Source organism: Euphorbia lathyris, chromosome 2, assembly GCF_963576675.1.
Source record: "Euphorbia lathyris chromosome 2, ddEupLath1.1, whole genome shotgun sequence".
Classification (NCBI taxonomy): domain Eukaryota; kingdom Viridiplantae; phylum Streptophyta; class Magnoliopsida; order Malpighiales; family Euphorbiaceae; genus Euphorbia; species Euphorbia lathyris.
The window spans coordinates 125,084,915-125,153,255 of record NC_088911.1 but is presented as its reverse complement, the minus strand read 5'-3'; the positions used below and the strand labels follow the sequence as shown (position 1 = coordinate 125,153,255).

The 68,341-nt window shown below is 35.1% G+C and overlaps 4 protein-coding genes across 6 annotated transcripts; 2 read left to right on the top strand and 2 right to left on the bottom strand.

Annotated features, from left to right (window-relative positions):
* The first annotated feature begins 35,236 nt into the window (after positions 1 to 35,236).
* On the top strand, positions 35,237 to 42,681 carry LOC136219829 (uncharacterized). The gene is made up of 14 exons (XM_066007387.1): positions 35,237 to 35,646; positions 36,664 to 36,745; positions 37,407 to 37,510; positions 37,678 to 37,804; positions 38,106 to 38,200; positions 38,451 to 38,574; positions 39,342 to 39,422; positions 40,099 to 40,197; positions 40,962 to 41,120; positions 41,208 to 41,268; positions 41,365 to 41,435; positions 41,639 to 41,683; positions 41,776 to 41,955; positions 42,033 to 42,681. Exons 1-14 carry the CDS (start codon positions 35,609 to 35,611, stop codon positions 42,471 to 42,473), a joined length of 1,707 nt encoding a protein of 568 aa, XP_065863459.1. The 5' UTR covers positions 35,237 to 35,608; the 3' UTR covers positions 42,474 to 42,681.
* Positions 42,682 to 42,931: 250 nt separating this feature from the next.
* Positions 42,932 to 46,707, bottom strand: LOC136219828 (uncharacterized). The gene is made up of 2 exons (XM_066007386.1): positions 44,405 to 46,707; positions 42,932 to 43,571 (listed from the first exon to the last, which is right to left on the bottom strand). The coding sequence occupies exons 1-2, from the start codon at positions 46,454 to 46,456 to the stop codon at positions 43,128 to 43,130; spliced, it is 2,496 nt and encodes an 831-aa protein (XP_065863458.1). The 5' UTR covers positions 46,457 to 46,707; the 3' UTR covers positions 42,932 to 43,127.
* A 2,813-nt stretch (positions 46,708 to 49,520) lies between these two features.
* LOC136219827 (uncharacterized) lies at positions 49,521 to 50,482 on the top strand. Its single transcript, XM_066007385.1, has one exon. The coding sequence runs from the start codon at positions 49,739 to 49,741 to the stop codon at positions 50,480 to 50,482; it is 744 nt and encodes a 247-aa protein (XP_065863457.1). The 5' UTR covers positions 49,521 to 49,738.
* On the bottom strand, positions 49,769 to 53,639 carry LOC136219826 (guanylate kinase 3, chloroplastic). Of its 3 annotated transcripts, none has more exons than XM_066007382.1 (2): positions 52,545 to 53,639; positions 49,769 to 49,978 (listed from the first exon to the last, which is right to left on the bottom strand). In XM_066007382.1, the coding sequence occupies exon 1, from the start codon at positions 53,467 to 53,469 to the stop codon at positions 52,576 to 52,578; it is 894 nt and encodes a 297-aa protein (XP_065863454.1). In that variant the 5' UTR covers positions 53,470 to 53,639; the 3' UTR covers positions 49,769 to 49,978; positions 52,545 to 52,575. The 3 variants fall into 3 exon arrangements, with proteins under 3 accessions (XP_065863454.1, XP_065863455.1, XP_065863456.1); XM_066007383.1 differs by lacking the exon at positions 49,769 to 49,978 and adding an exon at positions 50,940 to 51,832; XM_066007384.1 differs by lacking the exon at positions 49,769 to 49,978 and having other exon boundaries at positions 52,347 to 53,428.
* Between the last annotated feature and the right edge of the window lie 14,702 nt (positions 53,640 to 68,341).

Here is a 68,341-nt window from a genome sequence, read left to right as displayed (position 1 = left end):
TTGCTTCAAATTGCTTCATTTGGGGTAAATAGTTACGGCAACAATTTTGGAAAGAATGATAGAGTTTGTAAAATGCAAAAAGCACATGACCCTGTTTGCAAATTTTTAAATCACGCCGATTGTTTTTGCAAATCAATCGAACCACGAGATTTATTTTTGTACTTTTTCTTTATTATTATTATAACTTTTAAATTTCATTTTTTTATATAAAAATTATTAAACTTTTTTTTTTTTGAAGAAAAATAATTATTAAACTTTTAAATTCGGTGATATTAAAAAGTTCAAATCAATAAAAAATTGTTAAAAAATTTAATGAAATTGATGTGGACAAGTTTGACTATATTATTTACTCTCTTTTTTATCCATGTTACTGTTATGAGATTAAATGTTGTATTGTCGTTTTGAACATTAGTTATACGTTTTGGTTTTGAATACGTTAAAAATCTGTTAGTAGGAGTTACATGTGTCATGTTTTCCCTAAATTTGTTTCCATGGCTGACGCACCAGATCTCTGGAACTCAAGAAAATGGTGGACAATCTCAAATCGATGGTGAAGAGTATGTTCGTTGAGAATAATAAGAGGCAAGAACAAATGTTTGAAAAAATGTTGACCATGCAGCAGAGTTCCACTATAGATGGGCTTAAGATCCTTCTCACCAATTTAAACACCAATCCTACTAATCTACCTAGAATCAACCATACAGTTAACCTTGGCCCAACTCAAAACAGCATTATCATATATCCACCAGATTTGCCAAGGTATATTTTCCACGCTTCAATGGAACGAAATTGGAAGGATGTGTGTTCAAATGTGAGCATTCCTTCCAAATTGACAATACCCCCGCCTGAACCTAAGGTCAAATTAGCATATCACCATCTTGAAGGTCACGCACTGAAATGGCACCAAACATTCTTAAAGAGAAGAGGAAGGCTAGAAGATCCGCCGTGGAATGACTATGTGAAAGCAATTAAGGGGCGATTTGGGAAAAGAACCTATGAAGATCCAATGGCAAATCTTTAGAGGCTCACTCAAACTGGAACTCTCCTAGACTACATGGATGCATTTGATATATGCTCACAAAAGATGACCTTATTTGAAGAACGCTCCGGCTAACCTATGCCATAAGGCTAGAATAAGGCATAATTAATACATTTTTTTTTGTTCAAAAGATGTTTAGTTTTTCTAGGTAATCATATGCAATTAATAAAACATAATTAATATTTTCACATAAAAATAATATTAAAACTCTAAATCCTTTGATTAAATTAGTACCAATACCCATAACCAACTCACTCATTAGAACTGTAAAAAAAAAACTCATGCATTAGAAAAAAAAATATAGTTATGTGGTCCACTTGGCCACTGCTATGCACCATCTAATACAAAAGTTCTTATAAAATTATATAGATCAAATTACAAGCATCAATGCCCAATTTCATCTAAAACTTCAAAGTGTAAACAGGATTCAAATCCCTATTTTCTTGACTTGCCTTCCTTTTTTCCAATATTTGAAGAAACAACATTTGGATCAGAATTCTCCTTATCCCGGTAAGTAGTAATGTTGTGTCCAGTTCTCTTGCAAAACCTACAAGTTTTAACTTGTTTAAGTGCCAACTCCTTGCTACTTTTATCCTGTTTGTTCTTGGGACATCCTTTGGGTATAGAAGATGGGGGACACCTAACAGTGTTTTCCACACTAACTAGTAAAATTTCAATTTCGGACATTGCTCCTCTAAGAAATGAAGAACTTCCAATTTCATGATATTCATCACGATACCAACGTAATGGCAAATATGTTAATGGAATTTGGAAACAATCTTTGTGGAGGAATATTGTTAACACATGACGACAAATAATTCCCCAAAACTCAAAATTTCTACAACTACATTCTGCCACAATTCCATCCCACAAAACTTTATGCTCTTGTGAATGTGGATAGTCATAATGTTGTACTATAAACACTCTTTGACTTTCAGCACATACCTTGTATTGAGTTGCCATCTCAAACACTCCTTGAAACTTTTTAAAAGCAAAGTTTGTGAAAACTCCATATAATTGTTCCTCCAAAGGCGACAAAGTTCTAAGAGAAGACCCCATATATGTGTCCAACATCACATTATGTGATTGCTTTTGTCTGATGGCTTCTATAGCAAGGTCAACCTACTATTTACCATGAAAATAAAGTACATCATATTCTAGTATTAATATATACATAGTAGCACGTATAAATAAATAAATAAAAGTTTAGAATATTAAGCAAGTAAGGAAGGAAACTTACTTGTTTAACGAGTTGAGTTAAGCATAAGCGAGAAGAAGTGAAACACTTCACAAAACTATTAATACTCTCTTATCTTCCTCATACCACCAAAAAATAGCCACGGAGATAACATGGCGCCCAAAATTTTCTAATTTCATATAACTCCGTTATATGTTTGTTTTCTTGTAAATTAAACTTTGAGAACACAAGAGGCCATTCATACTCAAAATTTTCAATATTATCAACTTTATATAGCCTGTAAAATTCAGCACACCAAGCCATATATTTGACTCTAAGAATTGAAGTAAACCAGCCACTAAATTTGGTAGTTATGTGCCATATATAAAAGGCATGTTTCACAAGTGGCATTTCAATTGCAATAGCCCTTGTCATCCATGGATCTTCATTATGCCATTTTTCCTTTCACATAACACAATATACATGACAGACATTTATTTTCGTGTCCTCTGAATATTTTTCGTGACAGTATTTTAATTGTATGTCATCCTAAGGCGAAATAAAAAATGCGCTTGATTCTCGGATGACATTACGATTACAGAATCCTGTCATCCAAAGAAAACGCACGTTTTTGTTAAATTTGATGCGCTCAACAGATGACACGTCTACTAAATGAATGTCATTGTATGCCGAAAACAAAAAAACGGCAAATGAAATTTCACTTACGCGGCCATACCAAATTTTAGGCGTTCTATATCATTTGACTGAAATTTCAGCTGATATATAAACCCTCTCTCAATCCCAAACCCCAGTTTTAGGTTACGCAAGCTTCATCCCTCTCATCCCTCTCTATCGCCATGGTTGATTTGAACATGCAATCACTGGGTGAGCTAGAAACACGGTACTGGTAAGCCATATTTTCTTCGTTCCTAGATGTATCATTGTTCCTTACTCTTATCTTTTCCTCATCCGATTTACTTTTGTGTATGTCGATTTCAGCAGCTGGTATAAGGATCTTGTGATTTTCAGACCTATCATTGAAAGGTTTAGATCTCTCGCTTAGCTACACTGATTTTATTGTATTTAGATTCACTGCTGTAAAGCTTGGGTCTTTATCTTTTTTAATCTAGGGCAAGACAGTGCCTGATACAGTAGATGGTATGAACTCATCTTTTTCCTTTTTATTTAAACACTATTTGCAGGGATAGTAAGAATGCTTCAGTACATGGGACGACTGACTGAAGAGATTGTCAATCGGATCATGCCTTTAGCATATGAGAAGATTTCTTTAACTTACTGAATATATATTAATGTTATGTTGGTTTGAACTGATTGGTCATGCTTTTAGAAGTGATTGTGTATGTTTGATGTACTGTTTTGGAACCTAAAACTCATTGATTTAGGAAACTAGCCTGATTTAGTATATATATTGTTATGTGGGTTTGAACTGGACGATTACATATATGTATGATGTTTTGGGTGATGATGAAATGATTGGTATGAACTGATTGGTTAGATATAACTGTTTAGGAAGCTAGGACTCATAGACTTTATGTATGAATGATCATTAAGCATGTGGCTGATTAGGCATACTCTAAAGCTTTGAATGTTCATTGAGATTGACACTGCTCTTACACCTATGAGTTATACTGCTAGAAGTGATTGAGTATGTGTATGTATGAAACATGTTTATGTTTGATGTTCTATTGATGCTTATGTTTGAGGTGCCTAATGAGTATGTGTACGATTGTTCATTTGGGCATATAGCTTATTAATCATGCATCAAGTATTAGAGGAACATTGTAAAAGGGTCATTAAGTATGTGGCTGATTAGGCATACTCTAAAGCTTTGAATGTTCATTGAGATTGGCACTACTCTTACACCTATGAGTTATACTGCTAGAAGTGATTGAGTATGTGTATGTGTATGAAACATGTTTATGTTTGATGTTCTGTTGATGCTTATGTTTGAGGTGCCTAATGAGTATGTGTATGATTGTTCATTTGGGCATGTAGCTTATTAATCATGCATCAAGTATTAGAGGAACATTGTAAAAGGGTCATTAAGCATGTGGCTGATTAGACATACTCTAAAGCTTTGAATGTTCATTGAGATTGGCACTACTCTTACACCTATGAGTTATACTCCTAGAAGTGATTGAGTATGTGTATGTGTATGAAACATGTTTATGTTTGATGTTCTGTTGATGCTTATGTTTGAGGTGCCTAATGAGTATGTGTACGAGGAACATTGTAAAAGGGTCATTGAGCATGTATGAAGCATGTATGAAACATGTACTGATATGGCTTGCAAATGATAAGATATATCCATACTCTTTTTGAAATTGAACATGACCTATGATGATAAGTAAGGAATAAGTTGTCTTGAATAACTTGTTATAGCATGTTAGGCATACTCTTAAAGCTGAAAATGTTATGAACTCAACTGGCTCATTTTTATTTGAAATGATAAGTAAGGATTCTGAATGCAATTCGTTTATGAAGCATGTATGAAGCATGTATTAAAGGGTAAATTTAGGCTAATTGCATGTACTGATATGGCTTGCAAATGATAAGATATATTTTGATTAGATAGAATATACATATACATACGAACTGAATAACAAGCTCTACATAAAGGGTTATGTATGTGCATTGGCCATACTCTTACTATGTTCCTTTCCACTTGGTTTGATATCGTAACAACAACATTAAACATGGTGATAGGTTTATGATGCATTCAGCACAAACAGAGTCCATTGTTTTGACAGCATCATAAACCTCATTACCAAGTTTAGAGTACCACGAGTACAACCCAAGTGGAAGGAGCATTGTAAAAGGGTCAGTTTAGTCTACGTGCACATACATACAAACTGAATAGCAAAGCTCTACATTATATTACAAAAGGGGGGATGAGTGTTGCCTTTCGGTTGTAATTGACAGTCCAAAGTTCCTTAGCTGTTTTGACTAGTGAAAGGAAATTTGGAATTGGAATGAGAACCACGTTTGGATATCACATTGCCTTTCAATTCTCCTTTCACTTAGCCAAGACAGCTTAGGAGATTTGAACACCCTTCATATTCAGCACAAACAGAGTCCCTTGTGGTGACAGCATCATAACCCTCATTACCAAGTGGAAGGAGCATTATAAAAGGGTCAGTTTAGGAGCACAAAACTCTACGTTATATATTACAAAAGGGGGGGAATTAAAAGTCCAAAGCTCCTTAACTATTTTGACTAAAGAAAGGAAATTTGGAATTGGAATGAGAACCACATTTGGAGCTCACATTGCCTTCCGATTCTCCTTTCTCTTAGCCAAGATAGTTTAGGAGATTTGGACACCCTCATATACTCCTCGGTCCATATCCGGGAGATCCCCTCATACTCTTCCCTATTGATGCGGTATTGCTCAGCAACTACTTCTTGCCCAGGAAATGGCTCCTCACTGTGGGGCTGTAGAAGTAGATCATATATGTGCCACAGACACTACAAAATGCATAGAATAATTAGAACAAAAATATGATGTTGTATGTTTATCAAATGAAATAGATAAATGGTTGCATTATACTGTGGCAGTGGAAAAGCGATGGTCATTAAGGATACGGGGAAGATGAATCGACCCATGAGTATCCACGTTAGGATGATATATCCTATTCTGGAACCAAAACTGAGAATAAGAGGAGAGCTCTATTAGTGTATGTTTCATATAGGGGATTATATCTTACTGATCTGAGTTAATATTACTCTTGCAGGTCTGTTTGGGAAATCTAGATGGTATCTGATTCTGATTTCAAATACACCCCTTTCATATGGGGTGTATTGGAGGCCTTTCATTCTGATCGACCATTGGAAGAAGTTGTTGGTCCCTAGTAATTAGTTCCAAGGGGGGTTAGGAACTAATGTAACTTTTTCGCTTTTAATTATGCTGACTTAATGTTATTTTAAGAGTTTGATAACTCATCGTGTTGGTCAGCACGGACGTTTGATCAGTCAGACAGTTTTAGTTCTATGCTGACTAAGACTGCTTGACTTGAGAGTTGGGAATTGACACTTGAAAGGCCAGCTTCTAACTTAGCACTCAGATTTACTCAGTTTCAGTTTTAACAATTTATAAGCTGAGTAAATACAACAAGCAACACATGCACATATATATGTATATTGAGAGAGAGAGTTTAGAAGTTACTCAGCACGACTTATCCTGGTTCGGCCTCTCTGCCTACGTCCAGTCCCCAGTTCCTCCTGGGATTTTCAATCCAATACTGAGCTCTTTCAAGGTAGAGCACAAACCCTTTACAAGGCAGTGAGTATGCAAGAGTACGTCCTCTATTCGTCTACTCAGCTCCTACTAAGTACTACAACCCAGCACTTAAATTTTTCTACCACTGAATACTTACAACCAAGTACTCAGCTCAACACTCTCAATATTCCTATTGATCACACACTTGCTCTTTTTCAACTAAAGAACACCTTAGATGATTACAAAACAATCAATCTAGCATTTACACAGAGAATAGAAAAGTTGGTGTAAGATCTTTTTGTATTTGAGTGCTTTCAGAATTTTCTCTCTTGTATTTTTCTTTTGATACTTGGGCAAATGATCCAAGAACTACCATTGTCCTTTTATAGATGAAATTCTGAAGATTTGATCATTTGAGATGATTTAGCCGTTAAGTCCAAAACGGCTCTTTTAGCAGACAGCTTCTGGTCAGCTTCAGTCTGTTCCGCCATTCCCTTCCTCTATTTTCTTCAGGCGTCAGGTTTTGTCTTCTTGCATCAGACTTGTCTTTTTGTGCCAGTTGTCTTTTACCAATAATCCATTGACCCATAATTCTTGGAATTAGTCTTCTTTGTATTTTCGAGACTTCAATTATTGGTGCAGAAGATTGGCAGACTTTGTCCTTTAGTAAACGGACCCTTTATGCTGTCCTGACTGTCACTCAGCTTCATTCGTTATCTTCAAATGATCAACTTCCATGCTGAGTTCTTTCTTAGTCAGCTCCGTTCTGTTTATACAATTCTAAAGGAGTCTTCTAACTTAGTCAGCTTTGTTCTGGCAACTTTGAAGGAAACTTCTGAGACCGAGTTCCACTCCACTCAGCTTCTATTCTTTCATGCTGAGTTCCCGATCCACTCAGTTTTTGGCTTGTGCTGACTTTTGACCTATCTTACTTTATATATATATTTTTGCACTCAATATTGAACAAACATATTAGTACAATTAAATCAAAGCATTTAAATTTAATTGCCTCTTAATCATGGATGATTTTGTAAAATCAAAATCTTGTGGAAAGGTGTTTCAACAAACTCCCCCATTTTGATGTTGGCAAAATACATAATTATGGAACTCAGTTATAAGTTACCCCATGATTGATATATTTTTGAAATGACTCCCCCGTGAGGGTTGCACATATTATCTTAACTTAATTCTAAACCTTCCAATGTTTAATTGAATTATCCTTAAGACATTTGTGTATACTGACTTAGTTTAATGTTTTATTTTTCAAGATCTGAGCTTTTTGAATTTAAGTCAGCTTTCAAAAATATTAGAAGTATGTTGTTACTCAGTTTATTACCTAAGTATTTTAGTGTTAATGTATACTGAGTATGTTTTACTTCTTAATTTGTTTATTCAATTTTATCGACTATATTGAGAAAATAGTACTTGACATAGATTAAACAAAAAGTAAAGCAAACACATATATGAAAGTTTCTATGCTAAGTTCTAAACTTTTACTAGACTATATCTAGTTCTTCTTCTTCTGAGCTTGGTGGTCAGCTTGAGCTATTCCTTTGCCTTTGTCTTTACTTCCTGAGGCATTACCTGCAAGCTGAGTTCCTCCTTGACTTGTCTCCCCCGTTTTGCCATCATCGGGTTTATAAATGAATGTGTCAGTGCGAGCATGAGAGGAGAGGTGAGTTGAGTAACGCTGGAGCCTCTTAGTACTTTCTCACAAGCCATCAATTATAGGAACACTGTCATCTTGGACATGGCAAGGAACTCGAAGAGAACTGCTAATCATGCTGAGCAGGCATTCATGAGATTTGCTAAGCCAGGTGAGCGAGCTAGTAAGCTGACCAAAAGATTGGTGGTACATCTTGAGCAAGGCAGAGTCATAAAATATGCGCTGGGCATTGTTGATGCGCATTGCCTTCATTATTGCTTGGGAAAAGCTCAAGAGTTCATTGTTGGAGACTGGATCAACATCCATCTGTGCTTTGTTGATGTTGAGTAGGTTGACTGCTTCACTCAGTTGGTCAATTGTACACTGAGAAGAGGAAGATACTAAGTCACGCGTACTGGTCAGCTCAACATTAAGCTTGGTAAAGCATTCTTGAAGTTCAGCAGAGGTGGCAAACTCAGCATTGCCAGGTGCGCTTGATTTGGTCAGTTCTGCAGTTAACTTCGCAAAATATCCTTGAAGTTCAGAAGAAGTGGCATACCCTGGATTAACTTCTGATGGTTGTTGGATTTTGCCTTCAAGCGAGTTGAGATGGTTCACCATTGAGAGAACCAATTCAGTCAGCTTTGTTATTTGGTATTGCCTTGGTTGCTGAGCCTGAATGGTGGTCATAACACTTACTAGATCCTTGAGTCCTCTTAGTTCATTAAGGAGCTGAGTGATTCCAGGCAGTTGAGATGACTCAGTATCAGAGGATCTAGCAGCATCAGCTTGAGGAGGGTTCAATTCTTGAAGCAAGGACTGGGCAGAGGCAATGATGCGTCGGCCTGACTCAGTGGCATTCAAGTAGGTGAATTGAGCCGCATTAGTCTCAGAGGCTGGAATTGAGCTTGAGGGTGGAGGAGTTTGCTGTTTGCCAGATTGATCACCTTGATTGATGACTGGACTTTGGTGCAGATTACCTTCAGGAGTTGAGTTGTCAACATACTGAGTTGGAGGTGGAGTTTGGTTAGTCATGTTGACCTGCTCATCCTGAGTGGGTGAAGTTGAAGCAGGGTTTGTTCCATCTTGAGCAGTTGGATTTGGATCTTCAAGGGTTTTGGCGTGTTCCTCATCCTGAGTAACAGAGGCTTGTTTGTCCTTTGAGGGAGACTCAGGGTCGTTTGAAAAGTATGCAAACTATAGCTCAGACATGCCAGTAAATTGTTCTGGAAGAGGTGAGTCTGCAAGGAGATCAATAACTTGAGTTTTATGGGCTTTCTTCTTAAGCCGTTTGAACCTTTGTTCCTTGGGAGGAGAAGGGTCAGCATCAATGTTTTCCTCATCAGTATCAACTGTCTCCTCTACCATGGTTGGATGCTCATGCTGCTCAGCATGATCCTCAACAACAACGTTTTCTTCTTCCTCAACTCTTTGCTCAGCATCAGCCTGAGGTTGCTCAACATCAGCAGGTTCTTCCTGCTCAGTATTAATGTCTTCCTCAACATAAGTTTCTTTCTCAGCTTCCCTTTCTACTTCAACATTTGTTTTCTCAGCTTGTTGCTCAGTTTCTTTCTCAGCTTCCTTTTCTAGGTCAGTTCCATGACCTTTGGACGATACAACCCAATCTAGGGGATCAGCTTCAACTGTCTTTAAGGAATTAACCTTCTTCCTTTTCATCAAGGGGGATTCTGGAGTACCATCTTCTTCATCCTCAGGCTCTTCTAGCCTCTTTCTCTTCTCTGCCGACTCAGCTTTTTCTTTAGCTTTGTCAGCTTTAACCTTTTCTTGAGACACTAGTCTCACTTTCTTTGGGACAGCATGGATGTCTTTGGAGCATGTTTCAATGGCCTTTCTCTTCTTCATCTTCTTTTCCTTAGGTGACTCAGCAGGAACCTCCACTTCTTTCTCAGGCTCATTTTCAGGCTCAATGTCTAGCTCAGCTTCATCATCAACAACTTCTTCATATCCCTTTAACGGTTGATTGTACGACATTCCAACCAGCAGAGCTGCTGTGATCTCACTTCCTAAAGTGTCAGTTTCATTGATTGTCTCAATCTGTTTGTCCTCAATGATCTTAGTGATCAAAGAACCCAGCCTGAGCTTCTTTCCACTGCGTTGAAGAGCCCCAACCAGAAAGACGGGCATGTTGAGTGGAGTGTAGGTCAACATGTGCCATATGAAGCACTGTTCAAAATTGGAGGCAGATGAGGCTGAGTTGAGTTTGGGGAAGATGAAGTTGGTCAGCATGTAGTGAGCCATCTTCTGGTCTTGCCCCATACACGTGCTGGGTATTTCCCCTTTATGATCTTTGGGTTTGCAGAACCCCTTGATCTTGTCAAGTTTTTCCTTTGGTACTTTCTCTTTTGTTGTCCTAAATTATATTCCTTCGTCTAGTAAATCAAGCAAAGTAGCTAGATAGGCAGGGGTTATGGTGATTTTCTGACCTTTGACTGTAGTCTCCAAGTAGTCAGCATCATCCTCATCAACAAGCATGTTAGAGTAAAATTCTCTGACCAGCCTGGGGTACGTTTTTCCGGTGAGTGAGAAGAGACCGGTCCATTTGTTCTTCTCGATCCAGTCGCAGAACGGTTTCTCTGAGGTGACGAAACCTGGAGAGAACCATCTACATTTCAATACTTCCAAGTTATTGACCTTTTTATGGACCTTGATCATATTCCTTTCGATTTTCCTCGAAGAACCAGCGGGGTCAGCTTGAGTGGGTTTGCCAGAGGTTTGGCCAGGCTGAGTGGTGAGGTTAGGATTTCGTTCTTGCCAGAAGCCATTGTTACCGAGGAAGGTTTTTAAGATTTAGGGAGAGAGGAGAATTCGATTTCAGAAGATCGTAAGCGTAAAGAGTAATGAGTGGGGATCCTTCCACTACTTATATAGTTTTGAGTCATTAATGAACTAGCCGTTTTCATCTTGGGACTTTAATCGACAAAGATTCTGCCATTTATGACAGGTTCGGCGCATGGGTATTCATCATTACTTGCGTTTTCCTAGGTATGATTTGTTACACGTGTCATTGTTTATCGGTGCAAGTGGGCATTTACTCAGTTTGCCAGAATATGAATCGTTTATGATACTGAGTGTTTCATTCTACGTAGATGGATTTCCTATCTCTTAGTAACTCAACATACGTTCATCACACAACATGTACATTCACTCAGCATAAGGTGATTACTCAATATGTCTATCTACTCAGCACAAAATATTTACTCAGCATTTGTATCTACTCAGCATAGACTATTAAGCTCAATGTGCAGTAGTTACTAGATTGATATCAGTCAGCATGACAATCACTCAACATTTATTCAAATATTTAGAATTATTGAAGAGGATTAGACATACCGATAGCTTCCCTTAGTATGTTAAATTATTCATGAGCCAAAGGCTTGGTGAAGATATCTGCAAGCTGTTCATTTGTTGGTACATAAGTCAGCTTGATCTCACCCTTTAGTACGTGATCTCTGATGAAGTGATGCCTTATGCTGACATGCTTCATCCTGCTGTGTTGAATAGGATTCTTGGATAGATCAATGGCACTTTTGTTGTCACATTTGATCTCTATTGTCTCAGTTCTTACTCCATAATCCTCAAGCTGTTGCTTTATCCATAGGACTTGAGCTACACAGCTTCCAGCAGCAACGTACTCAGCTTCAGTTGTAGACAGAGCAACTGATGACTGCTTCTTGCTGAACCAGGATACTAGACAGCTTCCAAGGAAATGGCATCCTCCTGAAGTACTCTTACGCTCTAGCTTATCCCGTCCATAGTCAGCATCAGTGTATCCTATTAGTGTGAAGTCATTTGAGGCTGGATACCATAAACCTGCATCAACTGAGCTCTGCAAATATCTAAAAATTCTTTTTACAGCAATTAAGTGAGATTCCCTCGGGCCAGCTTGATATCTTGCACAATAACATACTGAGTACTGTATATCAGGTCTACTAGCAGTGAGATAAAGTAAGGAGCCTATCATACCTCGATAAGGTTTACTATCTATTGACTTACTTTTCTCATCTTTGCATAGGACAGTATCAGTACCCATAGGGGTTGATATGGGCTTACAATCTTCCATATCAAATTTCTTTAACATCTCCTTGGTGTACTTGGACTGACTAATGAAGATGTCGTTCTTACCTTGCTTGATCTGAAGTCCAAGGAAGAAGCTGAGTTCTCCCATCATAGACATTTCGAACTCAGTCTGCATCTGGTTGCTAAACTCTTGACACAAAGATTCGTCAGTAGCACCAAATATTATGTCATCTACATAGATTTGTGCAAGTAGGGTATGTTTACCCTTTTTCTTAATGAACAAGGTTGTGTCAGCTTTTCCTCTGACATAATTCCTGGTCAGCAGGAAGTTGGTCAACCTTTCATACCAAGCTCTTGGAGCTTGCTTCAGGCCATATAAGGCCTTCTTGAGTTTATAAACGTGGTTTGGAAATTTTGGATCTTCAAAGCCCGGAGGTTGATTAACATATACCTCCTCGTTTATAAAGCCATTAAGAAATGCACTTTTAACATCCATTTGATACAATTTAAAGTTCATGAAACTAGCATATGCACACAATATACGTATAGCTTCTAACCTAGCAACTGGTGCAAAGGTTTCACCATAATCAATGCCCTCTTGCTGACTATAGCCTTGGGCTACAAGTCGAGCTTTGTTCCTAATTACATTTCCATGCTCATCTAGTTTGTTTCTAAAAACCCACTTAGTTCCTATGGATTTTTGATTCCTAGGTTTAGGTACTAAATCTCATACCTCATTTCTCGTGAATTGGTCAAGCTCCTCTTGCATGGCATTGATCCAATACTCATCATGCTCAGCATCAGCAAAGTTCTTTGGTTCATGGACTGATACGAAAGCGACGTTGCTAAGAAACTTCCTAAGCTGATCTCTAGTCATTACTTTGTTGTTTGCATCATCAAGGATGGACTTTTCTGAATGTCCTCTTGGAATTTTTATCTCCTTGGGTAATGTTGAGTTGTTTAGAACATGTGTTTCTACAATCTCTGCAGGGACAGATTGGTCAGCAAAGATAATTTCAGTTTCGATTTTACCTTTGGTCAGTTCTTGTACTGATGACACAGCATGTCCATTCTGGTCAGCAGAAACTGAGTTGAGTTCTTCCTCTGTGTGTTGAGCTGTTCTTCCTGCAGGGTCAGTTTCATCGAAATCTACATGGACTGACTCTTCTACAACCTGGGTCCTTTTATTGTAAATTCTATATGCTTTACTGTTTGTTGAGTATCCCAAAAACATCGATTCGTCAGCTTTGGCATCAAACTTTTCCAGATTATCCTTAGTGTTGAGTATAAAACATTTACACCCAAAGGCACGAAAGTATCCAATATTGGGCTTTCGTCCTTTCCAAAGTTCATAAGGGGTTTTCTTTAATATAGGTCTTACTAATGCCCTATTCAATATATAACATGCTGTATTGACAGCTTCTCCCCAAAAATACTTTGGAAGCCTATTTTCACTCAGCATTGTCCTAGCAATTTCTACTATTGTCCTATTCTTCCTTTCAACAACTCCATTCTGTTGAGGAGTTCTAGGGGCAGAGAAATTGTGGTCAATACCATTAGTTTCACAGAATTCATCAAACAATTGGTTTTTGAATTCTCCACCATTATCACTTCTAATGTGAGCTACTCTTAGGTCTTTGTCATTTTCAAGCCTTTTGACTAATGTGGCAAACATCTCAAATGTCTCATTTTTGCTACTCAGCAAGATGACCCAAGTATACCTAGAGAAATCATCTACAATAACTAAGGAAAATTTCTTACCTCCCATGCTGAGTGGCTGGATAGGTCCGAAAAGATCCAAATGTAGTAATTCCAATGGTCTTTTGGTTGAGACAACCTTTTTGCTATGAAATGACTTTTTGATTTGTTTACCTTGCTGACAAGCATTACAAAGTTGATCTTTTTCATACTTTAATTTGGGTAATCCCTCAACTAATTGCTTTCTAGCTAGTTTGGCAAGGAGGTCCATGCTGACATGCCCAAGTCTCCTATGCCATAGCCAGGAGTTGTCCTCTTTTGACACTAAGCATATACTTTTTGAAAATTGTTTTTCCAAACTCAACATGTAAACATTTTCTACACGAGGGGCTGTTAAAATCAAATCATTTGTTTTTCCCTCGAGTATCTGACACTTAGTATCATCAAATATAACCTTCCTTCCACTCTTGCAAAGCTGAGCTACGCTTAGGAGATTATATTTGAGACCTTTAACTAAGGAGACTGACTCAATTTTAGGGTTACCTCCGATAGTTCCTGAGCCAACTATCTTGCCCTTCTTGTTGTCTCCAAAGCTTACACTACCTCCTCGTTTAAGCTCTAATGTGATGAACTGAGTTTCATCACCTGTCATGTGTCTTGAGCATGCGCTGTCTATATACCAAAGTTTTGATTTCTCCACGCATGTCAAGCTGACCTGCATTTTAAACTATTCGTTTTTAGGTACCCAATTCTTTTTGGGTCCTTTCTTGTTAGTGTAAACAGGTGCAAAGTCATATTTTAACTTGTGACGACATACTTTTGTAGTATGGCCACTTTTACCACAAAAGCCACACATAGTTACCCTTTGAGGGTGATATTGAGTGTGGTCAGCATTGTTGTGCTGAGCATGCCAGCATACCTTGGTAGTATGACCTTTCTTACCACAGAAGTCATATTAGACAGTCTGTTTGTTATGCCAGCACACAGCTTTTGTGTGTCCTTTCTTCCCACAACAGCTACATTGAGTAAACTGTTTATGCTGACCAGTACCTGAGTACTCAGCATGGGGTTTATTCTTAGTTGAACCTTTTATTTGGTTCTGTAAAGTTGTGACATCCTTTCTAAGTTTCTTTGACTCAGTTTGAACCTCCGTGACAAGCTTATGTAAGATTTGCATGTTCGTATGGAAATCTGAGTTGTCCTGGAGGAGATATCGGAGGTCACTCAGCTTGACCTCCTCAATCTCGTCACAGCGCCTGCTGAGTGCCTTAATCCTTTTGTTACACTTCTTAGTTAGTGTATATAAGTCACTCAGGGCATTTACCATTTCGTTTCTAAGCAAAAGTAAGGATGTTACCTTATTGTTGTTTTCCTCCTGCTCAAAATCTCCAAAGAGGTCGGCTTGCTCAGATTGAGATTAGTCAGCTCCATCATCTGCCATGAAACATATGTTGGCTGTTTCATTTTGCTCAGCTTCAGATGATGTTGACTCATCACTGTCACTCCACGTGGGCACCATTGCCTTTTTGCTTCCATTCTTATCTTTCTTCAGATTAGGACAACTTGACTTAATATGCCCAGTTTGATGGCATTCATAACATGTGACAGGCTTGGAGCTGTCCTTTTTGTATCTAGTGTCACTGGACTCAGCTTTATATCTGTCTCCTCTCTTGTATGGCCGCTTACTATTTCTTTCATTTCTTCTGAACATCTTTTTCATTTTTCTAGGAAACATGGCCATTTCCTCATCATCAGTTGACTCACCTCCTGTGGAGTCAGCTTTCATTACTAGTGATTTCTGTTTCTTGTCCTCAGATTTTTCTTTAGCTTCAAAGTTTTTCATGGAGATTTCATGGGTCAGCAAGGAACCGATCAGCTCATCATATTTGTATGTGGTCAGGTCCTGAGCTTCCTCTACAGCTGTCTTCTTGGGTTGCCAGCTTTTGGGAAGACTTCGTAAGATCTTCTTCACTTGTTCTTCTTCAGTGAAATTCTTACCGAGTCTTTTAAGCTCATTTATTATATTGGTGAACCTGGCATTCATTGCTGAGATGTCCTCATTGTCAGTCATCTCGAACAGCTCATACAATCGCATGTGTTGGTTCACTTTGGATTCCTTGACTTTGCTGGTGCCTTCATAAGTTACTTCCAGCTTTTTCCAGATCTCCTGTGCTGACTCACAACCTGAAATCTTATTGTATTCTGCAGCATCTAGAGCACAGTGAAGCATATTGATAGCTGAAGCATTATTTTGTAATTTTCTGAGGTCATCCTCTGTCCACTCAGTTTCACTCTTGATAACTTTCTCATTATCAACAGTTTTATAAGGTACATGTGGACCTTGAACTATTGCAAGTCATGCACTCATGTTTGTGGCTTGAATAAAGTTCTTCATCCTATTCTACCAGAATGTATAGTTAGATTCGAATAATAGGGGAGGTCTAGTGATTGATAATCCCTCAGGGAGTATCTGTGTTGTTTGGTTTCTTGGGAGGAAACGAGTGCTATTCTCACCCATTTTTCGGGATCAGCTCAAGATTGTTAGATCTTTGAGTAGTGAGCTTAGGCTCTGATACCACTTGTTGGTCCCTAGTAATTAGTTCCAAGGGGGGGGGTTAGGAACTAATGTAACTTTTCGCTTTTAATTATGCTGACTTAATGTTATTTTAAGAGTTTGATAACTCAGCGTGTTGGTCAGCACGGACGTTTGATCAGTCAGACAGTTTTAGTTCTATGCTGACTAAGACTGCTTGACTTAAGAGTTGGGAATTGACACTTGAAAGGTCAGCTTCCAACTTAGCACTCAGATTTACTCAGTTTCAGTTTTAACAATTTATAAGCTGAGTAAATACAACAAGCAACACATGCACATATATATGTATATTGAGAGAGAGAGAGAGTTTAGAAGTTACTCAGCATGACTTATCCTGGTTCGGCCTCTCTGCCTACGTCCAGTCCCCAGTTCCTCTTGGGATTTTCAATCCAATACTGAGCTCTTTCAAGGTAGAGCACAAACCCTTTACAAGGCAGTGAGTATGCAAGAGTACGTCCTCTATTCGTCTACTCAGCTCCTACTAAGTACTACAACCCAGCACTTAGATTTTTCTACCACTGAATACTTACAACCAAGTACTCAGCTCAACACTCTCAATATTCATATTGATCACACACTTGTTCTTTTTCAACTAAAGAACACCTTAGATGATTACAAAACAATCAATCTAGCATTTACACAGAGAATAGAAAAGTTGGTGTAAGATCTTTTTGTATTTGAGTGCTTTCAGAATTTTCTCTCTTGTATTTTTCTTTTGATACTTGGGCAAATGATCCAAGAACTACCATTGTCCTTTTATAGATGAAATTCTGAAGATTTGATCATTTGAGATGATTTAACCGTTAAGTCCAAAACGGCTCTTTTAGCAGACAGCTTCTGGTCAGCTTCAATCTGTTCCGCCATTCCCTTCCTCTGTTTTCTTCAGGCGTCAGGTTTTGTCTTCTTGCATCAGACTTGTCTTTTTGTGCCAATTGTCTTTTACCAATAATCCATTGACCCACAATTCTTGGAATTAGTCTTCTTTGTATTTTCGAGGCTTCAATTATTGGTGCAGAAGATTGGCAGACTTTGTCCTTTAGTAAACGGACCCTTCATGCTGTCCTGACTGTCACTCAGCTTCATTCGTTATCTTCGAATGACAACTTCCATGCTGAGTTCTTTCTTAGTCAGCTCCGTTCTGTTTATACAATTCTAAAGGAGTCTTCTAACTTAGTCAGCTTTGTTCTGGCAACTTTGAAAGAAACTTCTGAGACTGAGTTCCACTCCACTCAGCTTCTATTCTGTCATGCTGAGTTCCCGATCCACTCAGTTTTTGGCTTGTGCTGACTTTTGACCTGTCTTACTTTATATATATATTTTTGCACTCAATATTGAACAAACATATTAGTACAATTAAATCAAAGCATTTAAATTTAATTGCCTCTTAATCATGGATGATTTTGTCAAATCAAAATCTTGTGGAAAGGTGTTTCAACAGAAGTTACCATCGAGAGGACATGTACGTTATCATCCAAGAAGAATCATTAGAAATACATAGAAGAAACCAGGAAGGGTTACAGAACAACTATGGATTGACATACGTACCATTGATGGCCAGAAGCCACTCTAGGTTCTCCATGTACAAGTTACCCAAGTCAGCAATTATTTCTCCTAGAGTTTCAATAAGGGGATCCATTGTTGGTAAGTTTTCTGGCTGTTGAAGGTATGATCCTGAATTATGATGCATATATTTATAGTGATATGATTGTGGTAAGTGAAAGGTCATGTTAGGGGAAGGGTCACATAATTACTACTGAGTTTAGGGTTGTGTGTAATATTAATGACCTGCTTGGCTTTTGCAGATAGCAAGACCTTTGGGATTATAGGCCTAATTATTACTCCAAGATATGGATTGACTTATGGAAGATATGGATTAACGTTAGGCACAAATGTATTGGTTATTATTTTAGTGTTTTAATTCAGAAATGTATTGATATGGATTGACGTTAGGCACAAATGTAAACATATTATGAGTATTGGTCTCCAATAAAATTAAAACCATGGACATACAGAATTTCATCTTCATATTTTAGAATGTTTCTGTATTCAGATATAAAAACTAGAAATTCAAACGAAGAAGAAGGCATAAAGTGACATTTTAAAATGTCATCTAAACAGGCTATAACGTCAAAAATTATTATGCGAACAGTCATCTAAACAGGCTATAACGTCAGAAAGTATTATACGAACTGTCATCTCAAATTGAATATGACAATTTTCCACACGCTAACCTGACGGTTTTAATTGTAAAAATGTCATTTGATGACATTAAAGGTGACGGCAGTAATAAATAAGTTGCATCGTAATAAGGGTAAAATGACAGTAAGAAAATAGGCTAATGTCATGTGTGATGACGAAACATGACAGAACCTGACCGTCGTCTGAAGGTGCAATAGACGGCAGCGAGTCCCATGACAGATTTATATCTCGCGGGACGACGGTTTTTAACCATCGTCTGAAGAGGGTTTTGGCGTAGTGTTTGATCAGTGATAATCGTCTTTGGTGATTTCTTCATAAGTGCAACAAAAGTCTGTCAACATAATTATTTAAGTTTCATATATATTCTTTATATATTCATGTATCAACAAAATTTTATAAACAAGATATACGTAGGAAGAGAAACAAGATAAATTTTTAATTAAAAAATTAAAATATTTACCTTCATTAGCCATCGAAATGTAGCCACTGTTTCATTACGCAGGAGAGCACAACCAAATAATATGGTCCTTCCATGATTATCGATACCAACAAAAATACCGAAAGACATGCTATAGTAATTCACCTTCTAAGTGGTGTCGAAGGCAACAACATCCCCATACTTTTTATACCAATTAAAACAACGTGAAGGTGACAAAAAAAATGTTCTAGCCTATTGTGAATTAGAGTAATTTGGATAAACAAAACTGATGAAATGATAAGAAGAAAAATGGGTTAAGAAGTCCAAGGGTTATCATACATATTTATAACCAAAAAGAAAGAATGATATTGGTGAAATTTTGGAGGTTTACCGTCAAAACGGAAAAGTAATTAATACCTTTTTCATAGCATAATTAATACCTCTATGATCTTACTTTTTCTTTTTCATAGCATAATTAATACCTTTAGATAAACATGTGCCTTATGGCACATGTTGGGTAAATTACATACGTGGTGTACAACTTTTACCCATTTTCACATTTTGGTGTACAAACTTCAATTTTACACACTAAAATGTACAATCTTTTGGTGACCTCCCACTAAAGTGTACAGCAGGTAATTGTGACCGGTCAACCCGAAGTCAACGTGCCAGTTCAGCAATCTAACTTTTCTTAAAATAAAAAATTAATCCAATTAATATAAAATTACTTTTATACCCTTTAAAACATCATCTTCTTCAACCTCCATCCTTATTTTCTTTCTACTCCATTTTCAAAAATTATTTCTCTCTCTAACTCTCATCTCTATCATTCTCTCTCTAATTTTTCCTAACACTTCTTGCTATTAGTCGGGGAACTCTCTTTTCATCTTCTTCCCTCTTCAAATTTATTTTGTTCTCTCTCTTAAATTTCTCTCTCTCTGACCTCTCTCTAGTTGAATCATAGCAACATTATTCTGTCTCTTCAAAAAAATCCCTGGGTTTATACATCAAAAACATAAACAATTTCGTACATCAATGGCATAAACAAAAATTGGATTAGTTTTCTTTAATGGTTCTTGTCACACCCGACCCTAGACGACCTCAATCGGCATCGGGCGTGAAATAAAAAGATCGTAATCAATACTTAAGAGTTTCCAAATTATCCAACGCCATTATATTACAATTGAACTGCCAAAGTTCTAACCATAATTCTCACAATAAGCAGCCAACTTCCAAACCCCGCCTAAACGGTCGGTAACCTTCTCTATATCCTGTACTTTCTCACCTAAAACCATTAAAACATTTAAAAACGTGAGACAAAAATCTCAGTAAGAAACTATCAGCTATAAAAACCAACTTTATATAGCTATATACATTTATAAAGGACTGATAAAAAATATACTCAAAACGTAAAGTCATAATATAGTCAAAGGATTAAACCAAAATCCAAAAATATATATAAACTTGTATTCATTCTTGAGTTCAAAACCTTATAAAATATGGTAATCAAATAAGTGTTTTCTCAAACCAACTCGTATATAATCAAACGTAAAACCTTATATCAAAATCAATCATAACCGAAAACATAATCCAAATGAACTTCAAACATTGTATCCATCCTCGAGTTTCTCCCCTTAAGTATCAATCCATAACCACATATATAGTCGAGACGTCTCTTAACATTGCCCATCCCATATGGTCTTACCCAACACTTCGCTGCCATACCCAATAGGTCTTCAGACTGTGTACACATGTCATGTCCCTCACTGAACATGGTCTTCAAATATAAAACCACCGATCCGGATAACTCTCGATGGATATAAACTCATAAAATCATAACGTACTCAAATTTCCTTTCACAATCAAATTCCAAACTATTTCATAATCACAAATCATTTGGCTTCAATTAGCCCTTTTGTAACATAAAAATCATATTTGGACTTCAATCCAAAATAATAACAAAAATAACCGCAATAGATTTCTCAATCCAAAAACAATTCGTAAGAAATCATCAAATTCATTTTGTTCAATATAGATATATATTGAAACCAAAAACATATATGTATATATGTAAATCAACCAAATTAAGCCTTAAATCAACTTAATCAAGTAAAATCTGAAATTCACATAGAATCATAGTCAATAGCTTCATTTGAACCAAAATTTCACAATAAAAAGCAAAATCGTGAAAAACCTCAATTTTACAAAATTCCTGCATAACTCTAAAATATCAATTTCTGAAAATTATTTAATTATATATATATCTATATACATAAAACTCAAAATATAGTTGATAGTTACTTACCTTGGCTATTAATTAAAGAAAACACAACCGTTCAATTCTCCTCTAAATCCTGTTTAAGACATTTCCCTCCAAACACTGCCGAAACTCAAAAACTCTTCGGTTAGGATTTAGATCTATACATAAGGATACTATGGTTTCAATTTCGAGTGATTCGGACGGTCGAAACTCCGTAAATCAAAGAAACGGTGGAGAAACGGTTCAGGATCGATAAATTTGCAGAAGAAGCAGAAAGAAGAAGAAAAGGAAAAAAAAGAAAAGAATAGGGTAGAACGCCGCTGGAGATTTGGATATATATCCCAAATCCGGCAAAGACCCCGTTTGGTCCCCCATCTTTATATAATTTTTAAAAATTACCCAAAACTTTTATTTTACACATAAAACCCTCAAATTAACTCCAATTTTTCCTATAGTACCAAATAAAAATCACACACCCAATAATTATAATATATATTAATATCTAGGTATAAATTCTAGAAATTTAGTCACGGATGTGACAGTTCTTGCAGTAGTTGCTGCAGTGATGAATGATAATAACTTTTCAAACTCCACCTGGATGTCTTATACTTCAAAAATGCTCTTCTTGTCCCCCATTTCTTATTATTTCTTTCTTCAATCTGTAAAAAATAGTAAAGTTGTAAGATCAATTATATAAATCTAATCTTTTATTTTAATCCAGGAAGACTTTTGTATTTGGGATTTTCAAGGCCAAACATAGCCTACTCGACTCAACAGCTCAGCCAACACATGTAGGAGCCATGTTCTCATCACCTAGATGCAGCCATTCATGTACTTAAGTATCTCAAGGGTACTCTTTACTATGGATTACTTTATCCATTTGAAAATGATCCCAAACTCCTAGCATTTTGTGATTCAGACTGGGATAGTTGTCAATAAACGAGAAGGTCCCTTACTGGGTTTTGTGTCTTTTTTGGCTCAGCATTGATTTCTTGGAAATCTAAGAGCAATCAGTGGTTAGTAGATCTTCAGCAGAGGCAGAATATAGAAGCCTTGCAGCTGTGAGTTAAAATGGATCACTTACCTTTTAACAGACTTCCAAATACCACTCCAACTTCCCATTCAGGTGTCCTGTGACAGCCAGGCAGCAATAGCTATAGCCAAAAATCCTGTTTCACATGATACAACCAAGCACATTGAGATTGATGTGCATTTTGCTCGAGAAAGTGTTGATCAAGCCTTCATTTCCCTTACACATGTACCTACTCATTCGCAAATAGCAGACATTTTTACCAAACCTCTCAGCAGCTCCCATATGCAACCATCCCTAGTCAAGATGAAGCTTTTCCAACTTCCATCTATTTCCAGTTGAGGGGGGCGTGTTGAGACTCATTTCTGCTGCTCCGGCACTACTAATGTGCAACTATATCACAGCTGATCATTTCTACTCTAATTGCAATAACTGAATTTGTAACAAACCGTAACAAACCTCATCTCCCTCTTGCTGCAGCTTTTATGTGTATAAATAACATTGTATATCCCATTGTACAATTTAAGAGTTCTCAATACAATTTGAGAGTTTCCTCATCACTTTCTATATATTTCTTCATTACTTTCCATAGAGAGTGATTGGGTATAGAGAGAGAATGAAATAAATTAAAGAGGGATGTGAGAGAATGAGAAAATGGTAAATTTGATATTTTGTTTTTGTTTTAAGGTTTGTTTGTGATAAGTAGATAATAAAAGGATTAATTTATAAAATAAATAAATATAAAAATAAAAATAGCTATTTACCATTTGAATTTAAACTTTTTTTAACACTGTTAATCAGTTTGGACTGCCTTTGTTAATGGAATGAACCACAATGTACTAATTTGCAAACTTTTAAATCACGTAGTTTATGTTTGAAAATGACTCAAACCATAAAGTTTATTTTTATACTTTTCCTTATTTTTCTAATTGTGTAACAAATTTTAGTTAGTCTTCCAAGTTTCCAACCATCAGCAATGATGGAGTAGAGGTTAAATTGGATGAATAATCATTGTTTAATTTTACCAATCAGTGGCAGAGCCAGAAATTTAGATTTAGAGGACTAATTTTAGCTGTGCGATTAAGGATAAATTTTCAAAGTCCAACCCGTTAGGACTGGGCAAAAAAAAAAAGCATTCAATGCGTTAAAATACCGTCGATTTGGTGTATTCGCTAAAACATTAAAAGTATCCAATATGAAAAGAGTAAACATATTTAATTTTTTATTAGTTCAATGCTAGTTTCTAAAAATTTATAACATTATTATATTATTTTAGCTTTAAATTTTTTATATTTTTCATAAATTAAAATTTAATTTAGAAATTAAGTTATTTGAATTTCAAAATAAGAAATTATTTTTTTTTAAATGGAAAACACGTAATAAAAATGAGTTCAAAAGTATTATCAAAATAAAAGGTTCATTTAAATTAATTAATAATAGTAACATATTGGAAAATAAGATTGTCAAAAAAAAACATATTGAAAAATAAAATTAAAATAAATAAAACATTCTAAAATGAGGCCGGTGAGAATTGAACCTAAGATCTCTTAAAAAGAAGCATGCATCTTTAAACATCTCATCTACTTTTAAACATTAAAACAATACTACATAGAATCTATACATTAATATTAAGGGGACTACGAGGGAAAAAATGACTGGTACTCAAGGATGGAGCCGGTATCCGGTGGGACTCTGGCCTCCCGAGCCCTCGCTCTACCCCTATTACCGATGATCAATTAAGTTTGCGTTTATTTTATGAAGATCGCTATTTTCTTAATAAAATTATTTCAGATAATGTATGTGTTTGAATTGATTAGAATGTTGATGTCATAAAAAAAATTGTCCGTTGATTATTTTTGGATAAAGATATGGTTTTAATTTTTTAATTGATAATTTAATTAAGGAAAATGATATACAGTAAAACCTCTATATAGGAATACTCTATATAAGAATAACCTCCAATTTGTTATAAAAAATTTCGGTCCCAACTTGGGCCGGTTATAAATAAGAATAACCTCCCAAATGTTAATTGTTATACATAATCCAAGTCCCACCTTTAGAAACTATACCTCTATATAGGAATAATTATGTAAATAATGTATATATGCATTAAGGATTTAAACAAAATTTATTAAAAAATTAAAAAATTATTGAGATTAAATATGAGTTGGCACACAAATTCCAACTTTAACTATAAATTCTTACCATTTTCCCATAAAACTCTTTTCTTTATGTATTGGAAACTAAACTCAAAACTCTTCAAATTCTTTAGGTATTGGAAATAAAACTCGTAGACTTGATATGCTAAACATTAATTTGTTTTATTAAACTAAACTCAAAACTCTTCCAATTAGAGAGTTCTTATTGTTGTTAAATTTATAAACTTTAAGTGTTGATTTTTTTTTTGGTACCAAACTCTATATAAGAATAACCTCCCAATTGTTATACAAATTGTCCGGTCCCAAACGTATTCCTATATAGAGGTTTTACTGTATACAACCCTAAGGGTTGTATATAAGCATTAATTATCCATGTGTTTTCTTATATTTTCAATAAAAAAGAGAATTAATTGTATTGGAAATATAATAATATATTATGATAAATGTATTTAAATATTTAAGGATTAAAGTATCAACAAATTTTAGGTATTGGAAAACAAAAATAGCACTAATAATAAAAAATTTAAGGTTCTTATTTACCGCCCTTAGGGCTGTAAATATCAGGACCCTTTAATTAAATTAGTATTATTTTAATTTATCATATGAATTATGATTGGGTTTCATAATAAAATTATTTTTAAATATAAAATATTGAAAATATTTTTTCGGGTTTTTTCAAAAGATATTAAAATTGATAAAAGGTTAATATTTGTAAGTTGATTAATTAAAATTCAAGTGAGTCGAATGTTTTTTAAATAGAGTGAGTCCGGTGTTCAGCAGTGTTCATATAGATCTTATTGACTAAATGAATATGGTCGTTCACTGTTAAATCTAAATATTATGATATTTCGAATTTTCATCATAGGATTCTAATAAGGCTAGATCTAACGGTAGAGTGATCAAATACTATTTCATCATTAAGGTCTATGTGAATAAAATCGGTCCAATATTTACTAGCTATTGATTTACATTTGAATATTATTTGAATTAATAACCAACTCAACCCAACCCGTTCAAATTGAGTATTTAATGAGTTGGATTGGTTTTAATAATCAATCCATGATTTATCTCTTTTAATGGGTGGATTGGGTTGGGTTGTAATCCAAACATAAGAAACTAATTCATTGTATGTACACCCTTATAAGAGCTTAATGTGAAAAAAAATCAATAAATTAATATATATAATTGAAACAACGGATAATTTCAAAAATAAAACACGTGCTTTCACTGATTTGCATGAGTATCTGAGGTTTTTGTTGCAAAAAGAGGATCGATATTCTCGTCCATTTGCAAAACCAATGCCTATTTTGACAAAGCTAATTTGACCGTTAATGACCTCAAAACAGAAAATTTCAAGAATTAAATGTATTTAGTACTATATTTATCATAGAACCATGTTTTTTTTTTCAAAATCACCATTTAAAGAACTTTCCCTGATATGAATTAAATTGATTTGAAGGTTTTAATCATAAACCAACAAAGAATACAATATTCTCAAACTAAACTTGAAGGATGAGTAATCCCAAATTGGATAAATCCAAGCTCTCAATGGAGGCTAAAAGTGTATAATATCAAAAGTTGTTCTTCATTACAAAATATGAGGCTTTTATACCTACATCCGATGGAAGATAAAAGACTAAAAAGGACAAACTAGGGTTGCAATGAAAAGGGCAGCCCTAGGGGTGAAATAGGGATTTAAAACACAAGTGTCAATAGGGTAAATAGAGCATAATGGAAAAATAGTAAATTAGTGAGGTTCAGCCTTTGCCGCCTTCCCTCAAGAACTTGGGAAGGAAATCTTCTTAAATGGTCACACACTCCGCGTGTTCTAATCCACGCTCCGCGTCACCTGCTGGCGCTCCGAGTGGAGATCGATGCTCCACAGAATGGCTCCCCTGGTTTTCCTCGTCTATTGTTGGCCTTCTCTCCTCCCTTTGATCAGTACTTCCACACTCCGCGTGATATAATCCACGCTCCACGTGAGTCGTCCCCTAAACTCGGTTATCCAAGAGTGGTTCTCCTCCTTTCCCTTCGATCCATGATACCACGCAAGGCGTGGCCTAATTGACGTTCCGCGTGACTTGCTTTGTGATCTGACTTTAGAGTAGAGATGTTCCCATCATTTTCTCTCTAAATATTGTCTTTCTCTCTCTTAACCAAACAACACCTAAATGATCTAAATTTTTTTTGAAGAATTAAAGTTGTTTAGAATATTATTAATTCTTGAAATTTTTTTATTTTAAGGTCATTAACGCTCAAATTAGCCATGTAATTTAAAAGTCATTGGTTTTGCAAACGAGTCAGAACCTCAGTCATCGTTTTGCAACAAAAAACCCACGTTCATCTATCTGCCAATCATCGGAAGCACATTGGTTATTTTTGAAGTTATCCCTTGAAACAAAAGATTACAAGCTCAATTTACTAAAAACGAAATAATCAAAAGCCTCATTGACATTTAAATGGTTGATACACCGTAATTACCCATTATCATAATTAGCGATGAAGGTATAAAATGGTATGAGATGTGTATGTGCTTAACAAAATTATCCATGATAGATAATATATTTGACGAGTAACAGATAATCCGTTACTCATTACGGCTCCTTTATATAAAACATATTAATAATTTCATAGGTAGAAAGTAGGATTGAAAACCAGAGCCTATTGTTTATCATTCATGGACTTTAACCACTACTTAAAACAATTAAGTGATATAGTTGATTAACACTTTCAAACAGTTAGAAATTGGTTTCTATGAATGCATTTCCATTATTCACCGCTTTTGAAATGATTTACATTAATCCGATCTAAAACAATTGTATTAATAATGTTCGTACAACAACTCTCTCGTATGTGTCAAATAGATTCATTTTGACCAACTTTGATAAAAAAAAATACATAAATTATAAAGAATTTTTAAATGCCTTTGTTTTCTTTTATTTTGTGAATAAGACAAAACATAAATTAGTTGGTAATTTTGTAATTCACCTTACCATATTCGCAGAGAAATGTATTCCAACAAAAAATTCATTAGGATTAATAATGAAGAGAGAATATATAAAAAAACAAAATAAGTTTGAGTATTTTTTATTTTCTTTTATTCTCAATCTTTTTAGAAAATGCACTTTCTTTTCTTCTAATAATATAATTTTTTAGTGTGGCCAAAGTTGTTCTCATCAGAACACCAACAATGTGTTTGAGGTAAGAGTTGTAACTATTAATAAAAAATGCCAATTTACCAATTTTTCAAAACCTACGAAAGAAAACCAAAATAATCATGTTTTCTATTTTATAAATTACATCTTGTTGGAACTGGAACTGGAAAAACAGCAAAGAAATCGAACAAAAGAAATGGACAGAGTGGCGAACTAAATCGCTTTCTTTAAGACGTTCGCGGAATTGCCGAAAAATTATAAGCAGTGTAATTTTCGGTCGCCTCCAGGATAAAACAGCTCTCTGTAATACGAATTCATATTGCACCGTTACGAATTCGTTTCTGTCTACACTCAATAAGTTGTTCAGTATCGAAAATGAATGAATTAATTGTCTATCTGTATGCCAGTCTCACACCTATTAGCTCTAATTTAGTGGAGAAGAAGATGAGAGAGAAATCAGGGAAGGTGGGTTGAGACTAGTTCAGAGAAAGACACAATCAAAATTATAGACGTTAGGAAGACTAATTCTGAATACCCAACCTAACCCGGCCCGGTTCGGATCGGACGGCGCGCGTGGTGGTCAAGCAGGAGGTGGATCCTCATCCTTTCACAAAAGTTGGGTACCCTTGGGGCACACCTAAGTGTGTGAGGACCTCCTTTATAAATACTCCCATCAAGTGCTTTGAAAGCAATATGGAATACTTTCCATTCTATATGATAAAGATTTGGGCTTTTTCATAAATGCAAAATTGGACCAAGCCCAACACATCTTTTATTAACAAACCAATTTTAGAAATTTGTTTATAATATGTTTCACCGAAGTGAAATATCGAAATATAACTCGTTCTGGTGAAATGATATTATTGGTTTGTATGATGTTTCACCAAAGTGAAATTCCACCTATGCTAATGAAACAGTGTGACTAGAAAAAATAGTTTAAGTACAAGTAGTATAGTGCATAAAGAGAAAACTTCAAGTTCAACAATTGTTGGCACCCGATGGGTTGGCTAATTCGGAAATATTGGAAAATACGGGATAGGAGTTGGGAAATTCGCTTCCAGCATGTAGGAAACCAGGCAACTGACTTGATGGTAAATTTCGCAGGCAATTTAACCTTGGGTCATCATGTGTGTGATGCGCCTCATGCAGGCCTCCAGTCCATTCTTCACGAGGACCGGATTAGTAGAGTTTCATCGAGGATGGTTAGCGTTGAATCGGAACTAGCCCCAACTTAACTGCTTTTTTTTTTTTTTTTCCTTCTGTTGTTTCCTAGGCTTCTAAGCCTTCCTTTCTCCCCAAAAAAAAAAGTTCAGCAATTGTTGATTCATCACATCTTTTCTCTCATTGTGCTTCGTTTATTACATCATAAATTATTACCATTGTCTATGTATGAGATTTATATTTATTAAATAATTACTATCTTTATATTGTTTGTAACAAAAATTAGTATTTATTTATGTTCGCCAACTATATTTATTGGTTTAATTATATTGTTATAAGGGAAAATTATAAAACTGGATCAAATGGGAGGCCCATTTACATATAAACCCATTTACTAATTCTACTACATATCTAGACTGATTTTGTGTGACTTTCCAAAAATACCCTCAATATTTACGCGGAGCTCGCCCCATCCCGTCTGACTTCGCATATTCACTCATATGCGAAGCCTGCGAAGTTAATGTTTTGATTTACTTAATGAATTTAGTTCGCATATGCGAAGCCTGCGAAGCTGAAGTTTGTTTTGCTTGATGAATTTAGTTCGCATATGCGAATGCTGGATATGATTTGAAGCTAATACGCGAAGTGGTATATAACAAAAAATGGCAAACAACAATGGATTCGAACATTAAAATCATAACATTATCAAAATTTACAACAAGATTGCCACAATAACAACATTCAAATCATAATAATATCAAAATTTACAACAAGATTGCCACAATGAACTCTACTAACTAATCATTTCAAAGTGAACCTAACTAATCCGGTACCAATTTTGAATCGGATGAGTAATCTTGGTGTGCACCATGTGACACATCCATCCCAAAAGGTCTGGACTTCCAGACCTTTTGGGATGGACGTGTCGCACGGTGCACACCAAGATTACTCATCTGATTCAAGATTGGTACCGGATTAAGTTAGGTCCACTTTGAAGATTGGCACCATGGGATGGACGTGTCCCATGGTGCACCCCGAGATTGACACAACCTCTCCTAACGAATCATTTCAGGAGTGAATGTGTCAATCTTGGGGAAGTTCATCCCTATACAGGAAGGAAAATCATCTCCCCTGCAGCCTAGTACGCCGCCTTCCAGAAAGGGATGTTACGTATTCAACCATCTACAGAAAAAATTAATCGTGTTAGCAGGGAAAAAGACGTTTTTTGCTTCGCGAAATGAAAATTAGCGAAGCATGCGAATGTAAATGTGCAGGGGAAGATGTGATTTTACTTCGCGTATCGATTTTTTCGCGAAGTCTGCGAGGTCTGAAATGTGACTATCTACGTCGCATATCGATGCTTTCGCGAAGTCTGCGAGGTCTGAAACGTGAGGATCTATTCGCAGACTTCGCGAACTAATCGATTCGCGAGGTAGATCCATACGTTTCAGACTCTTTCTCTTCGCAGATCTTCGCGAAATCATCGATTAACGAAGTAGATCGTCACTTTCCAGGCTCGTTCTCTTCGCAAAGCTTAGCGAAACCATCGATTGCGAAGTGAAATCATGAAAAAAACGCAGAAAAAACAGATACTTACATTTTTCGCCCCTTTCGCCCCTAAAAGCGACAATAACAATATGATAACATGGGAAGAACGAAAGAAATAACGTAGAAAAACCATTTCTTTGATGGTAACAAGAAGAAAGAAACCAAGCAACGAACAGGAAGCTAAAAAACCATGGCTTCGTTTTCTAGGGTTGGGAAGTTGCAGAATCAAGAGATGAAGAAAGGAAAAAGAGAAATTCATTGTGATTTTGACTAAAGTCTGGAAATCATTAATGCATGAGCAACTTTTCGCATAACCAAGGAGATGGGGGGAGCGGCGATTCGCGAGAGGTGGAAGTAGGAAGGTTAGGAGTATTTTTGGAAAGTCATATAAAATCAGTCTAGATATGTAGTAGAATTAGTAAATGGGTTTAATATGTAAATAAGCCTCCTATTTGATCCAGTTTTGTAATTTTCCCTTATTATTATAGTTGCATAACCTACGTTTTTAACTCCCGAAAGACGCGAGGGTAACTTCTAATATGAATATAAAATTAGGAGAAGTTTGGTATGTAGTGAATTAATTGTGAAAAAGATAATTGCTTGTATTGTAGGTTTGATTGCTTAGATGAATTTTAAATAGATGATGTTTGATGCTTAGGTGATGATTACGATAATTCTAATTTTGGATTTGAGGATTATCTATCACCTTCCAATTGAAAATTATCTTAATATTGAGTTTTAATCATCGTCATTCCTCACATTAATTTTGCATTAGTAGCTTATAGTGATTTTTAATTAAAAAACTTTTATCTTACTTTTTATGGTTTCAAAGGTTAAAAAATCGGACATAAAAATTCTTAAACTTGGTCGTTTATTAACACAAAAATCTCTTAGCTTTTGATGATTCCAACATGTGATCTTTCATTAGAGTTGACGTAAATAATTTAATTCTTAATTATTTTGGTTTTGAAGTGATTTAGATATTGTTTAGTTACGAGCGAAAAAAACAGTTATTTAGAGAGAAAATGTTTCAAACATGGTAATTTGTAAAATAAAAAACATGGTTTCGTAATTTATCCGGATACATTTTCTCTCTCATAGAGTTTTCACGTGGATTTGCCATGTATTTATATAGTGTTGAATCTCATTATTACAATATGGCTCTAGAGACCATCGATCTATCTAGTTGGCTTAGGAGGTTTCGATTAGGCGACTGATGCAGACATTCCCAGTGATGTTATAGGTTGGTCAATTTGTAGGGGAGACGATGATTAGTCCACGTGTTGATTGCATCCTTCTGTTTGTTCAAGAGATTCAGTTAGTTATATTCGATTGTTATCAAAACGCTGATTAATCCATGTGTTGATTGCATCCTTCAGTTTGTTCAGGGAATTCGACCAATTATTTTTAGTTGTTATTAAGACAATCCACGTGTCGATTGCATTCTTCAATTTGTTCAAGGAATTCAGTCTGTTATATTTGGTTGTTGCCAACAAATTTTTTTTTTTTTGTAAAAAAAATATCTTTAAGTTAAAATTGGATTTTCTAATGACATCTAGAGTGGTTGAACAACTAGTATATATTAATTTTTTTTAATAATAATTAATTTTTATTTTCAGTTTAGAAACGTAAAGATTTAATTGAAAGAAAATTCAATTTAATGGTAAATTTGCCACTCGATAAAAAAAATATTAAGAATAAATTGTATATCAATTAACCTTAAAATAAAATAAAACAATTTTGGATTTTTAATAAAAATCATAATTATAATATTATAATTATATGATATTAATAAATTTAGTTTGTAAAATATCACTTTTTTATATATTATAAATAAAATATATTGTTATATTCTAATTTAAAAAATTTAAATTTTAATTTATAAATTTTAAAAATTATATTATAGATTTATAATTTATAAACATTAGTTCTTAAAATATATTAAAAAATAATAATATATTTAATTTAATATAATTTAAATTATTATATTGGAATTAATTTTTTAAATTTATTTAAATTGCCCTTTTTCTCCAAAATAAAAAGAAAGAAAGATGGACTTGGAAAACTTAGCCCAAACCCATCAAATCACACAATAAATGAGATGTGGAGTTCTATAACACGTGTGAGGAGCACACACTTACCATTTCCACCTGTATAGTCACACATAAAAATGGTAAAGTGTAATGATAGTCACTAAATTTCAAATTTATTTTATAAAACTTATTAATTTCTATTTTATTTCAATAAAATCATTCAAAAAAACCATTGTGTTTAGAAATAACATACCATTTGAAACTGTATGTATAATATATAGATGCCTTTTATGGTTACTTTATTTATTACTTGGTGTATTTTACTATTGGATGGTGGAATATAAAATTAATCAAGTGGTAAAGACACACAAAGTAAAGTTTACTTTGTCAAAAACAAAGTAAGTATAGCTTTTACCCCCTCTCTATATATATATATAGGAGAGGGCTCTTGTGAGAACTCTTTCCTATGTGAGAACTGACCTTAGGTGAGAACCACCCAAAACTACGTAGTTTTGGGTAAAAAAATTTAAAAAAACGCTGCTACATAGGGGGGATTCAAACCTAGCACTCCTCAACTACACTTCACACTGCTTACCACTGAGGCAATTGCCTTCCTTGCACTGTTTAATATACCAGTTCCTTTTAGCTTCTATTGTTTAATATTTGATGCATGCACTTATTAATATCGATTAAATATGCATAATAATAAATTATTAATAGAAAAAAAAAATGTGCATAATAATGAATTATTAATAGAAAAAAATCCAAGAACATACTCTAATTTCTTATTTATTTAATTCCTCTATATTTTTGTAATTTATACTTTAAAATGTTAAGGACGATGTTCTAAATATTGTTACATATGTTTTAAACTTTATAATTTGCGTTCTAAAAATTAAATATAGTGTTTAAAAAAAATATATATATGTACCATTTTTGCATTTGTTCTATAATATAATTTATAACACGTATTCTAAATAACATACCGTATGTTCTAAAAAACATAACGTATGTTCTAAAGTTTATATTTTGTGTTCCAAAAATTAAGTATAATGTTCCAAAAAATTAGTAGATATCTCGATCGTTTTTTCTTTGTTCTATAATATAATTTATAACTCATGTTCGAAAAAACATAACACATGTTCTAAAAAACATAACACATGTTCTAAAAAACATAACGTATGTTCTAAAAAATATGTCGTACGTTCTAAACTTCATAGTTCGTGTTTTAAAAGTTAACATATATGTTCTAAAGTTTGTTTTAAAAAAATATATAGTTTCTGTTCCAAAAATTAAGTATAATGTTCTAAAAAAAATCGGTAAATATCTGAATCGTTTTTTCATTTGTTCTATAATATAATTTATAACCCATGTTCGAAAAAACATAACGCATGTTCTAAAAAATATGTCGTACGTTCTAAACTTCATAGTTCGTGTTTTAAAAGTTAAAATATATGTTCTAACGTTTGTTTTAAAAAATATATAGTTTGTGTTCCAAAAATTAAGTATAATGTTCTAAAAAAATCAGTAGATATCTGGATCGTTTTTTCATTTGTTCTATAATATAATTTATAACTCATGTTCGAAAAAACATAACGTATGTTCTAAAAAATATGTTGTACGTTCTAAACTTCATAGTTCGTGTTTTAAAAGTTAAAATATATGTTCTAACGTATGTTTTAAAAAATATATTTTCTTATATAACATAAATTACAAAAATATAAAGGAATAAAATAAATAAGAAATTAGAGCATATTCTTGGATTTTTTTCTATTAGTAATTTATTATTATATGCATTTTTTTTATTAATAATTCATATTATGCAAATTTATTTTTTTTCTATTAATAATTCATTATTTTGCATATTTAATCGATATTAATAAGTGCATGTGTCAAATATTAAACAATAGAAGCTAAAAGGCACTGGTATATTAAACAGCGCGTGACAATATACACAAGGAAAGCAAATGGCTTAGTGGTAAGCAATGTGAAGTTCAATTGAGGGGTGTCATGTTCAAATTCCCTATGCAGCAGCATTTTTTTAAAATTCTCTATTCAAAACTACGTAGTTTTGGGTGGTTCTCACCTAGGGGAGAGTTCTCACTTGATCCCTCCCCTATATATATATATATATATATATATATATATATTTGTTTTTTTCTATCATTGAATTAATTTACTTTGTCAAAGTTAATCACCATCCAATGATAGAAAAAACAAAATAAAACTTACTTTGTCAAACCCTATATTATATATATATATATATATATATATTGAATAAGCTATAAAAATATGGGTAAATAATTTATTAGTTTATATGAATTTGTAATTTTATATTAGTTAGTTATTGTGTTTTCAACGATATATTATAAAGTTAATAAATTTTGATAAAACTAACTATTTGGTTCTTCTACCATAAATTTTATATAAATAACAAGTTTACTTTTCTACCATTAATTAATTTATATAGATATTCTTTAATTAAGTTTTTGATAACACCAATATTAAGTTTGAGGTAAAAACGTAATAATCAGGGATCTATCAGTATAATATACGATCATGGACATACGCCGGCCACGGCGAAGCCAACGGGATCCGTCACATGGTATATCCATCCTTATCTTTTTTGAAACGTCTATGATAAAGATATTAATAATAAAACTGTTGGCATACTATATCATTAATTACAAATGGTTCCATAATCCAATATAAATATCTCAATATGCAATCTAAATCTTTAATAAGTATATTAGAGAAAAAAAAAAAGGCACAGTCAGAAACTGAAAAACGTGAATTGGATTGGAGAGGAAAAAAGACTATTTATTTTATGTTGGTTTAGGTGTAAAATGGTTGGTTTGGGGGTTAACAGTGAAAAGAACAAATGCAAATGGAATTATGGAAGACATCCATCCAAAACACAACACAACACAACAAACGTAAAACAGATTAAATAAATAAAACATTAACAGAAGCGGTCCCTTCTTCTTCTTCATCTTCTTTCTTTGTCTGATAAATTCAGCTTCAGATTCAGAGCGTACAGAGAGTATCTTCTCTGTTTCTTTGTTTCTTTCTTGCCTTCTGTCTTATTCAATAGGTTCCATGTTTCTTTATTATTATTATTATTTTATTATTCCCCTAATTAATTAAGTACCCCAACGGAACACCCAAAAGAGACAATAGAGAAATTAAGGGATCAAACTTGATCCTTTTGAATCTCAATGGAGCAGCTTGTTAACTTTATTATACGCCCTCCCAGGTATTCAATTTTGCAATTCCCAATTCATGTTTATTCATCTTTTTTTGCCTTCAATTCGTGCATGTATTCTTTTGGTGTTCATTCAGTTTAGCGAAAGGTAATGCAAATTTCAATAATTTCTCCTCTGAAACTCCAAATTTTGAATCTCGGTGATTCGGTTAATTCCCAGAAATAAAATGAATTCGGTGGTTTTTTCTTGACAAAACTCAATTTTGAATTTTTACGCTTATTCGTATGCAATTTAGTGTTTGTTTGTTGTTTTCTACTTCCATGGATCTTCTCGGCAGCCGAAGGGTGTATTGCTTAATCTTTAATATTTGATTTGTTCAGAATTTGAGATCTCTTTAGGTTAGCTTATGTTAATGTTCGGAGATTCTAGAAACTTGCAATTTGGTAAATCTCCCTATCCCAATAGTAATTTTCTCCGTTAGAAGTCTGTTTTGGAGGGTTTTTTTTTATGCATTAGGTAGCTATTGATGTGGTTATGTGAAATTTAGAGTTCTATCTTCGATATTGGAAGGTTTCTCAATGACTTTTGCCCCTATTTGTGGAAATTCTGTATTTTGTTTCCATATACTGTTGAAAATTTGAATGTTTCTGTTTTTAGGTTCTTTTAACGTTGAAATTCAACTCTTGATAGCCTATACATTTGAAACACTTGATTTTTGTTCCTTTTTTCTTTATTTCACTTGGTTAATGTTCTTTTAATGTGTTTGATGTGATACTAAAAGCGTAGGAAAGAAATGAACTTTATGTTAGCCATTCAATTGGCAATGGACTAAAAAGGGTCCATCCTGAACACTGAAATGTTGTTTTGAAGTTGGATATGGGTTTTAAAAAATTGAGTACTTCTAAAAATTCAATGCACTTTTTTGGCTTTTGAAGTTAAGTGAGAATGATGTCAACTTATCACCATTTTATATGTGCTTTATGGCTTTTAGTTGAAGAAAGTTATGGCTTATTGAATCATTACCTATTTTTCTGGCTTTCAATATTCCCTACATTTTTGGACTGCAGGGCTGAGTACGACCCAAAACATGATTTGTTGGATCAGGAATTTATGCTGAAAGGAAAATGGTTTCAAAGGAAGGATGTGGAGGTAAATCAGTCAACTATTTGAGATTTGAGACGGTTTTATCTAATCTTACATTCTCATCTTCAAGCTCTCCCTTTCTGGGAGAGATTTGAACTTGCTAAATACTTCACCATGTTACAAGCTGCTTAGCTGTTGCAATGAACTATATTTAAAATAGGTTGCTGACAAAAAAAAAAAAAAAGTGAAAATTCTACCGATGGAATTCGATGAGCTTTTGTTATTAATGTATTCAAATTTATCTTCTCATTGAAGTGCATATTACTTAAAAAATAACCATCCAGTGCGGCTTTATTGACCCCTGTGGAGGAGGGAAACAATTGAAGAGTAAAAGATTCAAGATGCGGTATTGTGGTATTTGTATCAAGGACCTTCAATATACATTTGTATGCACATACTTACAAAATTAATTTATGGATTTCTCCCTTTTTTCTTCCTCCTCCTTTTGGTGACATATTGATGTTTCTGTATGCAGCTTATTTTCTTAATTTCTGTTGGTAAAATTGTTCTCATTAAATTTCCTTCCCTCCTTTTAGTACTCTTCTGAATCTCCTTAATGATATCTCCTTCCTTCTTTGTTTATTTATTGTTTGTAGGATAGATCTCAATGCCTTCCAGAAGCTTGATTTTTAAATGCTGTTTATAATGTCATTTGGATGTTGTGCAGATTAAAAACAGCAGGGGAGATGTTCTTCAGTGTACCCATTATGTTCCTATTGTTAGTCCTGAAGAAAAGCCTCTGCCTTGTGTCATATATTGTCATGGAAACAGGTAACCGAGGAGTTGTGTATGATTAAGTGAAGAACAAACTTTGATACTATAAACTGCCCTGTTAGCATGTTGGCATCTTACTAGGAACAATCAATTATGTTGAACTATGAAAATTTGTTTTGCTGAATTCATTCTTACTGACTGGTGGCATCACTTTGATTTTCCAGTGGTTGCAGGGCCGATGCTAGTGAAGCTGCTATTATATTGCTGCCATCAAATATCACAGTTTTCACTCTTGATTTCTCAGGATCTGGAGTTTCTGGGGGAGAGCACGTCACTCTGGGTTGGTATGAAGTAAGTTCCTGAGCACACTGAGCACCTTGGCAAATATCTGGCATGTGAATCTGGATGCTGATATGCACACTTAAGACATCTTCCAATTTCCAAATAGATTTTTCTGACCAACCTCCACCTTTATAACAATTTTTAATCAATATGTATTAAGATTGTCGTTCAAATTTTTTCTTGCAAAACCTTGAGAAAACTTACATGTCCTACTTTTATATACATGGTTTGACTATTTTATTCTTTTAAACTCATGATTATCACTCGTCATTATGTATTAGCCGTCATATGCTCTTTGGTTTCTTTTCAGAAAGATGACCTCAAGGCAGTGGTTGATTATCTGCGGCAAGATGGAAATGTCTCTTTGATTGGCTTATGGGGCCGTTCAATGGGTGCTGTCACCAGGTTGTTTTCACGCAGTTGTCATGTTTCATTTTTGTTGCATAATGGATATCCATAATACAGAATTTACTTGCTTTTCCTTAATAAATTATGGAATGTCCCACTGGGAATTTTCATGTACACCTTGTTACTGCTGTGCAGCTCTTTCCTGCCTTGAATAGTTTTATGTAAAGAATGAACCACTTGGTTTTCATCTTGGCATGACATGTTCTGTTTGCTTATTTCTTATCAAAGACGTGCATGGTTATTGCAGCCTAATGTATGGAGCAGAGGATCCTTCTATTGCAGGAATGGTTCTTGACAGTCCCTTTTCTGATTTGGTTGACTTGATGATGGAACTCGTGGATACGTACAAATTCCGTTTTCCCAAATTCACTGTAAGTTTATATGTTTGGCTGCTTTGCCACATCATAATAATATTATAAATTTTCTTAGACAATAAGTATCCAATTGAATAAGTATACAGCTTTACAACAACAAAATAATTTTGCATCATGGAGTTTCTTTTATTATCTTTTGAATCAATTGTACAAAGGGATCTGAGATATTGGTAATGTCTAATTGTACTTTAGCTCGCTGAAACTTCATTTATTTAATCTGTTCTGAGCTTTGGGTGTGCGAAGAAAAATTGCTTGCGTATGATAATATGTTGCTTTTAATGGAATCTAAAGTAAACCCCACCCTGTAGGCTGGTTTTAAGTCCTCTATTCTGGAGGCATAAAGCATCAGCTTTAGTTCAAAACCATCTGAACATGTATGGTGGCATTCCCAAGTCTAATTGTTAGTAGAAGCATCAGGAAGGGTTCTTGCATTTTTCCTGCATAGGTTGGGTTTGCAAATATCTCAGGCTCCTCGTGAAAAGGAGGAATGAAATACCAAGTGTCAGAGACCGAAAGTAAATGATTTTAATTTGATTATTTTATATTGTGGTGCTTTCATGATCCTATGCGGCAGTGGATTAGGAACCTCTGATTAACTCTCTATTCTGCCGTTTTCTCTTGAAACTTTCCCTTAAACTTGAAGCCAAATGATCTTTATTCGTTTGTGGACCAAGAAAAATGAAACTGTTCACATGTATTAGATTGCAAGTAATGTTTCTTTGTATTCTCCCATGACCTTCGCTTTTTCTGCTTGCTTGTTTTAGGTGAAGTTTGCTATTCAATACATGAGAAAAGCTGTCCAGAAAAAAGCGAAGTTTGACATAACGGACCTGAACACTCTCAAGGTTCCTGTCTTCCTAATTTATTTGTTAGATGGTGTATCTTTTTTTTTTTTTCCAAGGTTAGATGGTGTATCTGGATGATGGTGTTATAGCAAATAATTCATTAATATGTGCTAGCTCTGCTTACAATAATGAATTTAAATTTAATAAAGTCTTGAGGTCAATTTGGAAATCACCAACTCCCTTTGAGAAATATTATGATGCCAGCTATCTTTTAGAAAGCTTATTTTGTCAAAAAGAACTTTGGTACATAATTTCACTGCTTACTATAAGGAATTTTAATTGAATCAAGCAATTGCATTATCTATTGTAGCTTTTGGCTGATCACATGTGACTTATGTTTTGTGGTAACTTTGATAATTTTCCAGCTAGCTTCGAAAAAGCTCTTTACCAGTTAACTCAGACTATGCCCAAATCATATGTACTATTTATTGTTTATGCTAGACATTTTTTATAAGTTTATCATGAGTCAGTATCAAAATAATTAAATTTAGTTGCTAAATTCATTTGATATTTTATTGCATGGATAATATGAAAGCATTCTAATTGTACACTGATTTGATGGCTTAAAGCTATCAGTTCATCAACAAAAATCCAAAATTTTGCAGGACTTGTAGGTATTTATTTATTGCTGGAGAGAAACTTCTATGATTTATATTACTCATTTTTCCTATTGCAGGTGGCAAAGTCATGCTTTGTTCCAGCTTTATTTGGACATGCCATTGATGATGATTTTATACAACCTCATCACTCAGATCGTATATACGAAGCATATATGGTAAGTTTCAGTCGTTGCTTGTAAAATAATGAGCACTTGAAGAATTTGAATGATACTTGTTCACGCAGGGATCATTTTACATCACATTTTACATCCAGCTTCTTTTTGCATATAGAGTTCCTTCAAAATTCCATGCCTATGTTCTAAATATTCATGCTCCTGCCATAATTGGATTTAAATTTTCTTTATTTATGTTTGACTTGTAAGATACCTTTGATGATGGTTTTGATAAGTGTGTGATTTGATATGTGTGTGCCCTTTCTTTCTTGTAGTTTATTGGCAAAAAGCATCATAAACACATCTAACCCTGATCATTTATTTTTACTCACATTAATCCCATGCATGCCAAGTTAATTAGATGCGAACATCAAATTTAGTTAAAAGACCATTACGCATACTCATTTGTGTATGAAATGGTATTTTTTTTTAACAGTTTGAAATAAATAAAAAATTACAGTTGCTCTATAGTCGCATCAAACATAAAAACACTTTCAAACTGCTAAAAATGTAAATTTCAAATGCAAATGAAATGAATAACACTATGTTAACCGAATTTTATGTTCAAAGTCAACTTTTCTGCTCGTCAGGGGCTTAATGTGTTGAAAAGAAAGATGAGGGGCTCAATCCACCAAAATTAAAATGATCAGGGGCCTCTGGATGCTTTTTGCTTAGTTTATTTGGTAGATAGTTATTTGGGTCTGTTGACTGGCATTTCCTCTCATCATTCTCTGTTGCACTTGTTATCTAACTTGTGAATGTTTCAGGGAGACAAGAATATTATCAAGTTTGATGGAGATCACAACTCTCCACGTCCCCAGTTCTACTTTGATTCGATAAATATTTTTTTCCATAATGTTTTGCATCCCCCAGAGGATGCAGTGAGGGAAACATATTTTGACACTATGACTGATTACTTTAGTAAGGTAAATTGAACTACGATTCCTGACTTTACTGGAAGAGCCAGATTTTACCCACTACCATTTGTCGGTTGTTGATTGTTTTACCTTCAGGATAGCTGGAGCAGAATGCATGAAGTGGGCAATAACCTGGATTTTTCAGTTGTATCAAAAGGCATGGCTGACATAATTAATTTTCTGATCTCGGATTTTTTTTCTGAACTTCTTTGGCTGACTCAATTTTTCGTTCATTGGTCGATTTTGGTTGCAGGACCATCAACAAGCAATAGTGGAGATGCCAATAAGCAAGTTCGTCCTAAAAGACCAATGAGTCGGATGGAGGTCAGTGTTTTATGTATTCTTTTTTTCTTAAATATGACAGAAGGCACTCATCAAGCAAATTGAATGCTCGTGGAATGTGTTAGAACTTAATCTGCCAAAGTATTTTTAGTTTCTTAGGGATATGAATGTGAATTCTTTAACTGCATGAAGTTGAATATTGTATCGAAGAGCTTTCTGATCTTTGCTTCCTTCACCCTGTTCAGGTTCCTTCTGATATTCCATCAAAGAGCGATCAATCTGAAGCTGAGGTATCCTTTTCTTCTTTTCCTAGGATTGTAAATCAGGTTTGACGGGGTGTAAAGCACAAGTAGATAATCAATATTTCAATTTTTTGTTGCAGGGTGGAGAAGTTAACGCCAATCATTTGCCATCATCATCATCTGATATGATTAGCTTTGAATTGTCCGATGGCAATCCTTATGGCCCACATGTACCAATGGGAACGGAGGATGATCAATATGTCGAGTATCAACTAGATGACTTTTCAGGTTTTCCTTGTGATGTGGAGGAGGAAGAAAGGGTGAGTAATTTTTATTTGCATCAGCCAACTGAAATGTTGAACTCTTTATAAGAACTTGGTTTGTCTGCATGTGGCAGATGTTGATGGAAGCAGTAATTGCATCATTAAAGGACTTGGAAACGCGACCTAATGCAGAAGAACCACAGGCCAGTATTGACAAGAATGATTCACAAAAAGAATGCAATATTTCGAAAACAGCAGTGGGACATGAACCTTCAAAGACTGAAAGTACTCCCTCTCCGTTGAGCAATGGTACAATTTCAGCAATAGAACACCCATCACCTGATCCAAGTGTGTCAGCAGGAACATCATTTGACACTTCACCAGCCATGGCCGGATCAGGAAGCGCAACAACGTCTTCTCGGAGCGATACTTCAGGAAGTGTCCAGAGCTCAACAGATACAGATTTGTCAAGTAACACAAAGGCCACATTGACAGTAGAACGCAACCCAGCAAGCCACATTATGGATGGTTTGTTGCGTCGATGGGATTTCAACTTGTTCCGGAACAATCGATGAAAATACAGAAAAGGGTTTTTCGGTTTCAACAACACCATGATGATTTGTTTTGTAATTAAGATTGTAGCAGCAATTAGTACTGTAAAATACACAAAACAAAAGGAAAGGGAAAATAGGTTGATTTAATATGTTTAAAGGCGGGGGTGGTTTTATTTAATACAAATTCATATGTAGTGTTTATTTGGAAAAGAAAATTTGCTTGTAGCTATTCTTTTGATATTTATTGAAAGGAAACAGATATGTTGAAAGGAATGATTTTAATCAAAACACAAGAATATAATACTTGGGTGCTTTTGAATCCGAAATTAGCTTAGCTTGCCACCGGTATCTCCTCAATTATACTATTTATAACGGGAGATAGACGAATTTGTGTACCTTATTGGCTTATTTGATGATTCTTTTGTACAGATTTCTGAGTTATTATCATCTCAAGGAAAAGGACACAAGTGCAATGTATCTGGAAAGAATCTTCGCGATAGCAGATTAAATAACTTGATACATATTTTCGCATAACTTGCATATTTACATCAAAGCGATCATTACTCGAGAGAAATAATGACAAAAAAGAAAGAATTTTAAAAATCAAATCAGATAAAGAATTTTTTTAGGTAAATTCATATTTACAAGACTGTTATGCTCAGATATTTGTAGTGCTCAATGGGAGCTGCTGATATGAGTTCTTTCCAACAAATGAAGTGCTGTTTCAACCAAAGAGTGAATGGATGTGCTGTGGCGGCTCAGCCCAACTGTGCCAGAAAATATGTTGAAGCTTTCAAGTTCTGCTGTGGTTTCCAAAACATGTTCCAGTTCTCTTTCCAATCCCAGTTCTCTGAGGTTGTTTATGTTTTCTGTGTTTTCCTTCATCATCCAAATTGTTAACTCTATGGAAAATCTCCTTATCCTTGGAACTTTTGTTGATGGATTTTCATTCTGCTGCAGAATCTGCACTATTTTTCCGGCTAGTTCAGCTTCTTTGATTCCTGCCTGCTCGAAAAGGATGCTTGATTCTTCGGAAGTTGAGTATTTGAATACTTCTGCTGCTAGACCAACCATTACTTCTTGCAATTTGCCGTCTTCAGACATGATTGCCCTCAGAACCTGCAACAGAAGGAGAAGGTAAGATTAAGAGATTAAGAAGGTTTAATGTTGAAAATGACTCGATAATTCTAAAATAACTAGAAGTATTTATAGCTAAATTCTGATTAAACCATTGTGTTAGAGACACAAAAAAAAGTTTGAGCTGGGACGTTAAAAGACACCAATGAAGTTTGGAAAACACACGCGGACCAGGAGTAACTCAATGGGATCGAAAACGGATGAAGGATGGATAATTTCATCAATGCTGATAGGGTCAGCGCACTGAGCTAGCTAGCAAGGCAGTGCCTTGTTGCCCACCAGCAGGCTCAGCAGCTCGGTGAGCTAGAGTTATGGGCAGATTCGGGTTTTTTCCTCTTTTCTCTGAAGTTTTTTTTTTTGTTCCCATTGTGATTATAACTTCTAACTCCGCCTGTGAGGGTCACTTGGTGGCATTTACAGCCGGTCCCAAGCCCGGACAAAGGAGGAGGGTTGCGGTAGGTTTGTGGCGGCCAGCGTAAAACTTAGCCACATCTTATGACATGAACCAATAGCCGACCCCGAATCATTTCGGGACTAAGGCTTTGTTGTTGTTGTGATTATAACTTCTAATTAGTAGAGGATTGGGCTTGGCTCGTGGTTTAAGTGTGTTTGAAGTATGAGAAAAAATGTATGAACATTGGTGTACGTAGACAAACTTAGCCAAACCGAGTAAATACTGTGCTTTGTGCTTTAAGTTAACTTATAATTTCATTCCCGCATATTAAACTTTTCTAATCAATACCCGATCTGATTCAATTCCTAGCATTTAGTCTATACTTCATTTCAACTTCTCATAATTGCAGAAAAGTACTTACAGTAGGTATAGAAGCTGTGACTCCCTTTAAATGGCTATAGCAATCTGCACCACTGTAGGCACACAAGTTTCTGAGTATTCTTGCAGCATTCACACGAAGCAATTTGATTTCAAGTGCTTCAACAAGCTTCTCCAGCACCTTCAGTTTCAAAATCCGGTGGCAATTACTTCTGCTTTCTAAAGCCAGCATTGCTAGAGCTTCTCCTGCAGCAGTTCTTACATGATTTTGACTCTCAGCTGCTCCATTGTTGAAGAAAATGGTGAACAACTCCTTCAGGATACCACCTGTTCCCCCAATCCTCTCTGTTGCATCTGCTTCGAGCGCGAGACAGGTTAGTATCTCTATGCTGAGTTTTTGTAGTATTGGATGTTTCTCACCGTGTCGTAAGATATCTCTGATGTTACTAATCGTGAAAACTATCTCCGAAATCTCTTTTCGAAGATGGTTCCCTGTGGCACCTGATGTGCTTGCCAGCATCCTCACTAGTTGTAGAGATCTTTTCATTGTGAGAATTTGAGAATGTGCAACGTTTTCGTCTTTCAATAACCGACTTCCAGCATGAGTCAAGTCGATGATTTTCGGTAATAGGCCTCTTGTGTTACCAATCTTTCCACAGTTGTCATGATCATGAGCTAGCTTTTTCAGTATATGAAGGCCTAAATGATTGAATGTCCAGAATGCATAATGTGCATGATCTGTGATGGTTTTCTTTTCCCCGATTTCATCTGCTGCGGTGATGGAGCTTCGACAAGTTTGGAGCAGAGATGAGATTGATTCCATTGCACCTGGAATTCCTGCAACTCGTAAAGAGTTCTGTTTTTTCCCAGCTAGTTCTGATAGAATTTCTGCAGCTGATCTCCTGATCACTTCTTCCTGAGGGTCTTTCCAATTCAACATCTCAACCAATCGTTCTATCACCGAAATGTTTGTTCCAATCTTCTGGAGGGTGTCATCAGAAAACCGTTTACTCATTGCAAGTTGTCGAAGAATTCGAACTCCAATTAGTTGTTCATCAGGGGAATTTGAGCCCAAGAGATCCATAGCAAAAGTAACCAAGTCCATTTTTAGGCCATCAAAGATGCTTCCATTAACACACCTAGAATAAGCATCATAGAAGAATCTTCGGATCGAAACCATACCTGAATGCCCCAATTCACATTCATTGTTCACTTCCTCCAACAACTTACAATAGCTCACCTTCCATTCCCAGTAAGCTTTTTCCATCAGAAACAGCAGAGCCTCGGCCAAAGACAAGGCATAAAAAATGTCTAGAGCAGCTTTTCGGTTCCTTTTATCCGTGTCGCCTTTTTCAACCTCACCATAGTTATGTTTGATGAGCTTCATCAATGATAAAGCTACACAAGCTGTTGCAGATGCAAGTTGAAGCCAATACAGAAGCTTACTGATATTTCGTGACACGAAAACCCATTGAGCATATGGCAGAATCGGAACATCTGAGCTCGTCCATGTCCGAGTTGTCTTCCTTTCACAATCCCATTTCCTACAATCGGTTACATGACAACTCTCCCTCAACTCTCTACTATGTGCAATTGGCTTGAAACATGATTTTAGAGCTTTGAAAACGAAGTGTGAACTCGATCTCAAGGCACGAAAACTGCTAATCCCAGCATCAGTGAAAGACCAAGTGGCTTGGTGTTGCCATTCTAGCTCATGACTCCGGCTGAATATTCGAGTTCCTTCAATCAACAATATGACAGTAATGAACCAGAAATCAGAAGGGTCTAAAGTGATTGCAAAACCACCTAGAAGAACAACTGTTGCCCAGATAAAACCAAGTGTTCCAAGGCCAGTAGCCGCCTTTTCGAAAACAGCAAGACGAAGAGCAAAGAGGGTTAGTTTCTTCTCTGGTGCAGGTATTGCTTGTGTTGTTGTTGAAGAAGCAGAAGTTCCATTGCTGTCTCTTTTCTCTATAGTAGTACTTCTGCAAGGTTCGAAAATCGTGGCGCCTGAACCATAGATTTCGCTGAGCCTGCGAAGCTCATTGACTTGCAGACAAATCTCATCATCACCTGCAGATTTGTTGGTGGCCATTTTGGAAGAATTGGGTTTGAAATGGATTGAAGTTTGTGTCTTTTGTTAATAAATATGAAAGAGGAAATGAATGAATGAAGTAGAAGTTATAGAGAAAGGGAAATGTGATTCTTTGGGAGCACGTTTATTATGTGGATAAGGAAAGTTGCTTTAAATTTTTCTCTGCTGTTTTTCCTAGGAATTTCTGCTACGTTTTGCTGTTATTATGTGCTTCTAAGTCAGCTGGTCTTTTGCTAAGATGTTACTTATGGATCATCTTTAACTACCAAAAAGCTTCTTATATAGCAAAAGCCAAAATGTCTTTTCCTTTTTTCCCATCCTTTTTAGGCTTTTTACTTCACGTCCAACAACTAAGGATATCAAAATACGTTATGGTTTTATAATCATGTTATATGATCTTTGTAAATTGTGTTAACTCGTTGAAAATTGACACTCCTTCCAAAAACGGCGTTTGCAGAAGGAATATCCCTTATAACATGGTCTTCCACTTCGAGGGAATTGGTTGGAATTAAAGTATTTTGCTAATCCGGTATTATGCCTTTGACAAGTAATCATTAGCATATAATTACAGTTTTATTGATGAACAAATCTCATTGTTCTCTCCGAAAGTCATTACCATTAATTTTAGTTTCACACATGATCTTTTAAACTAATAAACGCATTTCATGAAGATGTCACGTCGATAATAGATTATCAAAATCTCACCATGTGAAAATAAAATATGTATAAATTATTATCATATTAAATGTTTTTGTGTCAAGTTTTTCCCAATTGAGGGCATGTTTGAATTTTGTATCCTTGTTGTCAGTTGGTTAATCAAAGTCTAAGTCTAATAATGCTTGAAAAATGGTATTTTGGTTGGTTATAACTTGTAAAAATGGATTTTAAAAGGAAAGAGAGTCTTATTGTGTCAAGCTAAAGGCTCCACTGGAACCCACATCCACATCAACATCAGCATCCCCCTAATGATCCCTTAAACTTCACGAATTCTGAGATTTTGATATATGCTTCCATCTTTGTCCAACAATCATATAACACTCATAATTAGCTTTAATGGATTAATGCCAATTGTATTTAAAACGACTGCTTAATACATTCCTAACTCATTAACTGCGTACTCGTCCAAAAAAGCAAATTACAGTGTAAACAGTGGCGAATACAGGATTATTCCGTTGGGGCGAATTTTACACATGCGTGTAACTAAAAAAAAATTGCTAAATTAAAATTGTCCAATTTTTTTTTACATATACGTGTTATCACCTGAGTGATCCAGAATCAATTTTTACGTACCAATGTAAAACTTTTTAAAATTAAACTAATTTTTGAACCAAAAAAAATAAAATAAAATTGAATAGTTTTGAACAAGCTTAGAGAAATTTATCATCTCTCATATATTAATCAAGTTGGATTTTATAATTAAATACATACACAATAAGTTAATTAACCACTCCGAATCTTAATGTATCGGAAACAGGCGGCTGAACCATCCATAATAGGAGTAGTTTCAACGGCCAGGAGCAGAAGAAACCATCCATTATAGAGGGTGGTTCCGACGGCCGAAAGAGCCTGACCCCCTCCAGGTCCCTCTTATCTCCGCACTGAGTACAGGGTTCTAGAATCCCTTCTCCCTAATTAGGACAATTCAATTCAATGCTATTTAAGAATTCCGGAGAAGCAGAATTACTACTAATATTACATAATTATATCCTTTTTTGGATTCTTTACTAAATATATGACAGACATCAATCCTAGTCTAATTATAAGGACCAAGACCATTGTTGAGATAAGCTTACATCTTATATTTTTATATTTTATGCAAGAGTACTCTCATTTTAACTTTTTTGAATAGTAGATTTCCTATCGTCCCAAAGTTTCTCATTAAATTCTAGTTCATCTCTATTTTGCAAGAACATATCGGATCTTGAAGATGTCCGGATCCAACGAGGCGAACATATCAGCCATGCATTTGTATTAGGGATAAAATTACTTGTAGATAGCAACAACAACAGATATACTTTAGTACCTGAATCCTATATATTTAGTATATAGAATTATATAAAATGAAGTGGCTTCTGCAGATTCCTGTTTGTGGCGTGTAAACTTGTATGAATAGTTGGTTTTCTTTTTATCATCTAAAAGTAGAAGGTAAAGGAAAGACTTAATTCTTCTATACTCAGCTTCTACGTACGTAAGCAAAAATAAGCCAACATCATCATGTGTCAAAACAAAATGATTAATCTTCATGTAAGAAAGCGACTTCATATTAAAGCTCTTAATGTAACTCCAAACTCAACCCTCCTTCATAACTGTCTAATGAGATAAGTTTTCAATATTAAATCTGCACACGGTTGTCCATTTTATAGCTCCTTTTTGTCCTAGTACATACGTTGTAAATTAGACAAAGAATACGAGTCATTTGGTTCGTGGTACAGTTGAAGTTTTAAACTAAATACAGGAGGCAACAGATGTATTAAGCTCTCCTTTTTGCTATTTCTACTAACAACAAACGAACAGTAAAACAGGAACAGCCGAACCAAAGAGACCTTATGTGCCAAGAAAATATTGTTGACAATTTATGGGTTTTCCGAGTTGACCTTCACCCTCTTCAAAAAGTCATGAAATGTTTTCATCATATACACATTGAATCAAAACTTGTTTCCAGGCCAACTCAAAACTTAATATGAAGGCGTAAAAGGTAAGACTTATGAAGCTTGGTTGATTGAGTTACATCTGTATATCACCATGCCAAATGAAAATCCATGGCTGACATATGTCATTCCTTCCAATTGAAACTAATTTTTATATCAAATATACAGTGCTTGGCATCATAGATGACATGGTCTCAATTCTTCTCTCAAATCCTTTTCATCAGCTACCAAGTCTAAAAAGTAAATCTAAGAAAATAAACTACAGTTTCTAGTGCCTGTTTCTGTTTTCATTTCCTTTTCCATCCAGCATAAAGTCCAAACAAAGAAGTTTTTCACACCAAAATCTAGAACTTTGAATAAGCTTTATAGGCCAAAAATAAAAATATCCATCAACTCCTTGCAACTTTATCCCACAGTTTATTTCATATCATAAAGCCTCATTACAGGTGAATGAAAAAAGTATGGATGTGGTGAAGGAATAAAGTTTGCATGATGAATGATCATGCTTGCAGGGTGAATTTAAGCACACAAATAGTATTTTTTTACTCAACACAATTGAAGAATGAAAACAAACATAAACATTGCTATATATAAAGTAAGTTAAGTATTAATTAAAGTGAAAAGAAATAAGAGAATGAAGGTGGTAATTGTAGCATGGGGACGTGAATTTCCCTTACAAGTAGGTGCTGAAGAAGCTGTTGTTGAAATCAAAAGAAAGATTGAACTCCTCTTTGGTGTTCCTGTCTCTGCACAAACTCTTGCCGTTTTCGGTTGGGAATTAGTAGATGGTTTAGACATGGAAGATTATCCTATTATCTCTGAAGCTACAAAAATCGACCTCACTATCAATCCCATGTCGATGTCCATGTCTCCTCTTTGTACAAGAAAAATTCAAGTCACTGTCAAATTTTCATCTTGGCAGATCAACGTAGAAGTCAATAAAAACGACACTGTTAGGAGTTTAAAGGAGAAGATACACATTCTTCATGGAACTCCAATCAAAAGAATGTCACTTTTCTATTCTGGGAAAGAACTAGATGAAGATTTTCGCAATCTCAACGAGTATGGTATAAATGAATTATCTGAAATTATTGTTTTTATAAAGACCATGAGTCTAATTAGTGCGAGAAATTTAAGTATAGTTGTGCAGACCTCATCATGCTTGCTTAATTCTGCAAGGATCCCTTTGGAGATGAAAGATTCAAGCACCATTAATGATCTGACACGACTTCTTTTCAGCAGAAAAATTCTTCCTGAAGATGATTATTTGTTCATACACAAACAGAGGATAATGCGTGATAACTGCAGCCTTGGATGGCATGGTGTGGAAAATGGAGATTATCTCTATGTGTTTAAAGGAACTGTAACCAGAAATTGAGATACTTTTATTCAATAAATTGCTCTTTTACTTGTTTAATTATTCTGCCTAATTTATCTTTTGGCATATCATTCTACAGCAAGCATCTATTTATTTATTACTATTATTAGCATCTATTTATTTATCTACAGCAAGACACCAATGAAGTTTGAAAAACACACAGACGAGAAGTAACTCAATGGGACTGCATTCGGATGAAGAATGAGTAATTTCAACAATCCTGATAGGGCCAACACACCGAGCTAGCTCAAAGTGCTAGCAAGGCAATGCCTTGTCGCCCACCAGCACGCTGAGCAGCTCGGTGAGCTGGAGTTACGGGCAGATTCGGGTTTTTTTAAATTCATCTCTTTCAAGTTTTCAAAATGAAAAAACTTTTGTTTTTCTTTCCTATTATATAAACTTACATGTAATACAAAAGATTACATATAATTTCAAAATTTATAAATATATCCCCACATTTTCAGTATTTAGGTGTTTCCCCATGTTTCCGGTTTTTATATTTTTACCACTACAGTTTCCGTTGGTTTTGCCAAGTGCGTGATTTCAAAGTTACGGTTTTATGCAAAGGTCTCGGTAGGTACCTACGCAAACAATTGGGTACAAAACTTGTTTGAAACCTCCATGATCAAGATTAATAGGCAATATTAACGGGGGTTGATTATCTTTTGAGAACCCGATAGTACCTCACCAAGGGATTTCGCTCTTACGCTCAATTAGGTGGGTCGGTGTTTTAGCACTCTCCTTTGCACTTACTCGAGATCATGTTGAATTTGCATTTGCATCCGGATTTTTCCTCCTAAAATATGGTTAGGCAACATTAAAAATGAACCCGGAGGGGGGTTGTAAGGTGGGTGGCTTCTTTAGTGGTTAGTTTAAAGAAACTCTAGTTCAAAAATACCGTTTTGTGATTGCGCCGTGTTTTTGTTTATTTCGGCCTTGGCGAATTTTACAAAATATACTTCAAAATTGCTCGGGTGGAGCTTGAGAATGCCTTTTTATTTTTATCGTACCCTTTGTTTTGCTAGAGGCACAAAAACAATATTTTGAAGGTCTGTTTCCGTTTCTGTTTTCATTTCCGTTTCCATCCTACATAGGTTAACAAGCACTCCATCATATTCATCAGACTAAGTTAGTTCTTGATGAAGTAAGACCAAAACGAACAGTTTACTCCAAATCATAAAGCCTCGTTGCAAAACAAGTCTGCGTATCTACTATCCAGTAGCCAAACCAGGTAAAAGTCTTTCTATTTATTTTCACTACTTCTAATAAAAATGGTTTTGGAGCAGCTTGAAATCAAGCTTCGCCAAACCCGTGATCTTTAGCCCCTTGGCTCACCCATCACGGCATCATCTGCAGCACGAAACAAGGCTTGGGTTTACTACATTGATCGACTGATCAAGGACTAGCATATACAAACATGTGGATATAAGCCCAAGCCATACACCCTTGTGGTGGGACCCCTCCCCGGACCCTTGCTTAGCGGGGACGCATAGTGCACCGGGCCGCCCTTTATAGTGCAGCAAAGCGTGCTCATTTCTACAATTTTCATTTTTTTTTCAAAAGTTGGAATTTGGAACTGTGAATATGCAAATGAAAAAAAGCCAAAGGACTAGAGTAACTCAAAAAAACAGAAGTAGTGAACGAATTTAAACAAATATCAATAACTGAAATACAGAAAGCACAGAGAGCTGCACGAAACAGACACCAGAAAACGCTATTTCTAAAACATAGCCTTCAAACCGAAACGGAAACTGCAATGGATACATACGCGGATACAAAAAAGCAGAAAAGACACTGAAGAGGAACATAGGAGATCAGTGATACATGTTAATCAAGAAAGGCACTAGAATAACCAATTGCACAGTAAAAAGACATTGTAATTCTTACCATTTCAAAGCATTGTGCTAAGCTCAAAATTGAAGAATATATTCCATTGACTGCATCTCATATACATCCAGAAAACTCAAGCGAGCCATAAAAGCACAAGCTATTAACTTCTAATAACAATCCCCGCATTACTAAAACTCATAGAAAAGTCTAAAAATGATAAATTCAAGCATACCTCAAAGCAAAACAGAGCTGAAAACCTTCAACTAAACCACAGGTCTCCTTTGCTTGACCTTAGCCTTCTCAGCATCAATAATTGATTCTACAAGATTCACAGTATTATCCAACTTCCCCTCCGCATTCACAACGACATAATCAAAATAATTAACATGCTTCACTTCCTCCCTAGCTGTGGCAACCCTAACAAGCAAAGCCTCTGCTGTCTCTGTTTTCCTATCTATCAGCCTCTCAACAAGCTCCAACTCACTCTCTGCAATCAAAAATATAAATACAGCAGAATCCCCCAAAATCCTCTTCAATGTATTAGCTCCCTGTATATCTACCCTCAATACAATATCATGCCCTTTCCCCATATACTCTCTAATTTGCCACTTTGGTATCCCCTTGTAATCACCATACACAAGTGCGTACTCTAACAGCTCATCTTTATCCACCATGGATAAAAATTCATCTTTGGACACAAAATAATAGTCTTTACCATCAACCTCCCCAGGCCGCATTGGCCTGCTAGTTGCTGTTACAACAAAATGCAAATTTTCTCGCGCTTCTCTTAATTTTTTTATAACAGCATCTTTGCCAACCCCACTTGGGCCACTAATTACAATGATTAAAGGATTCGCCGGAGGGTGAATTGGATTTGAGCTGAATGAGGAACCCAGAGAGGATTCGAGGGCACGGAGCAATTCTAGTTTATTGGCTTTCTCTAATTGTGGGATGGTGGATTTAGGTTTTTGGGCATCGCCCATTTTGCTATAAGATGCAAAGAATCGGTGGCGGGTACGAGTGAAATGGCAAGAATTTGGCTTGCGAGAAATTTGGGGAGAAAGATAGGTTGTGGAAAGTGGGGATTTTGGGAGGTGGAAGAGTGAGGAGTGAAGATTAGAGGAGCGAGAAAAACAGAGACTGAAACGACGAAACATGAGGAAGGTGAGTGGCTGGTGGGATTATATGCAGAGGAGAAAACGGGGCATCGAAATTGGGGATCTTGAAGGATAAAATTGGGGGTTAGGGTTTTAGAAACTGAAATTGGCTCAGAATCTCACTAGTTTCCCGGTTTTTTTCTCCATTTTTCGAGTATAACGATGAAACGGGAAGTATAAAAGGTCTAAAAGTCGCCACCTTGCTTGACAAAATAATTCCATTATTAAATTTTTTTAAACCCAAAATAAATAAAATAATCACCTTTAAAAAAAATCCAACATAAGTGATAGTTGTAGTTTTCTTTATATAGTTGTGGAAGGGAAATTATCCTAGGATAACTTTGGAAAAGGTATTTGCATCTTCTGATCTCTCGTATCGTTTGTCGATGGATTCCGTAGGCATAGTGTTATAGTATTAATTCATTTAGGCTCATAATAAGTGGGTCCACTATGAATTATGAAGCTCAGGTGAACTTCGACCCAACATAAAAAAGATTGAAGGACCTTTTAGATATAATACAGGTACGGACTGAAGTCATCATTCGGTCATCTCAGTATTGCCGAAGGCAATTCGTTAAAAGACATCTTAGAGGACACATGGACCAATCAGAGCGATGGATTCCAAACACACGTTCCTTATTCTCATAAATACAGTAGCACGTAAAGATAGGGTTCACTGACCTATCATAAGTTGCCAAGTGTTTGAGGTATCACTTTTGTTATCTATAAATAATCGAGTTGTTCCAGAGTTGAGTGTCACGACCCAAACCAGGCCATGACCGGCGCATAAATTAAGAAATCTTTAATCTATGCTAGCGTTAATTCTGAACTAATAGAAATTCCAAAATTTACTAATAGGATATCAAAGTCATCTCAATTACATCAATAAACCTTAAAAGAATCAAACTAATCAATCCAATCTTAATAATCAAAAGTCTCCAAAGATAATATAAAGTTAATTTATTAGGCAGTCTCCTTCAACATCAATCCAAAGGTTACCTCACGAACAGGGACCTTAATCTGAAAAAGAAAGATTCAACGTGGTATGAGATTTTCGTCTATACGAGCGAAAACCTCAGTGAGCAGTAGCTATAGCACACAACAGAAAGGGAACAGACAGGCAGGCTGATACTCTTAAATCATGGCAATTATAGTTCAAAATATAGTATTTCAAAATCAGACTAAAAGGTCAATATAAGATAATCAATTCAGAATACTGGAAATCAATTGTCAAACACAATCCTCAAGCCTTTCAAAATATCAAATAATAGAATAATCAGAAAATAAGGCAAAAGCTTTAAAACGCATGGTACAGTGTAACAGGGTGGTGATACTACACACCACTAGGGCCAGATAAATGGTAAGCGCGCTACCAATAACAGATACAGATAACAGATAATTGCCTTCACCGATCTTATGCATGATTCTAATGCTGACACAACTGACGATAAACTGACAACTGACAACCTGACTCAAAGACAAATGCAAGGACCTAATATTATGAAGATCGGTGAGAGGCCAGATAACAGATACAGATATACTGAGCACGTGTACCAGTTTGAAAACATATAGTATACATATATAAATCAGAAAATCATAACTGATTGAACGAATTATCAGATTTCTAAAACAAAGGTAATAACTGCGATAAATCGCGTATCAGAAACTACAAATCATATTAAATCAAATTTTAATAAATTCATTGTACCTGATAATAAAACAAATCAATATAAAGGCCTGTTCCCAGAGTATACGCTCTAATACTAAGGATATTTAGTAAACAGAAGGTTCAACCTATACGCTTTTAAAAAAAAGACAATATAAAATCAAACGTCAATTTTTGATAAACAGTTTTCAATCTGATATTTCAATCAAATAGCGTCATGTACTATAATTACCACTCACCTGAAATACGAAAAGAATGTCCGGTCAAAGATCGCTACTGCCTGACAACTAAACGTCGGTGGGTAATTCTAGAGTTCCTAAATCACGAATGATGAAACCCAAATAAATTATTCTAAACTCATTTCAACTAAATTATTAAAGGACAATTGAGCTAAGGGAAGAAATTAAGTCCCAAACAGAGAGTTTTTTTGGTTAAAAGAAAATAAGGTAACCACAACACTATAATTAATTCATGGGAAGCTAGTAGAATAAGGAAAAGATAAACCATTAATTCTATGGCACACAAACTATATATATAGAATAAAGGCTTTTGTTTGTTTTTATCCTTATTTTATTTTTGTTGATCAAAAAAAGCAAACAAAGCAATTGATTTCCTGGAGAAGGCTACCTGCCAATAATAATAATAAATAAAAAAGTCTTTGTAGCCTTTGTCTTTGTTCTTCCTGGTTCAAAAGTGGGTTTTCAATTCATTTATGTTTTATTTATTTATTTATGCTAGTGCTAGAATGAAAACAATTTATCATAATTGAAAACGATTAAAAGTAAACTTATAGATGCCACGCAAAAGTTAGCATAGGGAACAACATTTAAGTCTAGGAAAAAGATTTTCCATCTTTGCAGCAAAAACAAGGAGGACAGTTATGAGAAACTCAATTGAAAAGACAGCTTTTGAAATAGAATAGTAGAATTATAATGAGTTCTATAGAAGAATCAGACAAATAAAATAAGGGCTAACCTGAACACTTTAAGGAGCTTTACTCAAAAGGCAGCAAAAACGATTTTGATGGAGGAGAGAAGGAGGACGGCGACTCTTGAACCAAGAAAAGAAGAGCAGTTTATTTTCTTTTCTTTTAGGGTTAGTTGAGTGAGGAGTGTGTAGTTTTAGAAAAGTTAATAAAATAAAGGTGGGTAATTTTATAAAAATAAAAATAATATTAAATACTAATACTAATACTAATAATAATAATAATATACAATAATTGATAAAACTAGGATCATTACATTATTCCCCTCTAAAAGAAATTCGGTCCCCGAATTTAATTTACGAAAAAAAATACTAACCTGAAACATCAAACAAATGGGGATATTTGGTTCGCATATCGGATTCAGTCTCCCAAGTGGCTTCACTACTAGAGTGGTTTTGCCAAAGAACTTTAACTAAAGGAATTTCTTTAGAACGCAGCTTTCGAACTTGACTGTCTAATATCCTTATGGGTTGCTCCTCATAGGACAGGTCATCTCTAACTTGTATAGTTTGAGGTTGCAAGACATGGGAAGCATCAGGAATGTATTTCCTAAGCATCGATATATGGAATACCGAATGAACCTTAGAGAAATCAGGTGGAAGAGCTAGACGATATGCAACTGCACCAATCCTTTCAAGAATCTCAAACGGGCCTACATAACGCGGGCTCAATTTTCCTTTCTTGCCAAAACGCATGATTCCTTTCATCGGAGAGACCTTCAGAAACACATGATCACCGATCTGAAATTCTACATTCTTGCACCTCGGATCAACATAACTCTTTTGCCTACTCTGAGCTGTTAAGAGTCTATCACGGATAACACGAACTTTGTCTGAAGTCAACTGTATCAACTCGGGTCTAGTGAGTCTCCTTTCTCCAACCTCATCCCAACAAATCGGCGACCGACACTTACGACCATACAAAGCTTCATAAGGTGCCATCTCAATGCTAGCTTGATAACTATTGTTATAGGCAAACTCCACCAAAGGTAAATGATGATCCCAATTTTGACCAAAATCAAAGATACAAGCTCGAAGCATATCTTCTAAGGTCTGAATAGTTCTCTCTGACTGTCCGTCCGTCTGAGGATGAAAAGCGGTGCTAAACTGAAGTTTTGTACCAAGTGCTTCTTGAAAATTCTTCCAGAACCGAGAAGTAAATTGAGCACCACGATCTGACACGATAGAGACTGGAACTCCATGAAGTCTAACAATCTCATCAATGTATAACTGAGCAAGCTTAGAGAAATCATAAGTTGTCTTCACATGAAGAAAATGAGCTGACTTAGTTAAACGATCGACTATCACCCAAATAGAATCATACCCTCCCCTAGTACGAGGCAATCCTACCACGAAGTCCATAGCAATGTTCTCCCACTTCCACTCAGGAATGGGTAGTGGTTGGAGCAATCCAGATGGTCTTTGATGTTCTGCCTTGACTTGTTGACAAGTAAGGCATTTAGCAACGAAGTCTGCAACATCCCTCTTTATTCCACTCCACCAGTATAACTCCCTTAAATCTCTATACATCTTAGTGGAACCAGGATGAACTGTATAAGCTGAACAATGTGCTTCCTCCAAAATTTCCCTTTTTAAATCATCAACATCAGGAACACACAGTCTAGTCCCATAACGAAGAACTCCATCTTCACCGATCACGAAGTCTTGAACCTTACCCTGACAAACACCATCCCTAACTTTACACAATTGAGGGTCTTCTTGTTGGGCTGCCTTGATTCTATCTAATAGAATAGGTCTAACACGAAAATGAGCTACCAACGCTTCAGATGTTGCCTCAAATTCTACTCCTTGATCAATCAATTCATGAATATCACCAATCAAAGGTCTCCTCACTACAGAAAGATGAGCTAAGCTACCCAGAGATTTCCTACTTAAAGCATCTGCTACAACATTTGCTTTCCCTGGATGGTACTGAATTGTTCAATCATAATCCTTGAGAAACTCCACCCATCTTCTCTGCCTCAAATTTAAATCACGCTGATCAAAGATGTATTTGAGACTTTTATGGTCAGTGAAAATCTCACATGTCTCCCCATATAGGTAATGTCTCCATATCTTTAGGGCAAAGATCACTGCTGCCATTTCCAAATCATGAGTTGGATAATTCTGTTCATGTTGCTTTAATTGGCGAGAAGCATATGCAATCACATGACCATGTTGCATCAATACACATCCCAGACCAACCCTTGAAGCATCACAAAACACTGTGTAGCCCCCGGATCCAGATGGAAGGGCTAACACTGGTGCTGAAGTCAAACGAACTTTCAATTCTTCAAAACTCTTCTCACATGCTTCTGACCACTGAAACTTCACATTCTTCTGGGTTAACTTGGTTAAAGGAGAAGCTATTCGAGAAAAGTCTTGCACAAAACGTCGATAATAACCCGCTAACCCAAGAAAACTTCGAATCTCCGACACTGAACTAGGCCTTGGCCAATGAAGAACAGCATCAACCTTCTTCTGATCAACACTCACCCCATCCTTAGATACCACATGCCCTAAGAATGCGACACTATCCAACCAGAATTCACATTTTGAGAACTTAGCATACAACTGGTTCTCTCTTAGGGTCTGAAGAACAAGCCTCAAATGCTGCTCATGTTCTTCTTTACTTTTAGAATACACCAGAATGTCATCTATGAACACTATCACAAAACGATCAAGGAAGGGCTTAAACACCCTATTCATTAGATCCATAAAAGCTGCAGGAGCATTAGTGAGACCAAAAGGCATCACCAGAAATTCATAGTGACCATACCTAGTCCTGAAAGCTGTCTTAGGTATGTCAACATTTTTAACCCTCAACTGATGATAACCGGACCGCAGATCGATCTTAGAAAAGTACTTTGCACCCTGGAGTTGATCAAATAGATCATCAATTCGAGGAAGAGGGTATTTGTTACGTATTGTGACCTTGTTCAACTGTCGATAATCAATGCACAATCTCATTGATCCATCCTTCTTCTTCACAAACAACACAGGAGCACCCCAAGGAGAGACACTAGGTCGGATGAACCCTTTGTCAAGCAAGTCTTGCAGTTGTTCCTTCAACTCCTTTAGTTCAGCAGGATCCATTCGGTAAGGAGGCATAGATATGGGTCTTGTTTCGGGTGCTAAGTCAACACAGAAATCGATTACTCTTTCAGGTGGCAAACCTACCAAATCTTCAGGAAAAACATCAGCAAACTCATTCACCACATCAACATTCTCCAACTCGACACCCTTTGCTTGAGTATCCTTAACATAAGCTAGAAACCCTTCACAGTTCTTATACAACAATCTTCTTGCAGCAATAGCAGAAATAAGACTATGAGGAGCCATGCTACGATCTCCTTAAAAGTGAAATTCTATCTCCCCAGGAATTTTGAAAGTTACTAACTTGCTATAACAGTTTAAAGAGGCATGATATGAGGCTAACCAATCCATTCCCAAAAGCACATCAAAATCTAACATTTCAAGTAATACAAGATCAGCTAAGAGTTCTCTTTCCCCTACTTTTACTAAGCAATTCTTAAAAGTTAGATTTATGTCAAGGACATCTCCTATAGGTGTTGCCACAGATAAAGGACAATCTAACATAGTGGGTGGTACACCAAATTTCATAGAAAAACAAGGAGAAACAAAGGAATGTGTAGCACCAGGATCAATCAAAACTCTAGCATCAAATGAACATACAGAAATGGTACCTGTCACCACTGCATTAGATGCCTGAGCATCCTGATGTGTCAGAGCAAAGGCTCTAGACTGACCTCGACCTGCTGTTGCATGATTAGGAGCTGAATTGGGACCTCGACCACCCTGACCTCGACCTCCTGAACTCTGGCCTCTACCACCATACTGAGAAGATGGCTGGGTACCGATAAAAGGAGTAGAAACTGTATCCTGACTCACAGCTAGTGTTGTGTTACTGCTTGGGCAATCCTTTCTTCTATGTCCCACCTGACCACAACCAAAACAAGCCCCAGTTGCTCGATGGCATGGAGAGTTACCATGGAATTTACCGCAAAGCTGGCAAGTAGGGAATGTTGATCTAGAGGAACTTTGACTATTCTGAGTACCAGTGGACTGAGCTCTCTGACCATATCTCTGATTATTCTTGGAGTATTGCCCTCCTTGACCAGGTAAGGAATGGGACCCATGAGATACTGAATAGCTACTTCCCCTACTATGCTGACCATCTGGTTGTCATATCGCGCACGTTTGTTCTGATCACGAGCCCTACGCTGATCATCAAACATCTCCATCTGCCTAGATCGATCCACCACTTCCTCAAAGCTAGACAATCGTAGAGGAGCAATTCGGTCTAACAGTCTGTCCCGAAGTCCCCTCTCAAACCTCCTTGCCTTCCTCTCCTCAGTTGGAATAAGATGCTCACCGAAACGAGCAAGTCGAGTGAATTTCATTTCATATTCACTCACAGTCATACCACCCTGCTTCAGCACTTCAAACTCTAAAGCTTTAGCTTCCTTAACACTAGGAGGAAGGAACCTCTCTAAGAAAGAATCACGGAACTGTGGCCAAAGGAAAGCGTTATCAAGTCCATTCCCTCTCTTGGAAAGATACCAACTACGTGCCACTCCTTGTAACTGATTCCATGCTAACAATACCATCCTAGCACTGGTGCACCCCAAGACCTCATAACATCTGTCCATAGCATCCAGAAAATCCATAGGATCTGTTACAGAATCCTCACCTGAAAACCTCGGAGGTTGTAACCTCAAAAAGTCACTAAGATCCTGTAATTGAGCTCTATCATTAGGTATAGCAGATCCTGTAGTTCTTGGTTGTCTGTTTTCACCTACCACATTTGTTAGTCTTTCAACTGCTTGAAAGACCCCTTGCAATCCAGCAGCCAAATCAGTGTTAGATATTTGAGCAGGCTGAGAGTTTGAAGCTGTACGAGTGGGCTGAGATGACCCTCCAGCTGGTTGCAATATTGGTTCAGATGCTGGAGCTGGTCCTCCAATAGGGTGTGAAGCTCCCCCATCAAGTTGGGATGAATTCTCAACGGTCACCCTACTCCTAGTACTAACATTAACTGTATTCTTGCCTCTTTTTCTTCCTTTAGGAGGCATGCTTACCTATCCATACAACAGAGTTAGACACTTTAGCAAATGAGATATTGAAAATGAGTAAATAGGAAGACCCAGATAGATATGCAAGATAAGGGATACGAACAGAACATGTGAATCCTATACAGTAAGTCCATAAGAACCTAAACCTGGCTCTGATACCACCTTTGTCACGACCCAAACCAGGCCATGACCGGCGCATAAATTAAGTAATTTTTAATCTATGCTAGCCTTAATTCTGAACTAATAGAAATTCCAAAATTTACTAATAGGATATCAAAGTCATCTCAATTACATCAATAAACCTTAAAAGAATCAAACTAATCAATCCAATCTTAATAATCAAAAGTCTCCAAAGATAATATAAAGCTAATTTATTAGGCAGTCTCCTTCAACATCAATCCAAGGGTTACCTCACGAACAGGGACCTTAATCTGAAAAAGAAAGATTCAACGTGGTATGAGATTTTCGTCTATACGAGCGAAAACCTCAGTGAGCAGTAGCTATAGCACACAACAGAAAGGGAACAGACAGGCAGGCTGATACTCTTAAATCATGGCAATTATAGTTCAAAATATAGTATTTCAAAATCAGTTAAACTAAAAGGTCAATATAAGATAATCAATTCAGAATACTAGAAATCAATTGTCAAACACAATCCTCAAGCCTTTCAAAATATCAAATAATAGAATAATCAGAAAATAAGGTAAAAGCTTTAAAACGCATGGTACAGTGTAACAGGGTGGTGATACTGCACACCACTAGGGCCAGATAAATGGTAAGCGCGCTACCAATAACAGATACAGATAACAGGTAATTGCCTTCACCGATCTTATGCATGATTCTAATGCTGACACAACTGACGATAAACTGACAACTGACAACCTGACTCAAAGACAAATGCAAGGACCTAATGTTATGAAGATCGGTGAGAGGCCAGATAACAGATACAGATATACTGAGCACGTGTACCAGTTTGAAAACATATAGTATACATATATAAATCAGAAAATCATAACTGATTGAACGAATTATCAGATTTCTAAAACAAAGGTAATAACTGCGATAAATCGCGTATCAGAAACTACAAATCATATTAAATCAAATTTTAATAAATTCATTGCACCTGATAATAAAACAAATCAATATAAAGGCCTGTTCCCAGAGTATACGCTCTAATACTAAGGATATTTAGTAAACAGAAGGTTCAACCTATACGCTTTTAAAAAAAAAAAGACAATATAAAATCAAACGTCAATTTTTGATAAACAGTTTTCAATCTGATATTTCAATCAAATAGCGTCATGTACTATAATTACCACTCACCTGAAATACGAAAAGAATGTCCGGTCAAAGATCGCTACTGCCTGACAACTAAACGTCGGTGGGTAATTCTGGAGTTCCTAAATCACGAATGATGAAACCCAAATAAATTATTCTAAACTCATTTCAACTAAATTATTAAAGGACAATTGAGCTAAGGGAAGAAATTAAGTCCCAAACAGAGAGTTTTTTTGGTTAAAAGAAAATAAGGTAACCACAACACTATAATTAATTCATGGGAAGCTAGTAGAATAAGGAAAAGATAAACCATTAATTCTATGTCACACAAACCATATATATAGAATAAAGGCTTTTGTTTGTTTTTATCCTTATTTTATTTTTGTTGATCAAAGAAAGCAAACAAAGCAATTGATTTCCTGGAGAAGGCTACCTGCCAATAATAATAATAAATAAAAAAGTCTTTGTAGCCTTTGTCTTTGTTCTTCCTGGTTTAAAAGTGGGTTTTCAATTCATTTATGTTTTATTTATTTATTTATGCTAGTGCTAGAATGAAAACAATTTATCATAATTGAAAACGATTAAAAGTAAACTTATAGATGCCACGCAAAAGTTAGCATAGGGAACAACATTTAAGTCTAGGAAAAAGTTTTTCCATCTTTGCAGCAAAAACAAGGAGGACAGTTATGAGAAACCCAATTGAAAAGACAGCTTTTGAAATAGAATAGTAGAATTATAATGAGTTTTATAGAAGAATCAGACAAATAAAATAAGGGCTAACCTGAACACTTTAAGGAGCTTTACTCAAAAGGCAGCAAAAACGATTTTGATGGAGGAGAGAAGGAGGACGGCGACTCTTGAACCAAGAAAAGAAGAGCAGTTTATTTTCTTTTCTTTTAGGGTTAGTTGAGTGAGGAGTGGGTAGTTTTAGAAAAGTTAATAAAATAAAGGTGGGTAATTTTATAAAAATAATAATAATATTAAATACTAATACTAATAATAATAATAATAATAATATACAATAATTGATAAAACTAGGATCATTACATTGAGGTAATTTAATTCTAATCTTAAATAATACTTTATTTCTAGTCTTTGATATTCTCTTGTATATCAACGGACTTTATCATCAGAGAGGGTTCGCCGGATTCTGGCCCCTTTTCTGACGGTTATTGTGTTTTCAGGTAACCAGAATCTTGATCGAGAGTACAAGTTACAGAATTACGATAACATTACTTAAGCATAAAACGAAAGAACATTTGAAAAGGCTTTAAAAGAATTAAAGGTCCAAGCCTTATATATTAGGGGTGAGCATGGTCTGGTTCGATTCAAAAAACTGAACCGAACCGAATAGAATCAAACCAAAACATTATATTTTTATGAACTTAATCGAACCAAATTTTAATTCGGTTTGGTTTGGACTAAACCGAAATATTTCGGTTTGATCCGGTTTGGTTCATATCACAACCGAATTCTTCTATCATTTTTATTAAAAAAAATTATTTATTTTACATCAATACTTACAAATACTTTAGAAAATACCTAATATATATAATAAATCAGTTGAAGGCAATATAAGTTTAAAATTGGAAATTGAAAAGATTATCAAATAAATATTTCAAATCTATATATGTAATATAATTATAGTAGAATCCAATCCAATTGAACCAATTTCATAATAATTAAATATGCATTCACTAACATTTAAAAAGTAACAGTAGAAGCATAAATCCATGAAAAGAAATCCAAGAAAATCAAAGGCATATCAAAACCACATATTTACCCCACTGACATTTTAGTTTAAGACTTCAATTTAGTTTAAGACTTTAAACACAAGAAAACCAAAGAAAACGGGATTAAAAAAATTAAAAGCATAAATTTGTATAGTGATTAGATTATAGATTGTTAGGCATTAATTTAGTTTAAGACGTTAGGTAGGTAGTCTAGGACTTAAATATAGCATTCAAATACTTGTTTCATGATTCTTTTTAATATAATAACGTATGAGTTTGAGTGGATCAATGGACATACATGTTAATTTGATGGGTTCCTTTCTTGCTTATTGTATGTCTCTTATTGAAGTTCGTAGTAGCTACATTCCTTGACCTTATTGTCGTCCAGGTTTGAGATTATTACTTCTTTCGTCTATCGGCTGGTTATATATAGTATAATTTTATGTGTTGTTTTATATTCTTTTGGGATGTTCTATTTGTGTGACTGACTTTTGGATTGCTGTAATGCGCAACGTTCCCCTGATCTTGATGAACTCATTCAATACTCATGATGACACTCAAAAAGTGTCTGACATTGATGATTTATGTGAGTTTTTGTTACTTTTCCCCGATTCACAGTACTGTTATTTTTTTTGTTGGAAAATAAAATATTTTTCGGAGTTTTTGTTAGTTTTTTCCCCGGCTCAATCCTTAAAATCGAGAAAGTTCAAAGATTTATAATTATGGATTTAGCCTTTAATTTTTTTTAAGACATTGAGTTACTCATGATGGATTTAACTAGGTATTTCGTCATTTGATTACTTAGGCCCCGTTTGTTTGGGGGAAAATATTGTGTTCTGGAAAATTTTATGCAGGGAAAATATTATGTAGGAAAATAAAATATTTTCCTATGTTTGGCAACAACACTGGAAAATATTTTCCGGTGTTTGGCTACAACACTGGAAAATATTTTCCAACCACTAAAATATATTCTGTATGTTTTTATTTTCAATTGTATATATAAAACACAAATAAAAATGTCTCAAACATGAATAATATTCATCATAAAGTTCATACCACATTTTGATTAAAAAAAATCTTCCAAACACAAAATATGCATAAAGTTCATACCGTAATACAAAATATGCATAAAGTTCATGCCGTAAATAAAAATATGCCCAATTACATAATAGAATAACTAAAGGCGTTCAATTTTCTTCCTCCACAACCTATTTGGATATGAAATCTTCAATCCATATTTTCTTCAAGTCTAAAGGCTTAGCAAGAAAAGCATTTGCAACCAATTCATGATCAATCAAATAATCATAAGCACGAACCAATTTAACCCTTTCAAAACCTTCAATGCTCATTACTTCATGCAAAAGAGTCTCCACAAATTTTTTTTTTTTTGCTTTGTTGATGGAATCTCAATCTCTTCAATTGCAGAAGTCAACTTAGTCAGTTGTTCGTATATCTTTTCTTCACTTCCATCAACAGTAGAACGAGTTCTCTTCTTATGTGACCTTTAAGCAGATGTTGCACTGGTACTCTCCTTTGATGTAGGCACATCATCATACATAGACAAATCCTCAAGCGGACTACTTTCATCCAAATCTATGGCCTCATCCATATTAATATTAGAGAAAGATTTTGCAAAGGCACCAGTGGCAATATCCCTCCCAACAACAATTTCCATCTCATCATACATGGCAATTTTTTTGTTCAAAAATTTAGCATGACCTGAATGTGCCTGTATAACATATAAGAGATAACATTATATATTACTTTATTCGAAATAATAAATAACAAAAAAAAACATAGAACATCAAATTAGTTTATTACCGCAACTTCCTCATCGTACACGTGTTGCTCAGCAGTTATCATCTTCATGTTCTCATCCCATCCAAATCCACTCTTACTTTTCAGTGCAATAATAATCTTCCAATCTTTTTTTATAGTTCTCAAGTGATTTTCAACATGGTCAGGTTGACAAGTAATAGCCATTTTTTCACTTATTTCATTTGCAACACGAGCAAAGGAGGAAGGCTTAAATGTGGAAGACGGTTTGTTCCCTTTCATTGCCTCATCTGCAAGTATTTGAAGAGCCATAGTGGACATTTGTGTTGTCCATTGAAGCTGCTTTCCTTTGCCCTTTGCTTCTTTTTGTGAAGCACTCATTATAAACTAAAAAATAACTATTCACAAATGACATCAATTATACCAATAAAGTTGTAAAATAAAGAAAACAATGCATTAAAAATACACATAGTTAGACCAGTACACATTAAACTTTAAAAATATTAAGACACAAATCCACAAAGTACATTAGTACACAATAATCATTCATCCAACATAAACTAATTGTTTATTGCAGTATAATTGTTCCACATAGAGTTTGCTATCACATCTCTTTTTGTTGCCCATGCCCTATTTTCATGCATCTCTTCTCTTTGACTCAATTGAGATCTTTGAGTTGTTGGTTCACTTGTGTTGTTCACTTGATACCCCAGAAAAAATCACAGCAGTAATTAGCAATGATGTTAATCATGAAATCAAATCAGAGAACAATTATAATAAATCAAATCAGAGAACCGAGATCAGCAAGAACAATTATGTTAATCATGAAATTGTTTGGGAATCGAAACATGAAACGAAATGGAAGCTTACCTTTTCAAGATTTGAAAGTGGAAGATAGGAAGATAGAAAGTGGAAGATCGGAGATTCGGATTCCGTTCGTCACAAAGGCCTGAGAGATGAAAAGGTCGAGCGGTAAGGTTTTTGTTTCTTACTTGAGAGATGAGATTGGGAGAGAACGATGAAGAGATATGAACAAAAAAACCCCAAAAAATAAATTACCTGATCGGCGATAAAGGAGAAAAAGGAGACCGGCAGTGAGAGAACGATGAAGAGACGTTCCGTGTTTTGGAAAGATGACGTTCCGTGTTTTGGAAAATGTTTTACCCTTCTCAAAAGGGTAAAACATTTTCCCTTGTTTCCTCCTTAATTTTCCCATTGACTGACAACTTATTTTCCGTTGACTTATTTTCCTGCCCAAACAAACACTGGAAAATTGGGAAAATATTTTCCTGCAGGATATTTTCCCCCAAACAAACGGGGCCTTAATATACTTTTTTTTATCAGCAGCAATACTTTAAAATTATTCACTGTTCTTAAAAGGAAAATCAAAGTTTCACTTTCCATTTTTATATGTGATGTCACAATTAATATTTTTGATATTTAATTTGTGTCCCTCAGTGTTCATTTGAGTTTTTAAGATCGACATCATGTTTATCTGCATCCCGTCGATTATGTTCGTCCAACACTAATATTTTCCTTTCCTAACGACTTAATGTTCAGTTTTGCTTTCCATTTTTAAATGGAATTCCATAATTAATATTTTTTATTTCTAATTTCTAATTTCTCAATGATTTAAGCTCTCGATTGTATTTTTTTATTAAATGTCCCCCTCATTCTCTACATCTCTTATAGAAGCTTAAATATAATTTTCTTTAAATAATACCATAGAGATAAATTTGAACCATTAATATCATTAATCTTCACTTCTTCACTACTACTAATACTAAATTTATTAATATGAGAGAAATAGTACATCAAGTTTATAGAATCACAATTATAAAATAAAGAAAAAAAGATGGGCAAGTAAAAAATCCATGCATGTTTCGGTGTCTAATGCGGGACGGCTTACAAGCATACTGATTATTGATATAAGTACAAGAAGGACATGAACATTTATTAGGAGCATCACAATCAGCTGGTTCATTGCAATTGAAATTAGCTATAAGGACCTTTTGCATTTTTTCAACTTGTATATAGTGAAGACAATGTCATTGAATTTGACTAATAATTTTTTTATAAATTTAATTATTTAATTAGAATTAAGATACAACATTTAAAAATATGATTTACTTTACAGAATCTATACTATATATAATTACGGAAGCAGAGAGAAATGAGAAGAATTGTTTTAGAGGTCTTTTTGATGAGTTGTCAACGTAGAAAAAAATCAGATTAAAAATATTTAATTAATTAAAAATAAATATTTAATTAATTAAAAATAACAAAATTATATTTATAATATATTAAATAATTACTAGCCTATTAATTAAAAGAATAAA

Coding starts and splice junctions, on each gene's coding strand:
- LOC136219827 (XM_066007385.1), top strand. CDS start 49,739: ATGAAGGTGGTAATTGTAGCATGGGGACGTGAATTTCCCTTACAAGTA.
- LOC136219829 (XM_066007387.1), top strand. CDS start 35,609: ATGGAGCAGCTTGTTAACTTTATTATACGCCCTCCCAG. Junction 41,121..41,207: donor TGACTGATTACTTTAGTAAG/GTAAATTGAACT, acceptor TTTTACCTTCAG/GATAGCTGGAGCAGAATGCA. Junction 41,684..41,775: donor GCGATCAATCTGAAGCTGAG/GTATCCTTTTCT, acceptor TTTTTGTTGCAG/GGTGGAGAAGTTAACGCCAA.
- LOC136219828 (XM_066007386.1), bottom strand. CDS start 46,456: ATGGCCACCAACAAATCTGCAGGTGATGATGAGATTTGTCTGCAAGTC. Junction 43,572..44,404: donor TCACAGCTTCTATACCTACT/GTAAGTACTTTT, acceptor CTTCTGTTGCAG/GTTCTGAGGGCAATCATGTC.
- LOC136219826 (XM_066007382.1), bottom strand. CDS start 53,469: ATGTTTCGTCGTTTCAGTCTCTGTTTTTCTCGCTCCTCTAATCTTCAC.